General features: G+C 36.8%; 1 protein-coding gene across 1 annotated transcript; it reads right to left on the reverse strand.

Annotated features, from left to right (window-relative positions):
* Nucleotides 1–277: 277 nt before the first annotated feature.
* On the reverse strand, nt 278–52,211 carry tnmd (tenomodulin). Its single transcript, XM_066715003.1, has 7 exons — nt 52,074–52,211; nt 48,297–48,431; nt 17,102–17,242; nt 13,108–13,215; nt 7,620–7,773; nt 6,598–6,713; nt 278–1,553 (listed from the first exon to the last, which is right to left on the reverse strand). Exons 1-7 carry the CDS (start codon nt 52,119–52,121, stop codon nt 1,344–1,346), a joined length of 912 nt encoding a protein of 303 aa, XP_066571100.1. The 5' UTR covers nt 52,122–52,211; the 3' UTR covers nt 278–1,343.
* Nucleotides 52,212–72,089: the final 19,878 nt, after the last annotated feature.

Consider the following 72,089-nt stretch of genomic DNA (forward strand, 5'->3'; position numbering starts at 1 on the left):
CCTTCAAGGAGCACTCCGGATCGATAAGCTGCTGAAAACCAAACAAACAAGCTGGCCCATTGTCATTTCTAGCTTCTCCCATGTTCTAATTTCAATCTTAAATCCCATTCACTGCTGTGTATACTTTGTCCACCTGAGCAACTCTTATTTTAACTGGCCTAACACCACGATCAGTTCAAGGTTCCTCCTGCAGTTTAAGCTGGAAGCAGCACAGCTAAAGCCCACAGCAGCTTGGAAATTTATGACAGGGAAACAAATGAACACCACATAACATCTGTAGCGATTAAACCAGTAATTTATTAAAGCATGCTAATGTCTCACATTAAATGTGCCATAAAATGGTACAATTTATCCCTTTTTTGGACATTTTTACTGAGGTTGTCCCCCTGCCCTCCTCGTGTTCGAAAAGAATTGACAGGGAGGGATAAGAAAACTGTTGAGTAGCCCTCAAAATAGATGTGACATAGGGTGGGATTGGGGAAGCGTGTCAGTCCAGCTTCTTCTAGACTAACTATATCTTAAGGGGGTATTTGAGATCCTTAAAATAATTTTCATACTAAGCATGCAAGTTAATAATGTTAATATATGCAAGATGGCTACTTAGTGAATAATTATATGAAAGTAGATAACATAAAAAACGGCTCTGAATTTCACTGCAGTAAAACCCGAAGGAAAATGAAAGTAAATAGCTTCCTTGTTACCCAACCAATGCAAAGACTGCAGCCTCACAAACCGGCACAGAACATATCAAACGTAAAACAAAACTGATACTGTGTAGTGGGGTTTAACAGACAAAAACAGCTGAATCATACAAACAAGCCAATTCCAAGGGACGTTATGAATACAAAATGAAAATTCCACAGTGGAGAGAGATACAAAAGCAGCGATAAATCAATTGAGTGTAAAAATGTATACATGACATGTCCTTACTATCAAGGTCCAAGATACACCACACTTTGTGCAAAGAAAATCATACTCTTAATATAGAAACACTATGTGAGGACAGGAATTTAAACGGATTAATTTAAATTCCTAGTTTCTGTAACTTAAAAATGAATTTAGCTGTAAAGAAAGAAAGAAAAAAAAACCCCACAAACACAGGTATATCATTGTTTAGGTAACACTATAATTAAGATTGGTAAACAGTGCTAAGGAATCCATCTCATTATTTAGCCCCCTGATTATCCAACATCCCATTAGAAATCACCCTGAAATTAGAGACAGAATAACAGTAAATCTGGGTTTCGTAAAGGTTTGGCCCCATGTACTCCAGTCCAAAACAAGACCAGACCGGACCAGTCCGATCTGAGATGTGGATGAGATGGAGAGAGGAGGGTGCTTGTTTAGACCCGTCCCAGCATGCGAGCGATCCACCAGTTGCAGGGCATTATGGTCCTGCAAATGACTCGGCCTCCCTGGTAGTAGTATGGGTAGGGCATGTACCCGCGCAGTGGCTCGAGGTAGCGCTGGCAGAAGCGGTAACCACGGCGACAGTATTGGCAGCAAATCCCCCGTTCGTCCAGTCTGTTGTCAAGCTCAATTCCATTCTCTCTCTGTGAGAAAACAGCAGACACGGCATCAGAGCTTCACACTCACACACACAGTGGCAATCCACAAACTTGAGATTCTTCTTTCTTTTTTTTAACACATTGCAAGAAAATTACAGAATCAATTAAAACAAATGCATATATTAAACATAAAAGAAAGTCAGTGTATTTGTAAGCACATGAAGATTTGGCTGTGAAAATACGCACCAACAGAACTACATTAAACCATTACGTACATTAATTCTTCTGTAAGGTTAATAAGGTAGTTAAAGACTATCCTTCGTGAGACATCAGGCATGTGCAGATAAAGATAAAGCCCATGTTTATCTTCTTTGTCTGCTTAACAATTTGCAGTTCACTGTGTTTGCTGTTGTAGCTATATGTAATTCAGGGGGAATGGGAGCACTGCTTGCAGATATATTATATTTAGACACTTTTCCCAGCTGTGTAAACCAGGTTCCTCTTGAATCTTAACATGAACACCTGCTGTCAGCTTTATTTCAATTCTCATCTCTACCCACAAGAGTTGTTTTATTATTTCACTGCTTTCACTCTTTAAGTATTCTCTGAAAAATGTCAGTCAAAAAGTGTGCTCACTTGTGCTCACTTCCTCCCCATGAAAGAAAAAAATGTGTATGCCAACTGCACTGCTTTTAACCTGAATTACAGCACTACTAACCACTTCACCGCCTGCCCATAACTCAGCAACTGTGTCCCGCACCGCTGTTAAACAGCAGAATTCGAACATATAAACGTCAGAAAGAATGCATTGAAGCAGAGGTGTCTATAGTCCAGTCCTGCATGACTGGATGTGGTGGGTTTAACAGGTTTCTTTAATCCATTTTCTGATAAAGACCTTGGGAAATGGTAGACCAGTTTAGTTCAGAGTAGAACAAAAAAATCAAACACTGAGATAATGTTTTATGAACAAGAAATTAACAACAGATAAATATGTATATTCAGGAAGTATTCATTTTGTTTGCCATTGATAATTTAATCAGTAAAAGTCTAATAAACACAATAGGCACATTGATTACTGTTGATTTCTGAAGATTATAACTATCAGAGATGTTCATCAACTTGCATTTTCTCCCCCTCTTTCCATACACCCTTTCCTCTTTGTTTACTGCAGGAAATGAGAAACGAAACTTAGAATCGCCAAAAACAAAAGGTAAGAAAAACATTAAGCATACATTTTGTCATGTTTCACTTAATCTTGCCGAAAACACTTGCAAATATAAATGACAAATCTAAAGGGTTTGTATTAATGTTTATCCAAGGCTTTGACTCTAATCAAATCAAGTATCAGCATGTTGGAAATTGCCTTGATCTGAGTTACCAAGGCATAACACATGATATAATGCCCTTGACCCTTCCTTTGTGCCATTGACACATATCATTCCTCAGTGTTTCCAACTTCCTCTCTGATCCATGTCTGCTCAGAGCAGTTTTATTTGGGGTTCTCTCAATTAAAGTGAGCTTGACACTGCTGGATAAGAGGATAATTGCACCATTTCTTTCATCACAAACCCCCCACCATCACCAACTCTTAATTTCAGCATACAAATTAAAGCTTTCTTTCCACCTTAACTGTCTCTCTTCCTGACCTTGACTTTAAGTGAAAGGGACAATCCTGAAGCAATTAGCAGAATAATTATCGCCTAACGAGAATCCTTTCATTTGCTCTTACTGGATGGATCTGAATTTATATAAGGGGTAAATGAAACCCAAACGAAGGTAAATTGGGAATAATTAATGGATCTTCACTTTTTCATCGTGCGTGCTCTTACAATGTACTCTTTGGATTAAACAGGACTGAATGCCAGGGCTCTGATCAGACTGCAGTCTATTGTAGGAGTGCAATCCCCTCTTTCTCCAGTAGGAGGTGATCACCAACAAACATTCCCATTCTAAACCATACATTCTTTGGTTCATATTTTTTCTGAGAATGTTATTAAGAATTTGTCTTTTTTATTTATTGTATGATTGATTTGGACATTCACAAATTGAATTTAGTTGACTGTAAAACTATAATCTAGGGAAATAATATTTGTGTGCAATAATATATTATACAAGATGATACACTTTTTCTGTATGTTTATATATTAATGCTATAATTTTGTCACAGTTTGCCAAATAGTGATGATACATTGTATCATTTATATATACATAAGTATGTGTAAGAAAAAATTAGTACAGCTCCTTGTGGAAAATATTGAATATTGATAAGTATTTTCAATGAGAGTAGCTGAGTTTAAAACTCATTTACAGAGTTACATTTGATCTCAGTTTGGTATTTATTACTCCTCAGTTCAATCTGAAAAAATATTGAGGTGGTTGAGTGGATGATTGTATAAGAAATTTAAATACATGCATATTTATTATGAGCAGATAACATTCATTAGAACATTTTTTTTGCAGGAAAGTTGCAAACAAAAATGGAAAAAGTCAGGCTAACAATATATCAAAAACTAGGATAAAGTAATACAAAAACACACCCTGAATCTTATTTTTCATTAGAAAGCTATTAGCAATAAAACCCATCATTTTAAATGCAATGTCAACCTTAATTATTTTAGCTTGCATGTCCATTTATAATGTAACTTAGTAGCCATCAGAACAGAGTACCATGGGAAATCTGTCCAACTGGCAATAAACAAGCAACATTAATTAATGATAGGAGTAATTATTACAGCGTTCATTGTGTTTTCAGTCACACATTCAAATACGTGCCGGTCCCTGGAGCATAATCTTAAGCATTTAATATGAATGAGCCTGTCATGTAGAAAAGTTTGTCAGAACCATTCAATATGAATTCATCAGCATATAACAAGTGGAATACATTTAAATTATTAATGTTTCTTTTTGAATTTCACAATATTTCTGCATTTTGTGCCGTGGAAAACAAAACAAGAACAGAAATAGCACACACATGGAAAAGAAAATGCAGTCTAGGGCAGGGAGAGGTGTAGGGGGTATCTCTCAGTTTGCAGACTCTTACTTAACAGTCTCAATTCTGTGCAAGTCCTAATTTCCAAGTCCAATTTTGCCCTGGAGATGGATGTGTTTAATTAGGATCTTTGGTTGCAGTCTTCCTGGCTGGAAAAGGCATGTGGCCTGGGAAAAGGGATGAAGGTCACATAGAGGATGCTTATCCACCTCTGAAATTCCTGTTAGGGAGTATTTACAAGTCAGAGAGCTGACTGGAAGAAGGCCCAATCATCTCCGAGGCTTATCTGTAGAATGTAGGTCAAGGTCTGTGGTGCAATTTCTCTAATGTGCCTGGATGATAGTTATTCAGTTTGAAAGATGTCCAAGAATGCTCCGTAGCTCAACGCTTCAGTATGGCAGCTGTGGCGAAAGGTCAGCCTTATATTTCCTGCAACCTCTGTCACTGGAGCTTTAATGATTATTTATGAAAAGTACACAGCAGGGAAGACCATTTTCGAAATATTAATACCTCCCCGTGGCAGACGGCAATGACATCGTACGTTGAAGGCAGAAGTTAGTGCTTTTAAGAAAGGTCAATGATACCTGACTTCCCACCAGTCTTTTCACACACCTCGAACTCCAATTAAAGGTTACCATTATGAAGGCAATTCCTCTCATACACCCATTGTTATCAGTCCTCCGACATAACTGCAACTGGGACTGGGCATCGAAGGCCGAACAAACCTTGTGAAGTACTTATCTTTGCCAAAGGGACTTCATACTTTTAATCTGCAATTACACACCCTGATTGGTATTATATCTTAGGGGAAGGTGTTAACTTTTCCTTCCTGCACTATAATTCTAAATATAACTCAGTGCGCAGCAACAGTATTGTCACCAAAAAGTAAACCATTGAACAAAGAAGAGAGCTAATGTCTCACTTGGGTCCAGCTGATGAATGTTAATATTTTGGGTATGCTGACTTGTGTTGCTCCCACACCCCCGGGTGGCCTGCTTTCTCCGAGCACAGTAGTGGGGCCACAGCAGGCTGCTGTTGCTCCCGATATATTCTGCAGTTATTTTTAATGGCCTGTGCTTCGGCTGCTGCCACAACACAGTGCGGTTTGGGGAACGGCAGATTCTTTGATGAGGGAAAACCATCAAGGCTTCCAAAGGCTATATTAATTAACTTGTGTGTTGGAGCTAGTGGAGGCATCAGATAAGATGGATCGGATCTCCTGGTTTTTCCAAAGGCCCAGAGCTGCTCGTTTGCCTTAATACGGCACTATTCAAGAGCCAGATTACATTACAGATGATCTCTGCCCCTTTTTACTTTGCAGTGGTGCTGTAATTGCTCAAAAGGTTTGTCTGCTTGTTTGTGAATAACTTTTTGTAGGTAAATGCTGGTGTGTGTGTGTGTGTGTGTGTGTGTGAGAGAGAGAGTGCATTTGGGATTTGGCAACCTGCTGCTGTTACATTCAAGGCTTCATAGCACCTCTGATGCAACACTCTTTCAAACCCTCGAGATAAGAGCCGCTTCCCCTTGATAATGCTGATTTATTAAAAAATGCAGTTTTTAATTGGATTAGCAATGTTTGTAAATGCACTCATTAATATGGTAAATGTGTTTTTTATTGTGAGCATGTGTGTGGATTCACTTTTTATTAATGCTTTTTTTATTGCCTGGAATTAAATGCTGTCCTGTAGCTACCAGGTAAATTTAAGCCATTTAGCTTCGGGAGTGTTTTTCCCCATTAATTATAGAATAATGTACATATTAATTCAATAATGAATTAATAACCTCGGGATTGTTTTTCAATAAAGCCAGTTTATCTGCTAGGAAAGCAAGGTAAGAAACAGTAGAATTGTCTGAACTGCAATATGAAAGGATTTGCCGAAAGATCACTTTCACTGTAGATGAAAAAGCCCCAACATAATATTAACTGGGATGACCTTCCCATATATGTAGGGCAATGTCAGTATTGTGCAGTACATAAAGTCTGTCTTTCTTTAACAAACAAAAAGAAAAAAAAGAAAAAAATAATCAATAAAAAGAGCTCACGTCTTCAGTCAGAACACACAAATCCAATACAGCATGGTTAATAAGATGAGGACTCACATAGTCATTGACAGGTAGGTGGTCTGTGATGTCTCTGGTCTGCCGTTGACCTTTGACCCTGATTTGGGTGGACTCCTGTACTTCGTCCACATCCTCAATGTCATGGAACTCTGCGTCTGTAACAACAGGATGAAGGAATATAATGTCTGCTTCTCTGTGTTGTAGGGGAACCCAAGGGAGCCCAAGGTTTCCTAACTACTTATACAAATACATCAGGGAACATGGCCCCATAGAAAACCACACTAGGGAACTATTCTGTGGGACCCTGTCTCCTTGAATAAAATGTTTAGAAAAAGTTGTGTTTTCTATTATTACTACTATTCTTTTTCATCTAACACAAATACTAGGGCTCCTGAGAGGCAATTAACATGCATGTTCCTCTCTATAGGAAGGCGTGCTGACAATGACCAATTTGTTTAAAGATGTGCTACAGAGACCCAGGAAGCGATCAGACTGACCTTTGATGTCCATTACGTGATAGGCAGCTGAATGATGACTTCACAGATAATGGCCTGAGTTATTATCCACCTCATTCCCCCATCAGAGACCTGACACACTCCTCTCAATCTGCCAGTCCAGCACTCTACGCTAATCAGCTCATAATGAGTTTTATATATCTGAAATGCTGGAAATGAAATAGCTTAATCTGTATCTTTTTTTAAAAAGCTGGCGTTTAGGGCTTAAAGAAATGGAAATCAAAATGTATTTTTTTTATGGTATTCCCATGTTTTTCTTTCTCTACTTTTTCTCCCATTTACTTAATGAGCTTTCGATAGAGCTGTGGCTCTGTGCACAGTTACATATGAATAGTTATTTCCATTCTACTCACACAGAAGGAAACAATCCATATTTGAGTAAATATTAATAAACTTTAAACAAGAGTGATTTCTTCAAAAGGAATGGTATTGGTATTTGACAAGACATTCAGCCGATATGCAATGTCCTTCTGGTAAAAGTTGCTGAACTTCAGAGGAGAAAGTTTGCATTCTTAGTGGAGCCCTGCAGTGAAGCGAGGAACCTACCTTTCAGAGATGAGGGATGCATCCAGTGTATGGGCAGGTGTTCGCACATTTCAAAGATTTTGGAGTTGAGCAGGAAGACGCGGTTCTCAATGGGCTCCTCCACAGGAACCCAAACCTGCGAGTCTTCAAACTGCGTGTCTACTCCATCCTCATCCTGCCAGAGAGAGGAAGGAAAACAGCCCTGCTTTCATTTCTCAGCCCTTTCTGCTGCCCTGAGAAACCTTCACCTGTCAAAGGTAACTCAGCTTCTATTCTTTTAATTTGGAAGTAGATTGTGAAGGAAAGAAACACTGAACAACAACAAACACAAAATTATACACACACACACACACACAGAAACAAACATATACACTAACTAAATGTTAGATACACAATATAATACACAATGAATACACAACTGGGTGTGACCTTAGCTGCTGCAGTTCTTTTGATAAGCGGTCAGAGGAACATCTAGATGCCACTGTTTCTAGTACAGAGAAAGAAGTTGGCCTCTGTGGTCCCTTCCTGAGTTGCCATTTCAATTAATCCCAGAGGTTTTCACTAAACAGGCCGTGACTTGCTGTCACTGCTATTCTCCTTGAAACACTATTGTCCAAAATATCACAGTATGTACTGTCAGGCATCACGATCTTCACAGGAAACAATCTATGTATAGCACATTACCTTGAAGCAAATCATTACTAGTTCAGAGGGGATCTATTTATTACTTTTGGTGATATAGTGTGTATTAGTGTGTATTATATATTGTCTAAGTATTTTAGGTACCTCTAGAAGAATTGATTTTCTTCCTAAAAATACAATTGATTTGGTCTCTGTAATTAGGTTGTATCTTTTTCTTAGTCTTCCTCAATCTTGTTACACTTTTAGGAAAACCAAATTTCTAATTTGCTGTCGATTGGCTTTCTTGTGATGTATTGTGCTACCCAAAATAAAACATTGACGGTCTTAATATCAGAAAAAATATATCAGAAATAGTGTAATCTAGTACAGATTTCCCATGTTATGAAAACCTGTATTAATTTTTTCCAGGTAATAACATTGTTATTACAACATATTTAAGCCCAGAGACCCCCCAAAACATAGGCTATTGGCTTGAAAGGAGGTACAGGATAGGTGTTAAAGTAGTGCTTATTTACCTCCTTGTAAAACAATAGTCTGAACACAAGACAATTAATACCCTTAATCGGTGGATAGTGCAGTTCATGAGCTGTAAAGTAAACTATTATTACTTAATGATTGGGAATGCCTGTCATTTCCATTTAATAGAGATTTATGAAGCAACTTTGGTAATGTTTTAATATACAATGCAATGCAAGAAATTTGTTTTGTTCATATAAATCAAGTACATATGCAAATGTTGTTCATAGACCGCTCTTAATTAGTATACCGAACAGAAAACAGTTCACTTGACAAATGTTTTAACTAGGTTCTATTCAGAGTCTAAAGCTTAATTGTGCATTAGTTAAGTTTGATGCAAAACCCTGAGGCTAAACCATGAGCCTTTGTCATTTATATTTAGCTGCACTTTTTTATTTGTTTCCTCCTGTTTTTTGCTTTGATAACACAGAATTTCCATTGTGTGCAATTGTCGGTGTTCTGAGACCCAACATATTTCAGTAGTATCTTATGCAATTCTACCACTTGTTCAAAAAAGTATGCAATTCCTTTGGTTTTGTTCATGGTTTAGCAAGTACAAACCTCCAAATGGTTTACCACATTTCGGATATAGTATGTTAATGTTTTAAAAGGCTATATCGTGGTAAACTAATGATGACTCTGCAGACAGCCAGTCATTCTCTGTGACTGTGCTTTCCTCTTCTGGAGAAATTAAAAATCTGGCTTAACAGCAGAAAAAAAAACACAAGCTTTTTAATTGCCCTTTTTAACTGCTGAAGCTAATAAAGCCTCCCTCACAAGTAAATAGAGGTTATGACACACATGTCAGTGCAACAAGACTAACTTCACAGTTGAGAAATGACCCAATAACTTATAAGAGAGGATCCCTTGAGGGAGTTGTAAAGGTCATTACTCAAGAGTGAAATAAAAAAAACAATGTAGTCCACAGCAGCCCCAAAATTGTATGATAATTATAATTTTATAGTCTGTAAACAGCTGTAAGTTTTGGTGGTGCTTACAGTGTCTCTCTAAGGGTAGCTCCGAGCACCTTCATCTGCCTCTGATGAGCTTGCTGTCATAAAATAACACAATGAATGATATTCATGTAAAATGAGGACTCTTTATTTCACAATATTGTATAAGTACCTACAAATAATGTATTGAACACCAAACCTCTTATCTAAGCTGTATATGTTACACATCAGTCGCTTTAACCGTCCTACCACTAATAAGAACACCAGAGACACATTAGCTTGTGGTTGAGATATGATCCCGTCCTGCTTTAATCTCGAGTATTGGAATGCCTTTCCAACTGTGATAATTCCTTTGGGTTATTACTGTAAAACATGGACAAGCCTGCAAGCTGTGAAACACAAATCAAAATTAGAGAAATGTGTGGATCAAAAAAGTGTTGCATTGTAGTTATCTCTTATACATATTAGCTCTCAATGTTCAAGACACATTGACCATGAAATTACCTGTATGGGATTTAAGTCTTTAGTGTTTTGAGAGCTCCAGGTCAGTTTCTTTTCATGTTGTAATTCTATATTTATTATTTAACTCTATAGATAAATAGATATATAAATAGCAGGAGACTATTTTCTTGTTATTTCAAGTTTTTCAAGTTTTCTTGAAACGAGTAACATGAGGTACACTAGGAGAACAACAACAGAACTTTAATTGTTGTCATTGAGAACATGGAAGCATATGCTCATCAAGAAAGTCAGCTAGTCTTAAAAAAAAAAAATAATAATAAAAAAAAAAAAATATATATATATATATATATATAAAACCTCACAGCTTTATGATTAGCACCAGTTTCAGACTGCGAATGACAATAGTGAAAGATATCGCAAGATGCCACACTGTACATGTTATAAAAAGCTGAGCAGTCATCTAGATTGAATTCATTTTTCAGTGGAACCTTTTAGGTTATCAAAAGTGGGAATTGATCCACTAATTGTTAAACACAAATTAAATACAAGAAAAAACGAACAATAACAAAATAACCCTTTTAGTCTCTAAATTACTAATTAGATTCTGTTGAGAGTTTACAATTACTCTGAAGTGCATGTTAGAATATACCAACATTCATTTACGTTCATTCCAGTTATTCTGCTTCTCTGCATAATGCCCAGAGCTTCAATGAAGAAAGACTAATGCTAAATTGATAATTAATTTGACAAACCTCCAAGGGTTTTTGTCTGGCCATCAGATGGAGCAATTAAAACACACCCATTTTTTGTTTTGTTTTGGTTTTAATTAATTATTTCTTAACCACAAGGATGATGGTTTGTGTGTGTGTGTGTGCATGGGTTTGTATGTCTGTATGCTTCTGTCTGTGTGAAGTGGGTTGGGTATAGATAATAAAAATAATATTATTCATAATTATTATAATGTATTATTAGTAAAATTAACACAGATTAAATTGAGTATGAAATGAAAGGAAAAAAGGTTCCTCCTTCCAATGACAACCCCCTCAACACACAAAAAGTGTGTGTGAAAAAATAATAAGGGAAAGAAGTAACGGAAAGAGAAAGTTGTTTTTCCTCCTTCCTAGTACTTGTTATTCCTAGGAGATTACAGACTATGACAATGAAACATGGAATTTATTGACTTCTAAGGAAGGTAAGGATCTTCAGTAAGCGCACACACAGCTTCACTAATCCTGCTCTCTGTGTTTTCATCTCTGTAAGTACAGACCAGCCCTCTACCTCAGTTTCCATATTGGAACTCCAGTAAAGCCCTGTTTGGATTGATTTCACAGCTGTGAATTAAGGCTAAACAGTAAAATCTAATTAGGTTGTACAATGCACATAAAGAAGAAAAAATGGCAGGGACATATGGTGCTAGGCAATTAGTGTTTGTAAACATGGATTAAACATTAAAACCGACAAAACAGAACAAAGAAAAAGTAAAAGAAAGCAAGCAAGACCGGGCTGGCTGTTTGGTGCACCAATGTTTCCCATATTTAAAGTCAAAGAGGACATAAATACCTGCTCGCACAACAGTAGACAGGTATCTAAATAACAGAACTTGAAGGGAAGTCTATAAAGTCCTTTCAAACAATTGACTGTGCTGTTAAACACTGTGGCTAAAAACAAGAGAGACATTGAAAAGTTTGCTGCCACATTTATTATTCTTGTTTTTGGTTTTACAAAAAGAGGCTTCGAACAAAACAACCCAGCCAGGATCCTTACCAAAGACCCCTGTGCTCTGCCAGAGAAAGTGAATTTCAAAATCTGGCAGCAAATTCTTAGTTATCCTCCACCAATGACCCACAACACAGAGCCAGCAATAGTGAGCTGTCAGGACTGAGAATTATTAACTAGCATTTCTCAAACATAACAAAAACAAAAACTATACAAAAGAAAAAGTTCTGGGATGACTGGAACCATTCTGAAAGAAGCAAACACCAGTTTTACACACTCAAACTCAGTAGCTTACACATGCTTAGGACTCGAAGTTTATGGATTTTGTTTTCAATCACATGATTGAAACCATATTAACCATATTTTGAGCCAATTCACTTTCTAATTAATTAATCTTGGACAAATATGTTAATGACCATAGAAAGCCGTTTGTTTTTACCTTAATGTCTTAATGTCAGAGTCAATAATTCTATTTTGCCTTCTTTGTCATTCAAACACAAGAGTTAACCAATGGCGAAAATCACTCAGGTTTGTTTGGTTTTGAATTGAAATTTGACAAAACTTTGCATATTTTCTCAATGGTCATTTGTCTTTTCAACTCTGACTGTAGATTAAGAAGAGGTTGAGAAATTGGATCACACACAAACTAATGGAAAACTGTATAAGGGCCCACGACAATGCTTTCTAGTGATCTTCCTATCATCTGAACTTCACACAAGGCTTTGAGATAGACAGAAGAAATTGAGATGAATTGCATCACCCTGGAGTCAAAAGAAATCTAAGGAGTAAACACCTTTAAATCCTGTTTTAATGGCTTTTTTTTCTTAGAGCCATTCTTTCCTAAAGGCTTCTTAGGCAGAGCTAAAGGTGGAGATGATTAAAAATTAATGTTGGCTTGAGAACTATGAATGACTGCAAACATCATTTTAAGCATATGTCATATATGTCTGTCAATTTAAGATATGCTGTCACCTTGTTCACTATGAAAGAAAAGAATAGGGGACCAACATTCACATTCTAAGGGGAAAAATATGAGGGAAATTTGTTTAAAGTTGTTAGAACCACGATTGCTGCTATTTTCTTCTCAAAGGAGAAAAATACCTTTAGACCTGTACTTGGCTGGAGTAGTGTTTTGATGGGGTGAGATTGTTCTTGCAGAATTCATTTTCCAAAATATTAAGAATAGAATAGATTAGTTATTTCCTTTAAAAACAACTCACCACCACGTCTGGGTCTTCACTCTGCTCCTCTGAAATCTTGGGAAGCTCCTTAGCCAGGGTCCTGATGTAACACCTCTGGTGTTTGGCAAAGCGGATCCCTGTCATTCCCTATGTGGAAAGAATAAAAACAAACATATTACAATAATGATTAGAAGTGCAGCAATGCAGACTCAAATTCAAGATTTATATTTTCCAATAGTAACTATAAAAGCCCAGCATGAGATGAGAGGTTTGTGAACTACAGAGAAAGAGACAAATATATTATGTTTTTTTCTCATTTAATCACTTTTTTGAAGTTCAGTCACCATCCCCATCCCGCCGCCTCAGAAAATGTGGTCTATATTTTGCAAGGTGATTTGTCATTTCTAGTGTCACAAGGCTGATCGTGAATAAAAGCCTGTTAAAGTTATGTCACATCGTTGTGTTATTAATATGGTATAATTTGTAGTTAGTTCCAAACCTCAATGTGCTGACTAAAATACTTTAGCAGTCACTTTAAAAACGTATACCCACAATTCTGTAATTGACAGCAATGTAAAATGTCAGTGTTACACTAGAAGTGCATAAAACACATGGTGAAGTACAATTCGTAGTCTTCTGTTACTAGTTATCTGGAGCCATATGGAATTCTTTCCTTTCTGAAAAGAAAAAAAAAATTGGAAGCTCAAATATTTCTTAGGCTTTTTTTTCCAATGACATACTGTGTGTTTTGATTTCTAGACACATGGTTTTGGCTGGAAAAGTCTGAAACTGAATATTAGGGGTACACTGAGGCCTTCAGCGTTAAAGGAAAAATAAATTGTCATTGTCTGAAAATAGTCTTTAGGGTAGCTTACACTTTAAATGTCTTACTTGCTCACTTTGGAGCTGCTGTAGCTACAGTCTGTTTAACATTGTATCAAGATAAGCAGCACCATGAAAATTAACTACATTCAATGAGGCTTTAATTACTTTAACACAGTGATAGCTTTAATGTTTTTATTAATCAGAATTAATGCAGAAAAAGGAGCTGCTTTTCCTAACACTACGATTGACATAGAAACCACGGAAGCGAAATTTGTAACAGGATGTATAACGACACCTATCATAAACATGCATACATAATTTCCTTTACAAATAAAGTATCAAATTCAGACATTAGCCACGCTTAAAAAAACACAGCACAATGTTTATATACCTCAATTTATTGTGATGAGTTCCTGCTTAATTTGCTGTAGTGGTAACCGTCCGTAGTAAAGAAAGGACAATCTAGAGATGAGATGTGGTGATTACTAAGGTTGCTCAACCAGAAAATAAAGAAAAGACAGTTCATTAAAGGGAAAAGAAATGGGAAAAGGATGCGATTAAAAATAAAATGTCAAAATAAGGCCTCATCTTTTCACTGATTAAATAAATGTACCTACAGCAACTTGCTTCCTGTTGAACAATTATCTGATTGTAACCATCAACTATTCCGAACTTCATTGTGCAATGCAGGGAGAGGTTAAGGATCGCTGTTCTAATCTTCGTTATATTGATTGTTCCTTTCTGTTCGCATTTATGGGCTGTCAGCGCAAGTGACACATTGAAGAAATAACACTTAAGAAGTAAGCTTTTTATTATCTCAAATTATCAATGAGTTTGCTATTAACAAATAGGAGGTAGACTGTTGCTCCTGCAGAGCGACCCTACAGAAGAACTTGTTAGAAAACTTTTGAAAAAATATAATAATCTCACTTTTAGCCTACAATTATGGAAAAACTAACAATTTAACAAGCACCACATGCAAACACATGCAGCAATGTCTTCTTGTAACTTTGTTGCAGATGCAGATTCTTCAGACCAAGTTTTGAACTGCTTAAATTCTGATATAAATTAGGAACGTCTTTTCGAGGTTTTGTTTTGGAATTCTTATCTTCAGAAAACTCTTTCCCAGCCTCCCCAGGATGTCCAAATAATTAGCCTAAAAAAATAGAAAGGGGACTGTGCTCCTGGTCCTGACGGCATTATCTTCCTATTTCCATTCCAGATACACAGCCCTTGGGCTTGGAGGAGATTGTTTCTAAGGTGGCTTTAGAGTGTGTAATGACCTACAACATCCTTTCTGTATAAAAATCAATTCCAAACTCTGCCTTCAGCTAACAGTTAGGAAGTTCAGTGTTCTTTTATTTTCTTTTATTTATTTATAACTTTTTTCCTTTTCTTTTTTTTTTTAAATCTCAGTCTCTCAGGCTTCTCAACCAACAGATATAATAAGGTCTTTGTTTTCTCTTCCTTCTTTTAATCACAATGTGGTTTGAATCTTTTTATTCGCTCTCTGGTTTTTCTCTCTCTGAGGCCGTGCCTCAATTCAAACAATTCCTCTCTCTGGATTTGCTTCACCGACTGAAGTGGATAATTTAGAAACTGGATGGACTAGTGACTAGCAATAGGATAAATAAATGTATTTCTCTGCGTATATGTATAGTTCATGGTTATGCAGCATGAGTTTGGTTGAGAAAAGCAAGACAAAAATAATAATATACCAGTACATGACATTTGTTTTAGTTTAGATCCATGATGTAATAATTATTATTTTGTAATATATATATATATATATATATATATATATATATATATATATATATATATATATATATATATATATAAACTTTAAAATGAGAAAAATATATATTTCCATGCCAGAGTAGCTACCTAGTAATAAGTACACAGAAAAATCGTAGCACATATTCTCAAAACAATATTACCATTCTACTCCTTTCTGTGTACACAACAAGCTGATTAAAATACATTAAAACGACCCCATATGGATTCATTATACTAAGGGTATATTATTAAACAAATTATTATGACTGACTACAAACAAATTATCACACTATTTTATTCTGAAAGCATAATATTGTATATGTTTCTGGTTTATGTATGCGTTTCAGAAAAGGATTTACGCTCCAAACAGTGCAGATATCCTACTGTACATGCACCACCTACACATGCACTGTGAGAGACATTAAATGTGACTGCTAGACCGATTCAGGACAAAATTAATTGCATAGCTCATATCTTCAACAATTTCTTACTTTTATTTTTTTAATTAGGAATTAATGATTTGTAAGCCACATCTTGTACAAAAGTTAAAGGACTTGAGGAAAATGTTAATAAACAAATGGTGCCTGAAAACAGTAAAAAAGCAGTAATCAGGTTTACAGTATTCCCCTGTTTGCCGAACACCCAGTTTATAACTCAGTTGTCCTGTCTTCAAGGTGATGTGCATTTCATTACCCCCCACTCATGTGACACTGGCAGGTCAACAATGCAGCTCCTCCCATAGAACTGTATTCGTCCTGCTCAGAAATGCACATGCACATTAGTAGCAACAAGCCGTTAGATTTGACTGATTGGTTTAAAAAGGTCTGGATGGACCACAGCCTGGTTGGTAACCTGGTGATCAGGTGATCAAGCATGTGTCAAGATAAGCAAGGCTTAATACAAACTGGACAAAACTGTGTTTTTGCTGGCCTTCTAGCAGGGTGGGGGGTTGTGCTGGTGATCTATCGAGTGGGGTGGGGGGACTGACATGATTCGTTATAGGAAATTATGCAAGGGTATACACAAAGTCTTCCGATAATTAAGTGGGCATACACAAAGTTCCTTTACGTTTAAATGGGCATACGGCATATGCCTTTGTATGCCCGTGTATGCCCTCAACTACACCACCGGTTAAAAAAAAAATAAAAAAAAAATCCTGTCGATCTGTCAGGTATTTTTTCTTTATTTTTTCTTTATTTTTTAAAATATAATTTAGGTATTTTCTACCACTATGGGTTTTTAGAGAAATAGATAATACATCTAAACACTGGGGTCAGCCCCCTGGACACCACTCCCACAGAACCCACCCCATCAGCCACATCTGAACACCAAATGTTTAGCCACCAGTCGCCACTGGTAGTAATACAAAAACTTAAAAATTAATAAACAATCATGCTGAAATGTTTGAAAGCCAATATTTTGAGCTCACATTTTTGAAGTCGTGAATCTCCAGCACCTCCTCAGTGCCATTTCCGGTCCTGAAGATCTCTATGCGGTGCCCAGGGTCAATCTCCATCAAACTTTCAGTCTCCACTCCATCCAGCATCACTTTGTACTGCATGTCATACACCTGCAAGAACATGACAAACACATAGTCACAATCACAGAGACAGATAACATTTACTTTTGCATTAACACACAGTTTAATTAACCATAAGAACAAAAACATTTTTAAGATAAGAACAAGAAAACATATAATGCAAAACAATCACACCTTACAAAAATGCTAACATGGATAATAAAGAACAAATTTAGTGATTTGTGAGAGTGGCTTTCACTGTAGGTTGCCCTTAACTTCTATGTAAAATAATTGCAATTATGTGTAATAACATTGTAATGACAAATGTTACAATACATTTATAAGAACATAAGAAAGTTTACAAATGAGAGGAGGCCATTCGACCCATCGTGCTCGTTTGGTGTCCATTAATAACTAAGTGATCCAAGGATCCTATCCAGTCTATTTTTAAATGTTCCCAAATTTTCAGCATCTACCACATCACTGGGGAGTTTGTTCAGATTGTGACTACTCTCTGTGTGAAGAAGTATCTCCTGTTTTCCATCTTGAATGCCTTGAAACCCAATTTCCATTTGTGTCCCCGGGTGCGTGTGTCCCTGCTGATCTGGAAAAGCTCCTCTGGTTTGATGTGGTCGATGTCCTTCATGATTTTGAAGACTTGAATCAAGTCCCCACAAAGTCTCCTCTGTTCCAGGGTGAAAAGGTTCAGTTCCTCAGTCTCTCAGTAGGACATTCCCTTCAGACCTGGAATAAGTCTGCTTGCTCTCCTCTGAACTGCCTCTAGAGCAGCGATATCTTTCTTGAAGTGTGGAGCCCAGAACTGCACACAGTATCCAGATGAGCTCTAACTAGTGCATCGTACAGTCTGAACATCACTGCCCTTGTTCTCAATTCTACACTTTTCACAATATACCCTAACACTGTGTTTGCCTTTTGTATTACTTCCCCACACTGTTTGGATGGAGAAAGTGAGGAGTCCACATAGACTCCTAGGTCTCTCATGCGTTACTTCATCTAGTTCTATTCCTTCCATAGTGTAATTATAGTGGACATTTTTGTTACCTGCATGTATTACCTTGCACTTGTCCACATTGAATTTCATCTGCCAGGTGTCGGCCCACAACTGAATATTATCGAAGTCCCTTTGAATAACCTGTGCTGCCGAGATTGTATCTGCTGAGCCACCTATTTCAGTATCACCTGCAAATTTGACAAGTTTGCGATCTATCCTAGAGTCCAGATCATTAATATAGATTAGAAGAAGCGCAGGCACTAGTACTGATCCCTGTGGAACTCCACTAACAACCTCACTCCAGTTAGAAGCGACTCCTCTAATCGACACCCTCTGTTTCCTATACATCAACCAGTTCATAATCCATCTACTTACATTACCCTGAATGCCTACAGCTTCCAATTTGAGGATCAGTATTTGGTGTGGAACTTTATCAAAAGCTTTCTGAAAATCTAAGTATATCATATCATATGCTTTCACATGATCTACAGCTGCAGCTGCATGTTCGAAAAACTCCAGTAAATTAGTAAGACATGATCTGCCTCGTCTAAACCCATGTTGACTATCACCAAGAATATGGTTTTCATTAAGATGCTCCTCTATTTTCTGTCTAATAATTTTCTCCAACATTTTACAGGTGATGCAGGTGAGACTGATTGTTCTGTAATTTCCTGGCTCAGTTTTGTCCCCTTTCTTGTGGATTGGTATGACATTTGCTGTCTTCCAGTCAGTTGGCACATCCCCTGTTCTGAGTGTCTTTTGGAATATTTGAGTTAGCGGCCTATAAATAATTTCCCTCATGTCTTTAACTACTGTTGGAAATATACCATCTGGCCTGGTGATTTGTTTGTTTTTAATTCTGCTAGTCCCTTTAGTACCTCCTCCTCTTTTATCCTGATCTCTCTTAGGGTTTGTCTGGACTGATTGTTAACCTGTGGCATGTTATCTGAGTTTTCTTTTGTAAAAACCTCTGTGAAATACTTAGAACATTTGCTACATCTTGTTCATTTTCCAAGATACTACCATTTTTTCCCTTTATCTGTTTCACTTCCTCCTTTATTGACCAATTGCTGTTGTAATATTGAAAAAAGCTCTTTGCCTTAGTTTTAGGTCCAAGAGCTATGTTTCTTTCTTCTTTATCAAGTAAGTTCTTAGATGTAAACATGAAATTGTGCTTTTTGGCTTTATATTCACATCAGTTTAAGTGCACTGTATGCACCTGTAATTTAAATAAAAATAATTGTTAACAATTAATAAAGGCAGACAATGTATTTTGTCTCATGTTAATGATTCAAGTTCAAGCACTGAGGCTGCACCTATTAAGAATGCAGATATCTGGTGCATGGTGTTTTTAAAAATTGCATAGATGTTTGAAAATAAAAAAAAAATGATTTCCACTAGCCAAAACACAATGTGCATCCCTTGGTGAATATTTAGGCGAGAGTATTGTTTTATTAAGCACAGGTAAAGATTTCAGAAATGTTATAACTGTTTTCAACATGGAAAAAATCCTGCTGAGGGATCCCTACTTTACTATATAGCTTTGTAATGTTTAAATAAACCAAAGCTACATTTCAGATACAAATACAATAAAAATTATGATTTGAGCAGTTAAGTGGCACACTACAACCTCATCTATTACCCATAATTTAAATGCATTTTATAGTAACTGAGCAGTTATTAAATGCTTAACGTATTCCATATCAGTCTCTGGTCCTCATTTCTGTCTCATTTTCAAATTCCAATGAATAAAATTGATTTACCTGCTTCATCCAAGAAGCTAAAGTAATTTGGTTGTTTACACAAAATTTGCTGAAAATACATTTAATGCATGTACGCATTTGGAACCATGAATTTGGATGGCTGATTTTGTAAACTGGCAATGAAATGTAACCTAATGGAATAGTTATAGAAAAATGTGTATTGTATACATAATGATCAATCTATATTGTGAATGATCTGAGCTCATTCAACTCCCTCCCTAATAAATATGCTCAGAGTATCAGGCTGTGATTTATACTGAGAATGCAGAAATCATGCAGAGAATCTGGCACATTCATTATTTTTTACTCCCTTACAAAATGGTAAAGTAAAAATTTCCTTTGCCCTTCTTGCTCCTAATTGGTTCAAGTGCTTCCACTGGACAATTTATCTTTTCACCCAGCAACGTTGTGCATCACATAGGACTGTATTTAGCCTATTACATCCCACTAGTGTGAGGATCTATTCTTTCAAGCCAAGTAATCCAGATCTGTAGATCAATAGATTTATAATGCTGCTAATAAGATAAAAGCAAAGCTATTACTAAAATTATGATATTTGAAGATTCAAGACTATGAAATATATTCATAATGTGAACATGTTTATAGAAATAAAACACAAAAAGACAAGTCTGCCTGTTGAAAGTTATGGTAGCACGTTTCAATTCAGAAATATCTGTAACTGTATATCTGTAATTTGTTGTAGCTTCCAGTTTTTTCCCCATTATACAAAATATAATATGAACTGCTCTTCACAGAAAAATGGGACCTATTGTATTGTGCTTGCCAAAACACAACATTTTCAAAAGCTTTTGTGTATATATCTTTTAATGGAGAATATCTGCAATTTAGAAAAAAAAAATAGCCCTGCCCTCTGAACTTTTTTTGTGTGCATATGCTTCCTTCAAGAAATACTGCTTCTCCCATGACATCTCCCATTTTATTTGCAAAATGAATTTTTAAAACCTTTCATCATCGCTTTCTCTGCAATGTTGCAGTCCCATTTACTTAGCAATAGCAGCCTGCATTGACTAACAAAAGACCTTGACTTTGTAAAGAAATAATAATAATGGGAGTTAATTAGCTTTCCCCATAACTTGTTAGTCAAGTAACTCAGTAGCAATACAGAGACCTATTGACGCAGATCAGTTCAAGGCAGTATCCGGAGAAAAAGAACAAGATTCTTTTTTTAAGTGTTTTTCAAATATACCAAAGGTACTAACATTGCTTAAAGAACTGAATGCATTATGATCTCCAGGCTAGCTCAATGTCTCTTTCTGGGATTTATACATTATTCCCAAAACAAGGCCAGCTGTGGTACAAGCAATCTTTGTTGATTACAATTTTAAAATAGAAATTAGATTAATTTTGAATTTTGCAACAGTTTACTTTGGATGACACTGTTACACATGTTCTGATTATTCTTTGTTAATGATAAGAGGCAAAGACGTGTATTTTAAATAAACTCATTTAGAACCTGATACTTAGAGAAACAATATACCAATTATTATAATTTTTAATTAAATAAAAATGTAGCACGACACCTTTTCTCTTTCAGACTGTGTATAATAATTATACAGCACAAAGGAAAGAAAGGAAACAATGTGCCAGTAAAACTTGATTATATATATATATATATATATATATATACCAAATTGTTTCATAGCTTTGCTTATGAAAAAAAGTTTATATAATACAAAATACATTTTTGATCTTAGAAGCTATGAATGCATACTCTTTACTCAAAAAAACAATATTGAATACCACACAGCGACTCTGAATTTGAAAGCCAAGCAAATAGGTAACAGTACTATGCACAGAGTGGTTATTAATCATCTTTTGTAACAGTGTGCCCAATTTATTTGAAACTCGTAGTGTATGCAGATGGGTTCAAGGACAAATACATGGTATTGCAAAATAGTTGGTGTTGCATTACTGTAACTATTTAGTATTAGTGTAAATGGAGAACTGATTCAAGATGGATGACAACTACAGTATGTTAAATGGAATAATTAAGCATTTGAATTGGTGTCAAATGGTGGCAATACACTTCAGCCTTTACATATGGCCATTGCCAATGACTACAACAGCAACTCCCACTATTTATCCTCTGAATCTCAAGTTGACTAGATCCACAGGTTGAGATCTTAGTCTCAGAGTAGGTTTGCAATGCTTTATAACCACACTGTATTATCAATTATTTTTTTACATAAAATATTATGTTTTATGAGCTGATTAAAATAAAATAACTAAAAATCGAATTAATCAATAGCAACATTTCATTCCATACCCACAAGTCATTGCACAATGCCTCTGCAGTTGCACAAAAAAGTTCTGTGCCATTGTCGTTTATTTCTAACCACACTTACTAAACTGTCAATTTTATAAACCTTTAAAGCAGAGAAAAAACATTGAATCTAAGAGAATAAAAAAACTAAAAATGATATAAAGCAATTAAAAAGCAACATGCTTTTCTGAAAACGAACTGGAAAAAAGTGACATTAGATGCACACTGAGAGGGCACAGAAGCAGCGTGTTTAAGTGCCATATTCTTGGCTGCGGAATTGACTGGGATTTGATTGGCTTGCTTTTTAAATAACATAACATGTAAACAATGAGGTTAGCTTAATTGATTTTAATTAAGCTTCAGCAATTGAACAACTAAGCCAAACAATAATGATCAATATGGATTACAGAAATATACAGTAAATACATGTTAGGGATTTGATTTAATATTCTGTTTTTGTTGTGTTTTTTTTTTTTTTAACAGCCAAAGCTTTGAAGACTTTTGTGCAGCTGAATAATGAGGGGGGAAAAAAACACACAGATCGAGCATTAATCTGCGCTGGTATCAAGGCTCAGTAATGCAGTGTTATGTATCCTAGTAATTAATTTCAGACTAATATAACCCCTTGGACTGCATAGACTGATAGGATCCAATTTTCTAAATCCCATCTCTTGAATAATGCTTAATGAAGCTTTATTTATTTATTTATTTATTTACAGGTATTATAATGAAACTTGATGTTCAATAATATTTTGTTACTATTTTTTTACGTTTATATCATAAGAATAGATATTTAGGATGCAAAAAAGGCCAAGTTATCTAACCTGATAACTCATCTACTACAGGTCATTGATTGGTGTAGCTATGTATGATCCTGTATTATTCTCTAGTTTGCTACCAAGATGTGAAGCCAACCAGTCAAACAACAATGCAACATTATTTCAAAAGCAGCTTCCAATCAAATTCAACCTAAAACTTGTCACAGCCTTCAAGATGCATCTGGAAAGTGTGAAAAAATTCCTGAGGCAATGAGCCACATAGTAAGAAGCCCTTTCACCTCCCAAACATACTTCACTGAATGCTTAAAATATTCTCTGAGCACATATCAGCTCGTGGTTACGCTGGTCACACACACTCACACACACAGAAGTTTCTTTTTTAATTCTTTTTCTCTCTTGTGCCGTTTCTCCTTTCTTTCTCCACACACTGCTGCTGTCAATTACAGCACGGTAAACACAGAGGCACAGAAAGAAAGAAAAAAATTAAAGTGAATGAGATACCCCTCCAGAAGACATTATATAAAGGTCACTTCCACACTCATGTAGGTGAGCAGCTTGGTAGTGGGAGCGCTAATGACAGACTGTCCCCCAGTCCTGCCTCCAAGGCCAAGAGGAGCTGACCTCATTGAAGCGTGTCCCAATGGCTGTCAGTCAACAGGGACTAGGTGATAAAGATCTGACCCCCAGCTCAGGGAGGAGCAGCTACAGAGCACAAGAAGGGAATGGCATTGATGAAAGGCAAGTTCTGTATGTAACCAGTGAATTTACCAGTGACATTAATAACGGCAGACACTGTCTGGAGGCAACAAAATGACAACAAGTCTTTTTAAACGTTGCTGAGAAACACTGCTGCGCTTTGTTGCCAATTGATTCAAGATCACAAGTGACCTTCTTCAAGAACAGGAAACACCTTCTTTTGCAACTTCATATGTATCTCTGATTGCAATGTTTTTTGTTTTTGTCTTTTTTTCCTGGGGAAAAGTCCAGGACATGACTGCTGTAAATGCAAACTAAAATCCTCAACCACCGAGTCTGGTGGATTGGCTTTATATATCTTTGTTGTTTTTCTATACATGCATTGTTTCTGTATCTAAATGCATACAAACTTGTAAGCAGAGGCAAAATGGAAATCTTGTTTTGTTTTTGATTTTGATTTGTTAACTCGGCATCATGAGAAGATGTAAACAAGGCAGAACAAAAATGTAACAAGCCCACACCTGTCATTAACACCAGTGGGGTCGAACAGGAAGAGTCATCCCTGATGTGAGGAGACTATTTTTAAACCAATCTGGGGGGCACATGTCAGAGCACAATTTTATGCAGGAAGGCACGTTGAAATACAACATGGTGAAGAGCAGCCTGAACATAAAAGATGCTTCAGAACAATAAAAATCTCAACTACATCATGTGATGCATACGAATCGGAGGCAAACAGGCTCATAACAGGCATCTCTCGTAATTGATTGTCAAAGATCGGCTCATCTCAGCAGTTAGACTCATCTCAACAGGAAAAAAAGTAGCTGCATAATACAATTAGGACATACCATAACAAAGAAAAGACCTTGGCAGTCTCAAAGGCATGTGTCATCCATCTTTAAAAAAATGTTAAAAGTGAACAGGTTGAAGACAACAAATAGTTGATTTTATTTTATTTTCCTTAACACAGACTTAATGACTGCAAAGTCTGTATTTCTGCTGGGTAAGTGCACCACTCAGTCCTTCTTACAGCAGGCAATACCTGACATTGTTCTTATGTCTCCATCATAATCACTTCCATCGAGTCCTTGACCTCCAGAATGTTCCTAAAAATGCCAAGGCAAAGGCATTCAAACTATTTCAGCTTAGGGACCTGCACTGAGGTGTTAACCTTTTCATTGCTATTAAATGTTGTAAAGAAGCAGGACATTTTTATTCAAAATGTCTGGGTTGGGGATTCCTGCTGCACTTCCTGATGAGGTATTTAATTTAACAATTGCTTACAGAGGTCATCAAATAAATAAAGAAACATAATAAACAATAATCATTTCAATTAAACGGTTACAATAATTTCGAACATTAAAATAACGGTTGGTATAGGACTTCACACAGGGCCCCCAGAATTGAGGAGGTGGATGGAACGGGGAATACATCTTTAGCACTGAGTTGCCGTCATGAGTCATTTGTTTTAGTGATAAAGTGGAAGAAAAGAAGAAGAAAAACAAGTAGAGGAGGACAAAGCAGAAGCAGAAAAAAAAATAAAGTCAATTTCAACCACTGGGAAATACATGACATTCAATGGTGTTAAAAGTGTCTATCAGAACACATCACACAAGACAGGGGTAGCCACAGGGGAAATAAAGCTTTATACTGTAGATCAATTAGGGACCATAACAGAGATGGAATTGCAGTTTTCCAGCTACAAAGTGCAGAGAAATGATCTACTTTTACTTGCGATGTAGATACCATTATCTTATTCTTCCAACATGGATTTATATTGTAACTTTGCAAATGGTTAGGGGATGGCATTTATTTAGAATGATCGGTCTCCAGGCATTTGAGCTACAGTATGGTGGAAATGTGTGACTACTATGGATTCACTGCAGAGTTAATGTTACTGTACTAGATATATTTTTTACCTAGACAAGGAAATTCGTCTCCCTTGTCAGAACATGAGAACAAAGTGGAAGGAGCACAGAGGGGGAAACAACTTCTGAGGTGGTGAAGAGTACTTTTATGGTCCTGTCCAGACGACTCTTAAGGACTAATTTTTGGAGAAATTGAGTCAGGTACATTTTTATGAGCTGCCTAACCCTCTTTGTCACTAAAGGAGCGTGTCGATCCGGAGTTCTTTCTGGGCCGGTGCCAGTATCACAAACTTAGGTTAAAAAACAGAGGTCAGTCACTAATACATCAGCAGCTAAGCAAGTACGAGGAAAAATGAGCATTCTCTTGGCACAATATTAATCTTGCTGAGCAGGAAGAATGCTTGCTGCAGGGTTTAATACTGTACGCTGAGGAAATCTCTCATTCTGATTGCTCTCTGAGTATAAACACATTGCAGAGCTTCAGTAAATTGGCAATTGAATATACTTTTTTTTTTCTAAAAATACAAAACAAAAACCCAAGGCAAAACAAGAACTAAAATACAATCTATGCGGCAGGTTATATACGCATTATATTCCTTTGAAAAAGAAAACAAACAAACCACCTTTACCTGACTGTGTAAGTGTTCAAAAGGCTCTTATTCTTTAAAAGAATTGCACGGAAGAACCAAAGATAAAAGTAATAATTTGTTTCATATATACAGGTCTAATTATTGTCACCAACCACCTCACAATCGCAATACCGCCTGCTCTGTAAACCAGTCCATGTTTTCTTTTCATTACCCAGCTGAATATTCTGTCTGCATTGCCACGTCTACAATGCCAAACGTCCCTTCAAGCCCTTAGACACATATAAACACTAATTTGTATGGTCTCAGTCTCTCAGCCATAACCTGAAAGACAGATTTTGTTGTTATCCCTAAACTGTGAATAGTAACTCACACTGCCTCCAAAGGCCCTCAGCTTTCTTAAGTAGGCCACACTGCCCTGTTTGTAAATGAACACCCAAAATATTCATAAAAAAGATCTAAACAGCTGTTACATCCTCAGTAGACACCCCCCCCATTCCTCCATTTTAATGCTTTTCTTCAGCTGCAAAATGAAAAATAAATCCTCAAAAGACTTAATCAAGACAACTGATAATTTAATAAGTGATTTATTGGTGGGTAGACTTTTTTTTTTCTCTCCTTCTCTCTTTTCTAGCATTGACAAAGCAATAGTAGAGGTTGCTGAACTCCAATTAAGACAGCACCTTGTAACTCCTGACCACTCTGTATAACACAACAACAGAAATTTCCCTTGTAAACCTATACTTCCTTTTTTAATTTCAGTATGTTTGACCAATCACATCCCCGTGGGCATAATATGGCTTCAGATTTTGAATTTTAATCATGAGCTTGCTTACAGTCAGCTAATTAATGTAAATATAATTATCTGGGACTAAGAATAACATTACCTATGCATCCCTAAGTATCTAGTTAGCAAGGGAATTATTTGAGCTCCCACTGTAATGTATTTATTACGTATTTTCAACACTGGAGTTATCTTACACGTTCAGCACTTTTGAAATTAACCTCAAAGGTCTACATATTTGATCAGTAACTATATATGTTGTCAAAGTCTAAAAGCTGCTTTAGAAGACATACAGAATGTGAAGTGTTACTCAAAGGAGTGCTGAAGTTAATTTTGGTTTGATCTGCAGTTATTTTAAAAGCTTTTTGGGTCCCCCCAAAATCACTCCCCAATCCCATCCCCCATTTCCCAACCTATAAACCATTTTAACGACCCACTTTTATATCAGATTACCCTAGTGGGATCTAGACGGTTGCCACGTTTGACCACCTTGCTATGGTCTACTACCGCTTGCACCTGCTTTTAATTTGCAGGGACACTGCGGTCTCTTTTTTCAGCTCCAAAGCATACATGACTAATCACACCAGCCATTTTAAACAACTTCAGCTCTCCCTGGCAATAAATCACATTGATACGAGCCACTGTGGCGGTAATAGAGCTATGTTCCAGAGGAGGTGGGGTGGTGGGGGTGGGGAGGGAATTTGATTTCCTCATGGTCAGCAAATGATTGTGAGCAAAATACAGGGACAGGAGTATATTGTTGTTTGGACTTTTGAAAAAAATTAAAGCAAGAAAAACTACTCTATACCAAAAAACAAAATCTATATAAAAGTGCTTTTGACCTCCTAAACAAACATCCAAAACAATGCAACCTCTCTTAATTGCAAATAGACAACAGATCTCAATGGAATACGATAATATTCAAGAATATATACCAAAATGAAGGCAAGTCATTTCTTGAGAATACCAGATCCAATCCAGCTCTTAGGTCTAGCCTATGTCGCAACCTGTACAAATTCTACTTGTCAACCTAAACCATACATATAAATCTAGCTTTAAAACCCAGTAGCCAAGTCTTGATCTCAACCATCCTAAATACCTTCACCCTAAATATATATTACCTTACTCTAAAGCTAGCCTACAAAGCACAGTTTCTACCACCCCCCCCCCACCCCCAGAATCACCTTAACATTATCCCTAAACATAAAAAGTACAAAATGACATCAGATTGGCAGCTTTACTCTCCATAAGGATTATCTACTTAACAAGATTAAATAGCCATATCAAATATCCAGAATACTGTGTGTAAAATGCAACAATTTATATGAGCAGTATTTTTTTCCACTCCTTCTGCTTCATAGTCACAGCCAGTTAAAAGCATCTGGGGCTGAAGTTGCAGTGCAGAGCTGCACCACAATGCTCTGGGGCGAGAGCACTGTCTCTGCATCAGCTGTTGATCTGGCCTGGAGCTGAAGCCAGCAAAACTGCAACCTCTCCCGCCCTAGTATTTAGCTTTAATTACAGCTTAATAATGCTCTAACTGACAATGCAGGCTATTAGACAGAACCTCTTTATTTGAAACCACATTTTCTCCAACCTTGTATTTCGTCTCCACAAATTAGTAACTTCCTTTCTCCCAAGGTCAGCAGGGCAAGATCCATTGTACCCGTTTAAAAAAATTCACAGAAATACATTTTCAGGGCAGACTACTTTGCTGTACCTGAAAGCTCTGTTTGTTCATTTTCTGCTCCTGTGTGCTTGGTTTGTAATCGGGAAATGAACAGTTCGAAGTTAAACCAGAGAAGCACAATTCTACTTCTCTGAGCAGCTGCTGCCTTTCTGATTGAGTCTCAAAGCAGGCTGGCTAAAGGAGAATTTGTGTGTGTGTGTATGTAAAGGTACATGGATGGTGAGGGGTTTCTTTATTAAAAATGAAGAACAAATTCTGGTGCCAATTGTTATCCAAAGTACATTTCCAATATTTGATTACAAGCAATTTTACACAATAAAGGAGGAGACGATGTAGCATGTAATATTCATCAAACCCATTCCCTTAAGAGTTCAACAGACTAAATGCATCTTCATAAATGGACAACAGATTTCAGGAAGCCAAATATTAAGGTAAATACCCCTTCACGGTGCTTTGAATTACAAGCAAGTTTGCCAAGAGAGAGTTTGTGTCAATAGGAGGCTGAGCTGCCTTTGTCACCTCGGCAGATTCATTTAGCTGAAGTCCTTTTTTTAATAAAGTGACTTTTCAATTTACTCTGCTTTCCTGTGGCTAAATGGAATTAAGAATTAGGAGCTTGAAATTATAAGTCTACATGCTGTATTACTTGCTGGGCCAGGACAAATTTGACCACATTGACACGTACTTTGCTAATGGGGAATGAGTCTCGACAGGGCACCATAAACCCCCTGAAAAACACAAATGACAAAATAAAAGATGAAAGAGTCGGGGAGAGACTTGATGATGTAGTTGTTTGCCAAGGTCCAATTTTCCTTGGCTTATTGATTATTCTGTTTTTCAAGTTAACAGTGCTTTCCATACCTTTGTTTGTTGAAGAATAACAACTATAAATATTTGTACATGTTAACCATTGCATTAGAAATGCATGCCAGGAAGACCTACTATTACATCAGCATCCAGATTTATTAGATGTAAGGCATCAGTACCACTGAAGGGACTGTGCAAACTCTTATTACTTTAATTACATACTGCCTCAGGAAAAGACAGATAGGGAAGACGCCTGACTCCAGAAACAGGTAGGAATTGTACTGGCTTATTATTGTCTCAACTTTTGTATAGGCTTAACTGTTGTCAGATGAAAATAATAAAGATTTTTTTTCTGAAGAACATGCATTTAGAGCTGTCCAACTGAGGTGTATCTGATATTTTACAAATCTGTTTCATCGCCTGTAGGTGCGTGGGTGAGCTGTCATTATGAGTTTCTTTTTATCTTCCGAGTTTACAAGTGTCATCACTGTGACTTGATGTGCTGCACACTAAACTGCAGTGGAAACGTGTTAGTAGGAGACAATATATAGTCAGTGCGGCTTAATAAGAATAGGGAGATGGGCTTACCTACAATTCAAAGGCTTTTAAAAGACATGGAGATCAACACAGAAGAACACCAGCATACGCTTCACTTTGGAAGAATAAAGACTGCTGTAGAGGAATGGCACTATTTTATTCTGGCCATCAATCAAAAGGATTCTAACAATTGGTAATGCTAAGATGTGCCGACATTCTTTTTAGTATTATTTATTTATGTTTTTCTTAGCAGACAGATAAAATGTCGTACATTGTGAACAGCTGTCTTTTGCATTTTGTCTAAATATTGTTTTAAACATATTATAAGAAGATGGAAGGCACAGCTGGAGCTGAGAAAACAACTGCTTATTCCATGTCTCTAACAAACCGTGCTGTCGATAACTTTGGAATAAGAATCATGGTCCTTTTGCTTCATTTCACTACAATGATGGACGGTTTTATTTCTTTTTTTAATTTATGACATTTAGAATCTGAACCATTGACGGTGTGAAGGTAATCTTTATACACTGCTCAAAAAAATTAAGGGAACACTAAAATCACACATCAGATCTAAAATTTTTACTGTACATTGTGTAATTCATTGAGAACAAAATGATGTAACAACGGTCAATGGAAACCAAAATCACCAACCGATTGGGGCTGGATTCAAACTCACACCGAAATCAACGTAAACAATTGAAATCACAGGCTGTTCCAACTTGCATGACTTTCATCACGGCAACTCATAAATGTGCACTCTCGACAATGTCTGGGCATGCTCCTGATGAGACGGCGGATGGTGTCCTGGTGGTTCTCCTCCCAGACCTGGATCAGGGCATCAGTGAGCTTCTGGACAGTCTGTGGCACTACTTGGTGGCGTCGGATGCACCAATACATAACGTCCCAAAGGTTCTCAATTGGATTTAGGTCTGGGGAACATGAGGGCCAGTCAATGGCATCAATGGCTTCATCATCCAGGAACTGCCTACACACTCTGGCCACATGAGGCCGGGCATTGTCCTGCACCAGGAGGAACCCAGGGCTCACTGCACCATTGTAAGGTTTGACAATGGGTCTGAGGATTTCATCCAGGTACCTAACAGCAGTCAGGGTACCATTGGCTAGCACATGGAGGTCTGTGCAACCCTCCAAGGATATGCCTCCCCAGACCATCACTGACCCACCGCCAAACCGGTCATGCTGGATGATATTGCAGGCAGCATAACATTCACCAGGGCATCTCCAGACTCTTTCACTTCTGTCACATGTGCTCAGTGTGAACCTGCTCTCATCTGTGAAGAGAAAGGGGCACCAATGGCGGACCTGCCAATTCTGGTGTTTTCTGGCGAATGCCAATCGAGCTGCACGGTGCTGGGCTGTGAGCACATGTCCCACTAGAGGATGTCGGGCCCTCATTCCACCCTCATGGAGACTGTTTCTCTTGGTATCTCCTCCATGCTCTTGAGACCGTACTGGGAGACACAGCAAACCTTCTTGCGACGGCATGTATGGATGTGCCATCCTGGAGGAGCTGAACTACCTGTGCAACGTGAATGGGCTGCAGGTACCGCCTCATGCTACCAGTAGTGACAAGGACACTAGCAAAATGCAAAACTAGAGAAGAATCAGTCAGGAAGGATAAGGAGAGAGCAATTGTCTGTGGCCACCACCTGCAAAACCATTCCCTTTTTGGGGGTTGTCTTGCTGTTGCCTATCCAGTGCACCTGTTGTCACTTTCATTCACACCAAAACAACTGACACTGATTCACAATCGCTTAGGCTTCCTAACTGGACAGACTGATATCCCTGAAGTTTAATTGACTTGGTGTTATACTGTGATGATTATGTGTTCCCTTATTTTTTTTGAGCAGTGTAATTCTATATATTTATTTTCAATTAAACCAGTGCAGAGTTTAATTCCTCAAGCTGCTGTTCAACAAAAGCTACACTTAAAGACTTTATATTTCAACCTCAATCTTCTACCAACAGTGCACTGGAAGTCAAAACTTATAATGATTGTTTTTCACGATCTAGGCTAGACCATGCAAACTGAGACACATATGTCCCCTTCACAGAAAAGTGGGATTTCCTTAATTAACCTATAGTTCACATATTTCTCTTTAATATGTAAAGTTACATAATATATAAAATAAAGAGGGATCCTTCTGAGCAGGATCTGCGGCTTTATCTCCAAAGTCATATTTGTGAATGGATGAACACTGCAACTTTCCAGAGATTGGAGGTGAAAAAAACATTTGAGCTCTTTACCCGTCATCATGGAAGAAAAGCTACCACATCTTGTTATCTTTACAAGAGCTTCTGATATATTTAACCATCGAGCCTGGCTGGTCTTCCGTACTACTGCACATTGAACAAAGTCTAAATCTGGAAGGAAACATTTAAGCAATGGTTTATTTTATTAGATTGAACATCAGTTTTCTTCTCCAATCTCCCTCACTCTACATATACTCTTCGGCAGACATTATACTTTACACATATATGCACTGGTTCACACTCATCTATAAATATTTGCTATATGAAGCCTTGCAGCTATATATTTCTATATTTAGATACATAGGGGCCACTATAGGGGCATTTAAATTACAGGGCCAAGACTAAATTTCAATGCTAAAGAAAAATAATATTTTTTTAAATTAATTCTAGAATGTAGGGATCTATGGCATCAGTTAACTTCTTTCATTTTTCTACTTATTTTATGTAATTGATAGTTTTCAGAATCCTGCATTTTTTCTTAAAGGATATTTGATTGTATTATGTTACATAAATGTATCAATAAACAAAACATATATTTGCTTTGTAGCTCCTAAGTGATTTTGGCATTAAAATTTGTTTTTCATGCCTGTCAGTTCTCAGTCAGTCTCTTGTTATTAGATACAATTCTTCTAAAAGACTCGACATATACTCGACATACTCCTATACACGACAATAAAGACACAAGGAACGTGTTTTGAGAGCTACAGTTGATCCCTTTTAGTTAAAAAATAAATGTATGTTTGTTCTATAAAATATCAGTTTCTCTCAGAACATAAATCTAAGGATTTTCAAGTGACTTGTTCAAATGTTAAATTGACTAATCTTTTATTGTCTGCAGTAAATGGTTTGAAAAGTGGGCACAATTATTGCTTTGGCTCAGCCTTGCAGGAAACGCCATGAATCGTTACTTGTCAAATAAACAGAAGATGTGAGGTGTGCTGAGGAGCTACTTTTCCTGAAGTGCAGACTCCACACGCCTACAGAGGAACAAAACGAGCACAACTACAGAAGCAAGAAAATAAAGAGTATGCAACCCTTAGAAATAAACGGGGGAAACAAATTGAAACCCAAAATATTAGCAATTATGTTTTTTTTTACCAAAAGGAGCACAATAACTTTCTGGAGATGTACTGCTTGGAGCTCTGATTTAACAATTCAGTGCTACTTTCACTTCACAGCTTTTTCAAAATTTAAATATTTGCCTGATGGCATCCAAATGACTCTGGCAAATAATGTTGTGAATCGGGCATAGACCAAAAAATGAATATTCATGTCCTCCTTACAATGCAGTCCTCTTGGAGATACCACCAGCTGTCTCAGCTACATTACATGAAGTGAGAAACGCATTTGAGACAATGTTAGTGAAATGGACTGTGTAAGGTACAGGTTATCCTAGTATTTCAGAAATGTAGTCTGCAGAACAATTCAATCATAATCCTAGGTTAAAACACAGTGCATCCATGCGTAGCGAAGATAAATGAATTAAAGGATGGCTTAAAGAAAAAGAAAAAAAAGGTGCAAAAAAAGGTGCATTGTGAGACATAATAATGAACAAATCTGAAATTGAATTATTTGTTATCAAATGTTAATAACCTCCCAGAAGAGATGACATACCTGCTAGTAATATCTGAAAAGCCACTGCATTCAAAAGAAAAAAGGATAACATTGTATTATTTTAAGGACAATTGCTGCAGAATCCTTTTGCAGGCTGCTTTATAGAAACATGAAAGACTGCAAGTGTAGTTTTTCACATTTGCCAGCTGCAAGAAGCTATGAACTGGTTTGGACCATTTTTTCCCATGCTGACATACTGAAATTTTCCATTCTAGGCATCATTATACTTTTTGTTCCACGTCTATATCAGGTCTGAAAAACTGGCGCCTGGAAATGGTCAAAGCAGGTGGCGTAAAATAAGAAATTATTTAAATAAACCCACAACAAAAAAATGAAAAACTTGAAATACTTTAAAAATACCCTTCAACTACAGCCACAAGGCAATTCCTGTGCTTACTTGTTTCTACTCTTTGTAGTTTAATTCCGTTCTTGATGTGATTTAGCCGAGTAACTTCTTTGTCTGCTTTTGCGAAAGGCCAATCATAAACATCACTTCACCATGAGAGGTATGAAAATATTGTATCTGCTTTGACACAATGTGTAAGCGACTTTACCATCTGTGATTCAAATCGGGGAATTTGGATTTTGGCAAGAAGGCTTGCATTGTTATACTCCAGACTCACTGGAATGCAGATCAGTTATTTAATTTAGTATGCAGTTGTCTCTGTCTGTATGTGTGTCAGAGTGTGTAGGGGTTTGTGTGTGTGTGTGTGTGTCTGGTTTTAATCTTTCTTGTCTTTGCTTTTGAGCAAAGGATTTTAAAACCTCCAGGAAATGCAATCCAAGAATGCAAATACTTTATGGAGTTGAAGTTCAGCCTTAAAAATAAAAAATGCACAGGTTTATCAAGGTCTCCACCTGCTGTTTCTGTCCCACTGGGTGTAGTTTGGAATCAGACTGTAAATATATCAGCAAGCCTGGCCTTTTCTTTAAAATAATGGTTAAATAATGTGAAATGGATGACACTACCACTATGCAATTAGCAATTTAACCATTACAATGCATAGAATACATTTAAGAGACAACTACTGTCAGCACTGCCATATTACTTATTTACAAATGAAACACAGATTTTTCCATATTTTCCATATGTAATAATACAAAAGTCATGTTTTTGATCACGAAGCAAATCAGAGTCAAATGTAGGATTAATCTGTGATTTTGAATTAATGTCGATTATTTTTGTGGCATTTAGAAATGTCTGTTGAGAGCGTTGCACAGAATGCTATTCTGTGGTTCTGTGGATTATTTCCAAACTATTGAATGCAGGTTAAGATTGTGTTGTCTTTGCTCAATCTCCTATAAATCAGAAAGTGTCCAGTCTGTGTTGAAGAGCTTAATATCTTGGCAAAAACTTTGAACTGTAAGGAACCGCAATTGGAATTTTTAACATTATAAAAAACAGAAGAACATCTGGTAGAAAGAAGAGACAGATACACGTTATCAGGGATAAGTTAGCCCATATGAAACAACAAGAACAGATTATCTTTGTGATAGAATTCCAGAAATTCCACCAAAGCAAAGTTAATTATGCATTGACAAAGCAGAGGACCTAAAAAGAGTTGGCAAAACAATTGGCAAGATGACGAGACGAATTAACTTGATTCATGTTATATCACTGTAATATTTGTTATCACCTAACTGTGATCCTCTGCTGATTTCTCTACTGAGAAACCCTTTCTGTCTTTGTAACTTCACCTAAAAATGTTCTAAAAATGCATAAGCTTCATATTCATTCTTGTAATAAGTTTAAATCCCTTTTCTGTGCAATTTGTATTAAATTAATGTGCCAGTAATTTTTTTTCAAGGACTCAAATTCATTGCCTATACAAAGTATACCTTTTTGCTGCCTTATAGCCTTGGATTAAAATACCTTCAAGTTTTTTTATTTTTTCTACACATGCTACCCTTCAACGATTATTAAGAAGCTGAAGGTGTATGACACCACCAAGACCCTGCCTAAATGAGGCCCTCCCTCCAAACCGGATGACCGTGCAAGAAGGAGACTGATCAAAGAGGCTACTAAAAGGCTTCTATGGCCAAGACTAGTCAAAATGTGCCAATAATAAAAGTCCTGTATGGTACTCAAGTAAGACCTGAAGTATGCAAAAAAAACAAACAAAAAAAAAAAATCTAAAATAAAAAGATTCTGTAGCCATGTGGCAAAAACATTTGTGTTCTGATGAAACTAAAATGAAAATTCTTGGCCTAAATGCGAAGTGCTGTGTTTGCTGTAAATCCAACACAGCACATCAGCCATGAACACTACTGTTATGGGGATTGTTTCTCATCAGCAGGGATAGAAGACTTGGACTTGTCAGGATAGAAGAGGAAATGAATGGAGCAAAGTAAAGAAAACCTGCTGCCCTCTGCAAGAAAACTGAAACTGAAACAGAAGTTCACCTTTCAGCATGACAATGACCCGAAGCACACAGCCAAATCTACACTGGAGTATATAAGGAATAAAGGTAAGTGGCCCAGTCAGAGCCCTGACCTAAATCCAAACGAAAATGTGTGGCAAGACTTGAAGATTGCGGTCTATCGACACTGCCCATGGACCTTAACAGAGCTTAAACTGTTTTGTCAAATATTGCCAAATCTAGGTGTGCAAAGTTTGTAGAGACCTATCCCAACAGACCCACTGCTGTAATTGCTGCCAAAGGTGTTTCCATCAAATAATAATTCAGGGGGATGCAGACTTATCCAATTATGATATTTCAGTTTTGAATTTTTAGAATGTTTTTTTCACAATAAAAACTTTTTCTCCATTAATGGTGTTGACTATGGTGTATAGATAAGTGGAAAATCCTAATTTAAATGCATGAGACTCTGAGGCACTGACAACAAAATGTGAAAAAAGTTCAAGGTGGTGTAGACCTATAGGCACTGTGTATATGTATGTGTGTATATATATCTTACTTATCTGAAGATCTCAGTTTAAAGATCCCACCACGCATTCCATTCAATGGGGTGTCCTCAAGCTTGCTGGTTGTCTGGACTCACTTACGGTTGCCGGAGGAATCCCAGCTACAGCTTCCATTGCATCAAAGCTATGGAGAAAGGTGTTTACCCACAGTGCAGCCTTGAGGGCCAAATGCAAACTGACATTTTGAAAGCGAATGTGGAGGACTTACAAATCTTAAAACTTGTCAGGATGTGAGCAATGAAAAGGAAAATTGCAGTCACGTTATTTAACTAGCGGCAGCGAGTCGTGGCGAAGTGCTCTTAAATGGTTCCTGTTCTCTATTACTAACTTCAAGTAATTTACTTCGGAAAGTTGCTGATGACTTGATCACACTTTCTGTAGAACTCTTTAAATGCACCTTCACCCTGACTCTCAATAAATCACATTTTGAAACAGTGCTCACCCTGAAAATAAAAGATGATGGAGTGATTGATCATGTGACAACCACCCCTTGAGCCAGCTGAGTGGGGGGGTGGAGTAAAAGAGTAATCTCTATTATCTTGGGTCTCCTTCACATTGGGTGGGATTTTGTGATGATGAGATGAGGGACTAGGCAATCCAAATTAAAGTGAGAAAAGAGTAGCACATGAAATGCGTTTAGATACTTTAAATTTACTTTAGGAAAAAAAAAGAAACTATGCATAATTGCCATATGAAAGACAACCTACCAGCACTGTACTGCTGTTCAATCTTGTTGATGTTATGGACAGCATGTTGAACTATGCTCAATTGGAAGAAGAGGGGAAAAAATCTGAATGATTAAAAGTAAACTGCCAATGATCCAATGGTAATTTCCTTCTCTTTTCTTTTCTTTTTTAATTTTTAAAAGGCTTGTGGGTTTAGAGCTACATGGCCTTATGAGTATTCATGGTATGCATTAACATTTCTTTATGTCAAAGCTACTCATAACGATTGGGTCCCACTGGCAGGCTAAATGCTGCCACTGTGCGTACCCGCCTTGCAACATGACTCAGGATCAACCGAGCAGCTGGCATGGATTTGGGAGAGGTTTTTATTTTTTTGGAGGGGTAGGATAGGACAAAATGCATCATCTTAGGCTGAAAGAGCGCTGAGCGGTTTATTTAAATAGCTGGGGAGAAGAGGACATGGGGTTTTAAATTAATGAACAAGCTTGACATGTACAATCAAACATGATTACAGGCAGGAGGCAGTGATTCCCAGAGGTCTTGTGCAATAGGCTGCTTAGACAAGTCTGCTGCACTTTCCTTTTTCTGCTCTATTAACAAGATTACCATTCACTACAGTATAACATATGTGAAATATACTGAGAAAAGGTTGATATCTGACCACTCATCAACTGTCATTTATTTTCAATACATATCTATCTATCTATCTATCCACACACATACGTCTTAATGCTCTATTCCTGATTTGGCATTCCGGTTCATCCAACAGGTGTTCTATGGGACTGAGTCTGAGAAGTACAGGAAATGATGTAATTTGCCATTAGCTTTAAATCACTAGGTTATACTACATTTTGGGACCCGGCTTTATCAAGCTGGTAACTGCGCAGACTACCAACATCAAATGCAAATGCTAGCAGTCTACTTGTAAAAAGCATCAGAGCAATTACTGGAGGTTAGGGTGTTCTTGACAAAAAAATGAACCTGTGGTGAAGTCAAACAAGTGTATTTTATACTCCTTTATTGATGTCTTTTCTTTAAGGCGAAAGAATGTAAGCTCCCCCTGCAACCCTCTCTCCACACCTTCTCAGAAAGGCTTTAACGATCAGCTGCCTGTGTTTTCCCTGAGTCCCAGACTGATGGGTTTCTGTAACAGGACCAATTACCATCGCATGATGAACAATTGCATGTCTGATTTCACTGCAGACAGAGTGGGGATATTAACAGTGCATGGGATCATGACCAGTAATATAAACTAAGTCATACTTAAAATGTGTCCTAAGACCCTGTTGTCAAATGTATTCCTCCAGCTGCCATAAAAAAACACTTGGCATTATATTTATTACATATCATACTCTAATCCAAGAAAAGAAAAGACGTCTCTGGGCTCATTGTGTGAGAATAGCTGGGGATCAGTGAAGTCGATGCATGAGCCAACTACCGAACAACACAGTCTCATTCTGAATAATTGAGTGATACCCTCAGGCATATGAGGCTTGTTTTCCTAAAGCAATTTCACAATACAGTTTTGTGACACCTGTGCTCTCTACTTGCTCTCATATACTGCACAAGTACACAATATTTGTTTCTGGTTAAGGGTGTCAGTTACTGCATGTCTCATCTCGGTACATTAACTTTTATCTTTGGGGCTTTGTGAAGACTAATTATATCACCCCACTGCATCCAGTCGCCTTGCAACTAAAAGCTCTAAAAACCCCGCCGTGGGGTCATCTGACTCCTTAATACACAAAGATGACACCCTTGAATGTAGCTCTAATCAGTAAATAATATCCCACAGATTTGCCTTCGGTGTACAGACAGATTTCTGGTTGAGCTCAACTTGGATGAGGGACAGAGACCCGACCCTGTGGAGAAGACTGCTGGAGATCCCAGGTAGATTAGACAGGGCATAAAATGTGTGAGGATTGGAGACATGGAAGGATGGTAGCACAACGGGAGACAGAACTGTTTCAATACATCCACAAAACTGTCAATCTGTGTTAAAGCATGTCTGCTACCTATATTGAGGTGCCCTAATACACATCTTTTTAAAAATAGGACATGCACCACCTAATAAGAACACTCAATTAAGGAAAAGGAAAAAATAAAAATAAAGAGTAGCATAGGTATGAGGCGAATTTAAAATATTGTTTTTCATATTATTGGTTGTTTTAGGAATAAAATATTCACTTAATTCATTGTAATATATTCCACCATTTTAGGGCAATAGCACTAAATGTGTATCTGTGGTCATGCCTTAATAAGCAAATACAGCTCAACTGTATTCCTATTGCAAGAACATGGACTGTATTGCATGAGACCAGATGTATTACTTTATCACTGGGATAATAAAAGATTTATCAAGACGAGAAACATGATTACTCTTTCAGGTATAGGGTAACTACATTCACTGAACACAACCATTTCTCTATATACATTGTCACTGCTATGTAATAAAAATGTAGTTATTATATTCTCAAGTGTTTTTTTTTTCTTATTTATGATTTCCTCCCTCAAATGTAACAGCTTGTTTCTTTCTGTATTGCTTTCAAACTATTTCACCGCAATCAGACGGTGCTACACTAAAATGGCATTTTCGGCAGATTTGTGAAGTGAACATTTCAGAGATTAAAAATAAAATCAAAGTCGTAGTATGTGTTAATAGCTTCCCTTGCCAGAAAAACCAGTACAATGTTCTGAATCAGATGTCAATTGCAAAAGCAATGCCTGGGCTCCTTGACATCCTACCCGTGAGTACAGACTCTACATTTATTTTTTCTCTACAGCATATCTATAAAGGAAATAAATACAATAATTTTAAATATGTATATAGTTATTTCCCACTGCTGAAGCAATGGGGTTCAAGCTGTGCCGACCTGAGGGGGCCCCTGTTTGTACTAACATTTGCTGATAGATTTTAAAAGTGCTTACCTGCATAAATAATAGAGAACTGGATGCAATACAATAGAATACAATGTAAACATCTCGCACAGTCGTAGGTAGATTGACTATCAACTCAATTGAAATTATTGACCCAACACAACAGGATATTAGTGTACTTGACAAGGAAATAATGCAAATGCACATCCATACACAAACACACCTTACATGCATAGACACACACAGTCACACACATATTGTACACATGGTATAGTATATTGTATATATGTTAAAAAACAAACCAGTTGCTATACTCCATTCAGACAAAAACAAACACTGCCTCTGAAACATTGATCCATGAAATTGTTTTGTTTTACTAGTTGGAAAACATCAGTTCGTATTTAAAGCATATTTCAAGATTTAAAATTTCATTTACATGAAAAGAACAATATAAGTCACTAGCAATGTTGTAATAAAAATATGCATATTGTAATTATTAAAAAAAGACAATAAGAACAAATATATTTTTAACCTCAGCTTTAGATGTTCTAAGTTCTTACAATCATGCATAGAGTCTTACTGTACAATAATACAAATTAAGAAAATTGAGTAATAAATGATCTTTTAAAACATAAAAGCTGTTCTCTTATTCTTTGAAGCTTTGACATTGAATGTTAAGAGTTTTTAAGATACAGCATGGGGACATCAGGAAAGGAAACACATTCATCCAAAGCTTGCTTCCCTTGAGACTGCAAGTACCAGTTGGATGCAGACATTACAAGCACAGAACTGGCATGAAACAAAATGAAAGGAAAAAAACACAAAAAATAAAACAACGCTAAAAGCTGATAACTAGTAAATCCCAAGCCACACAGATAGTGAGAGACGAATCTAGTGCAAGATTTCAAGATGCATACTTATCTTTTTCAAATGTATGTGTCAAACAGTGACACAACAGTGGAACCCATATAAATAAAGATCCAAATTTTGCAAATCCAGGACTTTGTTTTTACAATTGATGGGTAAAATTAATGGGAAGATCCCAGATCCTGGCCTGTGGTATAGGGGGACCTAGGCGACTCCATTTCCAGAGATTGCACACATGCAGCCAGTAAAAATGATGGCAAACTCTTTATCTTCCCCAACTTCTGTAAGAACATATGTTTGCAAGTAATTAAAATGAGTTCCCAAGTGATTTCTGTGTCATATTGAAATACAATTCACCGAACAAATTACCTTTCCATAGTGGTTTATGCAAAGCAAGGCTCGGGAAACTACTTTACCAACCCTGCTGCTACTGCGCAAGGGGAGGGGGCGGTCGACAGCCTACAGTGGTATTGATGTATTGACTTCAAATTAGTCTGCCAGCAGTTAAACCTTTAAAAAAGTGGGAATAATTTAAGAGGGCTTAGAGGGCATTATAAAGGTAAGAATGAAGAGCCGTTCACATTAAGACACAAGATTAAAAAAAGAAAAAAGAAAATCTTATTCCACACACGCTGCATCAAATATGCATACATTTATTTAAAATATGAATATGAGGCCTGAAAATATATCGCCTAATAGCCGAAACAGTTGCACATTCAGGTCAGAAAGTCAGAGTAGTTTAGAAGTATTCTGAATCCTCCAATCTCCCATTAATCAGACTTTACCAATAAAGACAGGAAGAATGCACAAAGCCAACACAGAGCCACTGTTCCAAGACACTTTCTACAAGTGATTTTTTAAGGCTTCCCACCAGACAAGCAAGAGATAATGTTTTGAAACCTTTCCATTGCTTTTAATGTTAGACTGAAAGCATCTATCTTCTGCACGGGATCAAGTTACAATTACAGCCCTTCATTTTAAAGTCCCTGTATGGGCTGTCTCTGTCATCAACACATTATGTACCGTGTGCGAATGATCATGCTTTATTAGAGTGGAAATAAGAACTCGCACACCTCAATCATGAAATATTTACAGAGTGTGGAGAGCAGTGCAAGGTAATTCATTCCAGTGAAAAGGCAGAGACAAGAATCTGTCAGTATAAAAGTTTAGCAGGAAACAGATTAACAAGACAGGAGAACTCGCTGTCCTGTAGACTGTATGTATATATATATATATATATATATATATATATATATATATATATATATATATATATATATATATACATATATATATACACAAACACGTATATACAGTGGCTATAGGAAGTATTCACCCCCATTGGACGTTTTCACAATTTATTGTGTTACAACCTGACATTTTGATTGTATTTAAATTGATTTATTTTGCCCTTTGATTTACACAACCTACAGCACACTTTCAATGTGGGGAAATAATGTGTATGTGTGTGTGAGAAAAAACAAATCAATTAAACATAAAAACATGAAAAGTGTTCATTAGAGAAGTTTTCACCCCCTTTGCTATGATACTCTTAAATAAGCTCTGATGGAACCAATTGCCTTGTTGAATGGAGTCCATCTGTGTGCAATAAAAGTGAATTACATGATGGCAGAACAGCTTTCAAAACAACTCTGGGATAAAGTTGTTGAAAGCCACAGATCAGGGGGATAGTAAAAAAGTCCAAGAGAGGTGAATACTTCTTATAGCCACTGTATATTGGAGCTACTGTTGATCTTGGAATCCACACACGAGGTGAGCGCTTCGTCCTGGGTTGAATTCACAATGGCTTCAGAGTTTCATCTCGGGCTGAAAATGACAATGTGAAAGCTCTTGATTTAGATTTTCAACTGTCTAGTGTGAATGCAGATTAGGACTGCAAATGTAATTCTATCTTCTTTTGGGCCACTACTCGGTTTCCCAATCATGAAGCCCCAGGGCAGGTTCTGAGATTTAGGCATTCTCGTGGTCATAGTGGGGAAACGAAGGCCAGTAGCCGTAATCAGGTCCTATGTCTGGTCCAGGTCGGGTTTCCAAATCGGGGTACCAATCAGTGGTTGATATTCAGATGGCCAGTTAACGGTTTTCACTCATTCACTTTCTCCTAGCTTTCAAGTTCTCCAAAAGCCCTCCTCGCTTTTCCTCTCAGGTACTCTGCAATCTCCTGATCGAGGCAGGGCTGTTATATAGTGCTCCAGGGATTAGTCCCAGCAGCTGGCTGTGTCTACCGGTGAGCGTGTTTTTGCTCCACAGGTTTTCAGTGTTGTGAGGGTGCATTCAAGTGTATCTCGGGCAGGTTATACTTGACAGATCGAGCAGGGGGAGCCAGCGTGTCCGACTGTACCTCCTGTCTTGTATCACACATTAAACAGCCTACCAAACTGTAATTATAGTGGCACCATATACTATGCCATATCATAATGCTATTAATCACACAGCTCCAGATTGCAGCCTTACCAGTTTCTAAACATTCTACAGTACATACAACTTAATTTTGTATTGTCAGTACCAGGAAATACGTGCATCAATTTTACAAAAGGGTAAATTTAAAAAATCAAGCAGTTAATTTAATTCTAGTCATCAGAAAGAACACATTCGCCCAGCTTCTTCCATTCGGTTTCAGTGTGGTATGTGACATGAAGACAGCAAAGCAAACAGATCATAATATATCGGTTTGTGTGTGTACTGGTGCATACTATGTTGGTTTGTGTGTGTACTATATTGGTTTATGTGCATACTATCGACTTGCATGCTCACTATTGATTTGTGTGTACTACATTGGTTTGTGTGTGTACTAGATCGGTTGTTCCCATGACTCAAGTGGGCGGGGCAGGACTAGGGACGAAGGGAAATCAAGGCGTAAGCAGCAACACATTACTGAATGACTTAACCATGTCATCTGAGCAAGACATTACAGATGACTTTTTATGTATTGATCACACCGTGTCCATGGTTGACACTTATGGGGCACTGTTTGTGTCATACATAATTCTGTGCACACAATAGGGCTCCTTTTTTTTTAACCTCTGAAGGTTCCGAACATATTACTGAACGAAGGTTCGAAGCTTAATTGGTGATACTTTGCATAATTTAACGATGTCGTCACATTAGCTTTGATTTTTTTTTTTTTACAGATAATTCATATTAACAAAATATAACATCCCGTTGTAGTTTAAAATAAGTTATCTAGAACAGTATTCATTGTTTTAATTATTTTTATTGATTGTGCTTGCATGAAACATGTTAACCTCCCTAAGCACCTACTCATAATAAACTGTATGTGCAGTGACATATGTGTTACCTTTAATTTGTATGTTATTCAATTCCGGAAAAAAATCAGAAATAGCTAATCGTGTAACCCCTTGATGAATATACCCCCGGTGTTGAGTAACATTAAAAAACTATACTGAAAGTATTAAATACTAAAGACACCAGAACACAATAACCTTAACATTTGGGTTAACAATAATAAAGATTCCCTTCTACAGTTAATATTTTTCATTATATTATTATTTATAATAATATAAATAATAATAGGTAAATTGCAATGAACTTGCAGTTAATACGGAGCTGCATACTAAACATGTGCGGGATCATCTCTGTAATGTTATTGAAATACAATCTCCAGTGCTTTCAGTTCTATTCAATCGACACATTAAACCTAATAAATAATCCATCATAATTTAAATTTAGTTGGTTAAATGTTCGCGGAGATTGTTTGTTCCTCCACACACAAACCGATCTAGTACACACACAATCCAATAGAGTGTGCATGCAAACCGATACAGTACACACACAATCCAATCTAGTATGCACGCAAACCAATATAGTTTGCATGGGAAGTTGTGAACCAATATAGTATGCACGCAATCCAATGTATTATAAAATATTATAATCGTGTGAAATTATTGCAGCTTTTATATGGAAGAGTATGTTTGTTTTCTGCTCCTGATGGGAAAAATAGAACAGATACTGTAGTTAATAAAAAATGCTATTCATCAAGCACCAAGGGAGCTTGTTTTACAAGATAAATGGTCATGACAAGAGTTTGCTCCAATTATAGTAGAAATTGGTTTATATTCTGGTTCTGCTGATAAATTGATATGAAAAGCAAGTGTTAAATGACCAACAGCATTTACTAGTGGACAAGCACTGAAAACTGCTTGGAAGAGTGTCAACAAATGTATTGCAGTTCAGCTTAGATAGTTCCAATAAGGCTGAAACTGACAAACCTAATAATAAATGAGACAGCAGGCAACACAGGATGCTTTGCCTCAAAAGAAATAGCCTGGTAACTTAATTAAGCTTATTTAACTAAGTAGACATATCTAACGCGCATGCTGTCAAGTAAATTATCTAATTTAAAGGCAGAGAGATCTCATTAATGTGATATTGTTTACTTTCCATGATCCACAGCAAGCTTCATTAAATGGTTATCGATATCCTGGCCTCTGTGTGGATTCCAGCGATGTCCATCTCTTTAGCAAAATAATACCTTTAAGTCACCAAGGATGTATTGAGTGTTTAGATCATATTTTGGTAAGCATTTTAAATAACAGTGTGGCATTTTGGACAGAAAGTCACAGTTTGCTTTATCAAGGTGCTGTAGCGAAGGATCTCTACCCTCAATAGTAGACTATTTTTATTAGAAAGTGTTTAATTGAAAATAAAAATAAAAGCTATTCACACCAACCTTGATTTTACTCAACACAAATCCATTGGGACCATACTGTCTCCAAATGGGTCATTTTGTGAGATGAAACAACTTGAGTGAATTAGCAGATGTTTTCACCGAACAAACATTGTGTCTATCTTAGTAAAAGAGGCCTGGGAGTGAAATTCAAAAAATTCTCTAAATTGGTTATGATATACAAATGAACGTATGTTTTGTGGGTACTTGGGGAAAATGTATCTTTATTATGTATTGACTACTAATCTGTCTTATTTTTTAATCAGTTGCCTAATTTTAACAAAATGAATTAAGACAATGCAAAGACCTATTTTTTTCTGGAGCTCTTGAGAAGCTTATCTTTTACCAGCTTCCACTTAGAAAAACATGATGCGTCAAACAGCTTGAAATAAACCTCAGATTGAATCACAAGCAAGCTTAGACCAAGAGCATCCAGAGGGTGGGGTACATTGTGCTGAGCACTGCCAGCATAGGGTGAAGAAGTTAATGAAACAAGTTTTAGTGTATATACAAGGATCCATGCAATTGCAGATTAATAAAAGACAACCATTTGAAATTGGGTAGTACTGAAGTAGTATACAAAGGGCTTAAAAACAGTAGGTGATTCTGACTTCATAAACCAGTAAAGCAAGCAAACAAAGACTTCTTTATAGACCATGCATAGAAAAAAAGACCTTTGTCCCCAAAGTATTAGATTTTGTATTGAATAAAGTTATATAAATAAATACATAATTTTGGAGTCACTAAACCTTTATTTGCTTTGCATTTGGGATTTCAGATTTGTAACCGCTGAGTACCATTAAAGTTTCATTCATCAATCCGAAATGAGGGAAAAAAATATTCTTTGCCAAATAAGAACAAAGCCACTTTTTGTCATAAACAACACAGTTGCAGAAGTGAACCAGGACTTGTTATTCTGAAGAACAAAGGCTGCTTTAAAAGCTTTTCCAAACCCAATATACATTTTCCAATATCGTTTAAAGGCATGCAGTATGGACATTAACCACCTGCAGCCTGTCAGTCCCTCAGTTTCCACTAAGCTTCGTAAAGCATGCACTGCAAAATATGATCGACCAAACCTGTTTACTACTATGAATTTATAATCTGACAATTAGTCCAAGGGCCGCAGATCTCACAAAGCAGGCACAGGAGCTAAAGCCTATATTGCTATCAGATGGGCAGGTTGTGTTATGAGGTGGCACAGCAGGATCATTATCCAGTATTGAGTCTTTCTCCTCTGACTAGCACACATTTGATTTTATAAGTGGTGTCTTCTCCTTAATGATCTCAAGACTTTAACCAGGAAAAGGACATACACTTGCTTAACTAGTCCTCTGTGAATGCAGCTATGAAAAAAAAATACATTTATCTGCTTAATTAACGTAGGTATCTGGCATGAATACATTTATACTGAAATGAATGGTCAGCAGAGACAATGTTTAGTGGACTAATTTATTGTGTGTATAATTTATGTTATATTTTTCATAGCGTCTGAAAATATTCACTTCTTATTAGGAATGCCATAGGAACTTCTTGGAGAATGTTGTGAGACAATACATGCTCACCTCTGTATTGTTTACTGTATATATAATATAATGCTCTCATATTGAACAGAAAAGAAATGGCAAAGCCAACCTTTTCTGAGGAGTCACAGTCTAATATGACCTTTTACAAAAAGGCTTCACACATTTGAAAGCTTTATGAAAACACAGGTCACGCCAGCTACAGCATAATATTCCAATATCTACGCTATGCATTTCCCCCCAAGAAAGAACACTGAAATTGTATCTGGGCAAATTCTAACTCACCAACCGGGTATTTGTCCAGAAACTGAAAGTCAACATCATTTGATTTAACCGTTTTTGGCTGTAGGGTTTTATTGCACACTGTAAAATAAAGGAGCAGTTCAAGCTGTTTTTACCAACTGTTTCTAAAGGGAGCTCGACTATTAGAAAGAGAACACACATAATATTGCTTTTGAGGATTGAACATTAAACTGGGGTCCTGGCTGGGGGCATTTCCAAGGGTACAGCATTCTTTGCAAAGGTCAGGAGCATTTGCCCAGATGTTCCTGTCTTGTGTAATATAATAAAACCAAGATGGTGTCAATTGTAACCCACTCACCACTTAGGGAAATTGATTGTAAAACCTGCTCTCTGACAGATTGTGTTCCTATATTTTAGCTGTTGCTTTCTCATGTTGTCTGTTTTCATTGATTCAGGCAGGGGCGCTACCATAAATCGTACTGGGTCCTTTCCGATGATGACAGTTGCTATATGAATGTAAGTGAGTGTTGAAGAAAGAATTGGTACAGGTGCCTAGATAGATGACTGTTGACTTCCTTACCTTCCCAGGGCCCGGTATCCAAAAGTGTTTGATAGTGAAGAAGCATAGAGTCAAGGATAGGACTACCAGGGCTGCCACGAGCGCCCCCAGCTGGTAGCTGCGATGTCTTCTTTTCTTCTCCTTTGCCACTTCGACCTTTAAGGGAAATAAAAATATCAACAGCTGAAGAGATACCTTCAATGAAATGGTCTTATCTTGGAAAAAATATTGGTGGGATATGTTTCTCCTGGTTTTACCACTGGGAATTTAGTATAATGTACTGCCTAATATGTATTAATGAATGCTTAATGAGAGCTGACTTATTAAATTGAGCTGTTTTGTTCAGTTCAGTTGTTGTTAATTAGCAGTAATCAACATTTTGAAGTTAATAAATATCAAGAATTGGGAAAATGTGAACACTTTGGTATTGGTGAAAAATAACAACATAGTTCAAGTTAAAACAAGTTGACAATATTCACCCCATATCTCATATATCTTGTATCCGTGTGCTGTATCATATTTCAATATAGTTCTATATGGTGTAGAAGGATACTCTACAGTGCATTGCAAGATCATAGCATAACATAACACTGGATATTGTAAAATGGCGGTGTAGGGTATACATAATTTAAATCAGCAGAAACACAGTCCAAGCTGCTCATAATGACTGCTCAGTGCAATTTTCACAGGCACACAATTTAACAAAAGAATATTCAGGGATTCTCACAGGGTTTATCATACTGGGAACAACCCACATGTGGTCATATTCTGAATGTATATTAGGTGAACTCTTATTATTTATACAGCACAGGCATTAATTAATAGACATAAGGCAAATATTAATTTTAAAGATATATTAAAGGTCATGCTAATTAAACTCTCCCTCCAGTTGTAAATGAGTACCATCGCTTAATACCGAAAGCCATTCATTGTTTCGAGGATGCTTTTTCAAACTGTCTTATACACACCAAATACATCTTGGATAATCACAAAAATATTGGAGAGTGTGTACGAACAACAACACAATAGAACACAACAGTACAAATGGACTAAAACTTTGAACACATAAAAGAACGACTGGAAACAAACTGATTATACCGAGAAACCAAGAAGACCAAATTAACTGTTCTCTGAAGGCTAGTGGTCAATTCTACTGAACTAAGTGTCACCATTTAAATATCAACCTTGTTTTTAAACAGCATCTTTTCCTCTATAGGTTTGATTAGGTTTTGTAACTTGAAACTAACAAGCACTTTGTTCCCCGTGGGGAAGCTTAACAATGTAATTGATATCCCACTTAGGGATGGAAGTAGAGAATTAAGGTCAGGTGTGGTAACGGACATTAAAACATGCTACATAAATATAAAGGACCTTTAAAAGGTTGCTCACAGTTACTTTCTGATAAACAACAGTTTAGTCTTTTTTTTTTTTTAAGGACAATTCTGTTAAAGCTTTTTCTTAAAATCTAGTATATTTCCTCTAAAGTATTGGATGGTTCTCTAGTTGAAACAGACCCTCTACAAACTTATTTTTGTTTTCTTGTCCATACAATGCTGCAAAGTACAGGTTTACTTTACTCCAAACCCTGCAGGCCAGGGGATCATACAAAAATAAAACATTTAACATATATTTCATTTCAAAGGCCTTGCAAACTGAGCTTGCTTTTGGCATCAAGGAATGTTTGGCAATTCTAAATGGGGGGAGGTGACAGTCAGACAGCCCCACACAGCACAGAGAGGCTAAGTGAGGAAATCTGGAAAATAGAGGGTGATAGATCAAGATTTTTAGAATGTATGAAGAATTCTGCTGTGATCCTGCCCCTTACTTTCCAATGGAAATTTGACCTGGGGACAAATTTCTGTGGGGAAGGAATTTAAATTAAACTGAAAGCAACACTGCTGCCAAGGGTAAACTATAAAAGAGTATAAAGTTGAAATCTGGCAGGGTGATTTCCAAGCAGTGCATTACACAACTCAGTTAAATAGTTGCTCTTACAGGTTTCTCCCAGAGATACCCTTCTCTCCTAAAGGGGAGTTTTCACAAGAAAGTGACGTTGGAGGTGGGCAGGGTATAATGGGAGGGATGGGAGAGTTGTTATAGAGTAGACCACTGCAGATGTGGGGAGTCAAGAGAAGGAGGGAGAAAAAGTGAGGTCTCGGTGTACATGGTGGGGTCAATGCTTTACTAACTAGTGCATCAGCCTAGGGTTTTTAAGTTAGAAGATTGGAAAGGTTTTTAAGTTGGGAAGGATTTTTAAGTTAAAAGATTTTAAAATGTACTTGTATATTTTGCTTTATTTTCTTCTACATTTTCATGAAGACCATTTTGTATAACATGATATCAAAGGCGATTTCCACATCATAGAGAATTCCCTACACGTTCAAAGCAGTGAGCAAATGTAAACACTTGTCTTCACTTAAAAATGAATAATGTATTTAATTTCACAGTATAAATGTTTTTGCTAAACACATTTCAAATGCTTCTTAAAACATTTGCTTAATTGTAAGCTATTTGATGACAATTATAAGGAACCTCCAATAGTGTAATCATTACTGCTTGTAGAAATATTGTACTACATCCAAATAGGAATTAAACACGAATTCTTAATTAATTTGGTGCAAAATTACAGTATTTATACAACTATATGATTCATATTCTGTATCAATGTATTTTTTTTTTGTACATAGCAACTGCAGCATCTATCTTCTGATTGTACCCAGTGAAGACAATCAGCCAGAGGAAAATAACAAACAAAATAAACAAAGGTGAACATTTCACATAATTACAACACAGAATACTACATACAATAATGACTTAATATAATGCAGAAATAATTTGCATGCAAAGCAGAGTAAAGACCACTGGGTCTGCTTGTCTTTTAATGGAGAGCCCTTTACTCAAGACAATTAATACACAAGCTTGGAACATCTGCAGTCCAAATTAGAGCACAATCACAAAAGCACCGAAGATGCGTGTTAAAAATCCTCCACACTGGGATTTCATTACAGATTCTCATTCTTCATATCCTGCCTGTCTGAAGTTACCCTTCATAACTAAACAGCCTTCCAACACTCTTGTTTTTCCTGAGTCCAAGATTTCTTCTCAGTTTGCCATGTGTTGCCATACTCTGTCACAGTATGTTATATCTATTGCACAGACACTGTACATCACAAAACCATCATTTCTATAGCTTTGGTCATATGTGTATCAGGTGTGCTTCAAAGAGAGCCATCATAGTCCCATACTGAGGTTGGATCATTTTCAAAATAACACTCCGCTTTTGTTAAAATCATCAGTAAAACTGTATTAAACTCTTTACTTATCTATAAAACAGACAAATCATCACAGGTATTCAATAATATTATTTTAAGATTTGAAAGAAGCATTTGTATGTGTTTTACTATATCTATCTATCTAAACTCTCCTCTGTATTCTTTTTGGAAACTATTATACTGGTACAAAAAGGGTTATATACACAAATCAGGATGTGTTTAACTTTAAAAAAAAATCAGACATCCAGGTTGAAAATAGGATTTAATTCTTTAAAAAGTATAAATATGATTGTTGAAAAAGTATTAGTAAATATAGTTTGATGCAACACTAGTTTGTCTTCTTGCAATATTTTAATATTGAAAAAATCTTTGCTTTTAAATGAATTATAATATGAAAAATACAATGAAAATAATGCAATTGGAGACTGAATAAAATTAAAATAATAATTACACACATATATAATATAGATTAATTAGTAATGTTATTGTTAATTACTAATTTGTTTATTAAATTAAGAAAACTCACATCTTTCCAGAGTGTTTGCTGGCTGCTGGACTGACAATTTGTTTCCATTCTGTCTCCTGTGAAGACTGCTAGATTAAGACACTTTCCTAAGACCCAAGAAGGAATGCTCTGCTTCTGTCAGACTGAGAGAGGTCTAACTTCACTCCTAAGTTAATTCGGAGCTCAGCTCAATGGGAGGTGGTTTACAGTTGGGATAAATACACTGAAGCACTTTAAAAATATCCATTGTACAGCACACAGAAAAAAGTTACACTTTGTACCATTCTATTATTATTCAATTTTCCTTATTGTTTTAAATATAATATTTGCTTATATTTTTACCAATAGGAAAAATAAACATTAAACCTTAATTTCACTGCAATGATAAGATTATGCAAAGATCTTTTTTTTTTTAAATATAAATATATTACTTTTCTTGTAAAGCAAAGCTTCAGTGATTTGAGATGATGAATGTACAAATAAACTGCTGATATCATGATGCAATTTGCATGTATTCTTACATTTTCTTCCACACTGTAATGTCTCAAAGGAAGATTGTGCTTGGCTGATTTTACAAACAGGGACTGGTAGCATTTCTTATGCTCTTGTACATTCATGAAACTGTCATTGTCAATATGTGGCGGTTTTGTTATAGAACCAGCACAGTAAGCAGGATACTTCCTCTATTTCTCACATTGTCAGCCACCTACCCACGATTACCAGTGCATACACACAGACTTCTATACACACACAAAACATAGAAATACACACACAGCAATATAAAGCAATACTGACTTAGAAGCAAGGTAATGGAATGCAGTTAATATTTTTCACTTCCTTTCAAAGTAAAATAATGTTGAATGCTAACATGTGTGAAACCTTTATGCTTTATGGCTTTTACTTTGTACACAAACAAATGAATGCAGAGTAGAATTAAACATCTGGGGGCATTTGGCTGGTCCACCAACACAGTCCAAGTATCAGAGAATGTGTAAGAGGCTGAGTAATGTACTGTAATGTAAGTATGCTGTCAGATGCAGTGTATCTAGATTTGTAGTTATATTAAATAAGAAATGTATATATTTATATGTAATTAGAAAACATCAAATAAATTAAAAGTAACTATTACAAACATATATTTTAATGATAAAGTATATAGCATTTAATATTTAAAACATTTTAGTAAATTGTCCCTTGTAAAAAGAGTTTGGACTAATGGATGATACATATTTCACAGCTTACCTCATTTAGACAACCTTTGGGACTTTGTAGTATTAGGCATTAACAGGCATGTTGTTACATGGTTATAACAGGATGTACATTTCTAATCTTATATTCATACTACAACTTCATGTATTCTTATTGGGAATAGATGACTGGTACTAACTCGGTACAAAAATAACATTACAGTATTTACCAGGTTAATATATTTATAATATATAAATTTTTTAATATGTTTTTAATATTTATTAATATGTTAAAGTTGTTTATAAATGAACTATAGGAAATATTTTTGGTTTGTTTTTCTAGTAACGATAGAAAATGTTGTTGATATACTTTGATAAGTACAGGAGCAGTATATGTGCATGCAGACATTTTCAGGATATTTGTATTAAAGTTTAGTTTTTCATTCTACACAAAATAATTTCCATTGGAAGAAATTGTTTTGTTAATATGTATTGGTTACAAAACCTTTTACAATCAAGATAAAACGTTGCCACAATGATAGCAACAGAAAGTGATAATAAAATTAATTACCTAAACACATAAGTTGCTTACAATGCCAGATGGTTTCTTTCCATTACATTTTAGCAATTATATCTAATTTTAAGAACAGCTTCAATCTTATATAGTCTGAATAATTTCAGAAAACATTCTTGTCTAAAACTAGTATAGTGTATGAAAGTTGTTTCTGGGCTCTAAAATACATTAACTGGTAGAGGCCTCTGTTTGGCTTGGAGATTGGGTGCTATAGTGTAGAGGTCACTGGTTTGAATTGGGGCTACATTATTAACTGTGACTGGTATCCCTTGGAGTGGTTTACAAAGGGTTACGTGCTGCCAGGGTGAGGGGGTGGGGGGGAACAAAGTGGCCTTGGCTTGCCAAACAACGGCAAACCTTGTGGTGTACTGGGTGCTTGAAAACCTACAGTGATATCAGTGGGAGCTCCATCTGTCCACTGTCTGACCCCTTAGGCCTGCTGTTTGCGCAGTGAGTTTGCAATGTCAAATAAATCGGATGTCTTGACAGTGTGGGTTTTGGAAGATGCAGTCATGTTGTCTCCATGTCTCCCATGTTATTAAGAGGATGACAGCTTGGATGATAGTCCAGAAACTGGGAGATTTAAAATAAGAATCTGATTCCAAATAGTACCACGTGTGCCTTAGCTCAATCAATGCTAGTTTGAAAAATGTGGAGAAAAAATGCTTTGTGTCCTTCCTTCCCATTCACATGGGGAAACTGAATGTACAGACAATGGATAAGATTTGAGAAGGTTAGCAACTGATATGTGGAGAAGTTGTTTTAATGCATAATAGTAATATAAATGTGCATTATAATAAAATGGTTATGATTGACTTTCTATGGTATGATAGACTGCAAAACCATATAATCCACTACTTAGGCTGCTGAAAAGGCAGATCAATTAATTTTAACAAAGAACACATTTTTGTGAAAAGAACTGATGTGCTCAGTGTATTTATAAAAATAAAATAGTTTTCACTGATTCAAATGTTTTTGTAGTGTAAAAGTGTAATTAGAGCATAATTAATGCCACTTAAATTTAAATGATACTGACTTTCTCCTGATGAATATGGAAGCAGGTGTGTTTCATAAGCTCATGCTGTGCTAACTCATCTCTGTTAATTAATTGTGTTTGGTTATTAATTGTGCCCATGGAAACAGGGTGTACAGTAAGTGAATGAGTTAGAAACTAGATACACTTGAGACGCATCCAGATTTGTAATGAGTAAATAAAAATCATCTGTATTTTTTAAATTATATTTCTAATTAGGTTTGAATTGGGGGAATACAATAATTTAATAAATGTTGGCAAAACTCTAATAAATTAAATATTGGATATAATCTGTAGAGGTGGGATTTTTTTTTTTTTACAAAACTAAAATCTGCAAAATCTCAATTGTTTATGAGTCAGTTAATATGCACAATTGAAACGTCATATGTAGTATGTACATTCCTCATGACTCTTTCACTCTCCATATATATAGAGGAATAATTTATAACACATACATAAAAGGTCTGATGCCAGAGAGAATATGAGGCAATCTTGGTCAACCAACAGAGGTTTAAAATACTGGAGAAGATTTTAACACACATTAAGCCTGTCATATCTGATAGCCAAAGGGCTTAGTCAGCTGTTACCCATTTATATAAATCGTAACAATTACCAGAGCATTTTGCCTGGGTACATCAAGCTGGCCTTTTAAGAATAAGTGCAGTGTCAGCACTGGAATCAACACAGGAACCCAAATCCCCAAGCAGCTGGTGGTGTGAAGGAAGTAGTTCTACGCAATTTAGACCTAAAATTAACACTGCATACTGGTAGATTAGAAATCTAGCACAAGCTGCATGAGTAAAGGCTAAAGAATGAAGGAAGAACCATTAGCTGTTCCACCTTAACGTTTGCTTGCATACTACTTAGTGCACCGATAAGACTATGAATACCACTTTATTGCTTGTTTATCTCCCAAACTTTTTCTAAAGCTTAAGTGTGGGATAGGAAGGCACACATAGTTATGCAGCTCAAGGTTTGAATAAATCTGTATGCAGAAAGGAGAAAAATGATGATTCTTGTTTTCCTTCTTGCTAATGTATGTACATATTAATTCCACTTCGATCAGTTGTTGAATGAGCAGTCTGTCCCCTAAACTGATCTAGTGACCAAATAAAGAAATAAATGCATTTCAGGCGATTCTTTTATGGTATTACTTCACTGAAGGAGATGCACATTTAAAATTTGGGCAGTATACACCTGGTGTCCCTTCTTTTCCCCTTCTCGATAATCTTCTCTCAGCCATTCACTCTTTGTGACATCCATCACTTCCTCTTGCATTCTCTCTCCTCTCCCTCTCTCTGTGTGTTTCTCATTTTGAAGCTGCAGGCACCCACGTCCCCAATTGCTTCACACACGAGCACAGAACAGGTATGCTTTTTAAAGTGGAGATGGGCAGAATTAATCTTGTCACGGTCAGCAGCCAAGGACAAAGATTAACAGCAGCTGTATGTGATGAGATTAGTGACAGAGCCGCCCATCTCTCATCGAGTACAACAGGGATGCTGACAGTCACAGCGACTCGTGTCTTCGTTTGACTCCAGTGCAGGAACATCACGGGCAGCTTTGGCTTGCTTCAGCTCACCGTACCAGCCGCACATTAACTAAGCAGGTGCAGTTTGAAATGTAACGATACTTTCCCTGAGAAATAAAGGTCTAAATGGCTCATTATGCCCTATGATTCCATTATCCATTGAACCACTGCATGAGAACTGCTGAAGGTTTGTAGGGAGAAAAGGGGGTGTTTTATTTTATTGTTTGGGGGGGGGGGGCACACTTCTACAGATTTATATTGAAACCTATTTTGCAGGAGACTTACTGGAGGCAGCAGAGGTGAGGAAATATACTTCTACTCCTACACAAGGTGAAAGAACAATCTGCATAATTAAAATCTATTACTTTACACTTACAATAAAAATCACCTTGACACCTTCCAATGAGAGGTAACATGAAAAGCACTGAAACAGGTCTTTAAAACCTGTTTATTTCCTTGAAAATGCATAGCCTATATCTATTACTCAGTTCCACATATGAGTACTTTACAATACTTTACTGAGGAAATAAAGAAATATAACCTTGGGGAATTAGAAGAGAATCCTCCCCTCAACCCACACTTCCTGACTAGTTTAATTACCTGATGAAATAATTTAAACAATGTATCACATTGTCTTAATATTATGAGTTTATATTTTAAAAAAAGACTGCGGAGTGCCAGAGTTGGAGGTGAAAAACACAAACAAGAGCATTATTTTTTAAATTTCCCATCAGCCACGAGATCTTAACGGAAGCTTTGCTTTACTTTTGGATGTATAGGGATGAAAGACAAGCCTTCAGGGAAGGTGTGTTATGAAACAGTGTAAGATGAACAAATGCTTCTTAAATCCTTTAGTTCAGACAAATTAATTTGGTACTTGCAAGAGAATCAGTGGTCAAAAATAGTATATGAAAATGGACGAGCAAAAGCGATGATTTTGTTTTGCTGAAAAGAAAGCTGCTCACAGCTATTGAACTTATTTAATGTTGTCAGGGCTGTCCAATGATAGCCAGAGTGTAGTGAAGTGAGACATACTGGACTGTGAATATGACAGACAGAGTGAAAAAGAAGTTTGCTTCTTTCATTTCACCCTAGGGTCTGCTTTCTTTATAGCAAAAAAAAAAATATATATATATATATAATTAAATAAATACATAAATGGAGGGAATAACACTGACTCATTTCCACTTACTCTTTGAACTGACAGGCTCAAAGAAAGGAATGAAAGGAAATATAGATTATGGCTCTGCAAATCGCACAAAGTTTCTGCATTCATTCCGTAAATCTCACCTGGAGTGCAAATCTATTTGCTATGGGCTTTACTGCATTTCGTGCTTGATGGGACAGGTGTATTAATGCCATATAATTGTGTTCGTCATCTGATTCATAAAATGCTTAAATATTAATTAAATTCAATTCTGGAGAAGAAGCCAAACTGGAAATTCTCAAGAAGCATGAAAGAGCAATGCACTACTGACTTTACCAGGTTTCAAAGAAACACCTTACAAAATACAAAACAAGGAGAGAAGTATAATTTTAAATATTTTGATGATGTTTTTATGGAGATCAGGCATGATGAAGTTATATTCACGGAGGACGTCTTACGGATTGTGATTCATTTATTAGATTGATCACAAAGATTCTTTGAACACTCCAAACACTCAGTCACAGAGCTCAGTCAAACAAAGCCAAGTTCTTTTCATTCCACTGCAAGCACCGTGCAGTGTTGACTACTTCAATGTGCGCTGGGATCAGCAGACAGTTTAGCTTTCTGTAAGCCATAATCAAACACTGATTAAAGCCCTGCTATTCAGGGAAAGATAATTAGATTTTCAATTAATTAAGAAGTAGGTGAATAAGGAAGGGGCACAGAAAGGGAATAGCTTAGAAAGCTAACAAAAATAAAAATACAAAACCATTTCCATGGGAAATTCATGTTTATAACTCCTCTTTAATGTGCTTTACTTAGTCTATGTTAGATATCTTACATGATAAGACATGCATATACATAATCAGGCTACAGAGTAAGATTTGTTTTATAAAATAAGATATTTTTTATTTCTGATATTATACGTAAAATACTAGGTTCATTACAGCTATTGGTATTTTTATCTCACTAGAGTTTGATGCGGGACAGTGCCCTGTCTGAATGCCAAATATATTATATTCCCACCATTGTTGCAGTAAGATTGTGTAACCCACAAATTTAAGCTTTGTGTATTGCTCCGGAGAGGACAGGTGCAGTAGTTCTGTGTAGCTGATTTTTAGAAAAACATTTTCATCCAAGGCCATAGAAAGAACAGAAGTTTCTTTAGAAACACTTTAGATGTGTCTTGCCGACTGACCATCTCCGGAGCGCTTCGTTGTAGCTGAATAAACTATTTTGGTATTATTTCAGTTAAATCGGGTCCTGAGTATTCCTTGTCCACCAGTTTATTGAGGGAGTAAAATTTCTCCCTATCAAGTCCTATAGTATTGATTGAAGAAAGCCAATTTTCTGTTCTATTTTAGTAGTGTGGTGTTATCTGCTTATGTACCACCCCACCAGGCCTGGATTTGTGGACAATTCGCCAGCACGCCTCCCGGTCGACATTTCAACAGCAACCCCTCCGCTATTGGGCTGCTATAGTCACTGAATTCCAGGGCCACTTCAAAGTCCCAATTCGACCCTACATCCCACTAAAAACAGCATAGCTCAGACATTATCAGAATAATTTATATATAAAGCTTATATAGGAGGCGAGAAAGGGTTAAGTACTGAAAATCTCCCTCAGTTGGGAATAATAACCTGTTAAGAAAAGAAACAGAAAAGGTCAATCCAATGTAAATTTGATTTAAGATGGGTATCTGTTTGAAGAGTTAGTGTTGTGCATGCTGTATGATAAGAGAAAGATATTTTAGCCGACTACTTAATGTATATCATTACCATTACAGTAGAATTATAAATGTAATAATACTAATCTCATACAATATTTGTCAGGTATATTTATATTTAAATTTTCATAAATGATTTGAATCACTAAGACATATGTTTATGATTTTGAAGAAAAAGGTACCATAGGCCTAACTTATCAGGGAAGCACATACACCTCTACCCTGATATAACGCAGTCCTTGGCCAAAAAATCTTACTGTAAAGGTTATAGGTGAAACTGTGTTATATCAAACTTGCTTTGGCATCGAGCATTTCTGGTATTAATAGTCAGCAAATCATTTTTGTTAGAGCTACCATGGTGTATGCAGTAAATAAATGTGCTGTACAATGGTTCAATTGTATATCCTTTCGTTAATTATAAGACTTATTTTATAATCTTACTTAAAAGATACTGTGGCATGTCAGTGCGGTGTTATAGGGCAAGCTGTATGTGATTAGTCTTGTTGGGGACTAATTATCTTGCGTATTGGCGGAGGGGGGTATATTTTGAGGTTCTGTAGGGGTCTTGAGGAGTTGGCTACTATCGCTGTTCCCCTCTGACTGGGTTACGCTGCGGGCTGTAAATAACCTCCTGCTTGCTTTCAGTCCTTATTCAGCACATGTTAGAGTACATTGTATTAACAACACAGGTACAGTACTAAACACTACTAAATGCAACCAGGTGGGCTTGGTTTAATCATACATCAGTCTTTCAGCCTGCATGTAATGATTAGGAAAATGCAAAAATCACATGAAATATCAGAAAATTGTTTTAATTACACATCCTTACAAATTGTTGTAAAAAAGGATTTTGGTATTTTAGCAAATAGTAACATGGGCCACTTGAAGATGGGAGTGAAAACATAAAAATGCTGTAAATGTGCTCTGCTTTGTGTTTTTGTTTCGACTTTTGAAACCATTTTTCCAGGAAAAAACGCATTATATCCGAATTCGCAAAATAGCGGATCACATTATATCAGGGTAGAGGTGTACTATGCAAAAATTATTAATTGTATAGTATATTAAAAATGTATTCTTAAAGATATGAGTTAATGCCAATATTAATATAAAATCTATAGGCCTACGTTTAGCACATGTTAATTTAAGATGGCACTTTGTTTTATAACACTACTTATATTTTATAGTTATAAAAATCTAAATCATAACTATACACAGTAACAGTAATATGATGTCCCACTTAGGCAACAATATATTATATTATATAATAATCAGGATTGGGTTAATTGGTTTGACCTTGATGCTAGTAACATATGAGTTTGAGTTTCAGTTGGACGTGGTCACCTAGAGAACATTTGTATCTGAATACACATACATGCGGTGCGATAGAGAGCAGGCAGGTGTTCTATAAAAACCTACAGGGTGGGCTGTGCAGATTTTCCAGGTGATATCTCACAATATTAGCATTTGCTTTATGTAGCTTTGATGGGGCAAGGCTCATCCCTTTGTTTAAAACAGTTTTCCTTTAATGTTTTGAGTGCTATTGCTCTATTACAATAATAGGTAAACCAAAGCACAAATAGACATATGTTATGCCCTGTCTTAAATATATGGCAGCACACAGATTATAAGAGGGGGAAATATGAACTTACCTTTGGATTTGTTTGGGTGGGGATGTGGGTGGCCATATTTGGTAAGGGCAATGAAGCCATTACAGAGGCCATCTTTCTTAGGGGTTTTATGCCATTCCACTACTATACTGTTCCTAAAAGAGGGCCCAATATGTTTTTCCATGTTTGAAAAATACATTATTTGTATTTGTATTTTGCACATAAGGATTATAGATTTTTTTTTTCCTGAATACCATAACCAAAAAACCTTTAAAAAAGTTGTATATAAATCAATCAATCAATCAATCAAAATTGTCCCTGAAGCATTATCAAAAAAAACTTTATTCTGTAATATACAAACCTGACTTGTATGTCTGAATTTGGTTTGTTTGTATGTTTGTTTGCAGCATGTTAGCTATGTACATACTTTTCAAAATGAAAATAGGAGATGGATAGAAATAACATTAAAACAATACATTTTGAATGGTTAAGAAATAGTACTCAAAGTAATGCATTTGACTATTAACAACATAAGTTTTGTGAAACTTCAACTACTACTACTGATTTCAAAGTCAGTTCAACTAATCCTATTTAGTATTGGTGCTGAGGGAGCTCGGCCCATTTGTGGATCAGAGTATCCAGCAGCTCCTGCAGAGCCCTGGGTTGAGCTGCATGGGCTGCTGTCGCCCTCTGTAGCATAACTGGATTGTGCAGGACTTTGAATTTCCTCAAAACTTTGCATACATGGGAGGGCAGGGGGCGACACTTTCTGACCCATTCTCCTTTAAACACACACACACACACACACACACACACACACACACACACACACACACACAAGCAACACCTTTGTGGGCCACTGGGCTACTACTAATTAATTAATTGGAATATAATTTTTAAATGATTTTTAGAATGCCCCTATAGAGAAACCCATCTGTCTTTCCAAAGGATCCCAGTAAGCTTGCTGTCAGTAGGTAAACAGCTGCTACATAAATTAGTGTAATAATTCACCAATTCAATGGCACAAACACATAAGTGCAGGAAGCATTATAAAATGAAAGCTGAAAATCAAACAAACTAAAATTAAACTAAAAAAAACCTACAACATAAAATTACATAGTACCTTTCTTTAATAAAAATGAATGGATGAATAGACAGATAAATAAACAACCAAATAACCAATAAATAAATAAATAAATAAATAAAGGCCAACCAAGGCAGTGATAGAAGCATATAAGCAGTTTCTAAGCAACTAGTGCTTCATCACAGTATGAGACTGCAGCAAACCTATTGAGATTTGCCGATTAAGCTCTATCTTGCATCCCAGTGCAGCCCTTATATTTAAAGAATAAAATATGTTTTGAAAAGGGAGAAATAAACACATTGCTTTCTATGATCTAAGGCCTATATAGTTTTCCATGTTGTTTTTCTACCTTACTGTGGTGTAGCACTAAATTGTAAAGTGTTTAAATGTTGCTTAAAACAAACCAAACAATGTATATATATATATATATATATATATATATATATATATATATATATATATATATACACACAGTGTTTAAATATCAAAGCATGTCATAATAATTGTAATAATGAAATTATTTCCCTGCCGACTGCACCAAAAACCAGCCCTCAGAAAATGATAAAAAAAAGGGTGATTCTGTCTAAAGTAATAATCAGGTAGGTAGGGTATTTTCTCCGGGAACTTCCTACAGGCTGGATTTTGTGTCAGATTTCTACCTGGATATCAACAGCTGCACACATGGCAACCTGTCATTTGGATTGCTTATATAAGAAACGAAAGACAGTGGTAACACTTCAGCATAAGGTGCACAGATACCAGTTTATAAAGGTATAATTATCTAATATGCTATTAACACTGAATTATTAACTTACAAATGATTCATGTATGAGAACAGCTGATCACACTATAAATGTATTACTCTATTCTTGCACTGTTGATATATTACAGGCTATACAGTATTTGCCAAAAAAAGGCATATGTATATATAATATGTCTTAATATGAAACCTTGATGATTAATATTGGTCAAAACAAGCTTTTTATTGTCAAAAGATAGATTTGTTCAGATACAATTTAGCAATAGAAACATGCAGTATAAAGCCTTGTCTGCTACTGAATGAATTCATCGAGTGATGAGGCTTGGAAGACTTTGAAGATTTGCTTAAGAGCTTGGTACATTTCCTGATAAAATATCATAATGATTCATTTTCATATGCTGTTACTTAATTATTTCAAATGACTGTTTATTATGCTTTTTTTCATAGCGCTTGTTTTCACAGTCACAGAAGTAATAGCATGACAGATACATTTAGACTTATCTGTCTGGAAAATTAAAACAAGCATGTTCCTTAAACATTAGTTATAATTAGTTATGATACTTCAAAACAGAAAATAAAAAGATGATGAAGACTTTTCCAAGGAGCATATAGTAAGTCTAATGTCTATGTTTATTTTATTGAAATCAGACCCCTAACTTATTGAAATATAGTATTTTTTTGACTCCCTTCATCAGATGAGTTTTAGCAAGGCAACTCCATACTCTACACAGCTATATTTTAATCCTATATGTAGCTGAAGAAATATCAATGTAATTCATCACTATTTGAATTAGATATGTCGTTTTTAATTGAATAATGGCTTAGCCAAGTTTTATTATCCCTTTTAATTTATGCCCAAGGTGACATTAAAAGTCAGAGGGTGACCTAGGATATGCAAGTAAGCATTGCAGGAGCAATGAGGCATCAACATTTTACTTAATCCCAACTTTCACTTTCTAACTGGAACATTAATACATTAATACTCATTATTAGATCATTATTCCTGAAGTCGTTCTTTTTTCCTTTTCAGTGGAGAAACACTAACCAGCTTTCATGTGGTATTTATTAAGTCTGTACTTGCTATCTTTCCATTTACCACATCAGTCCATTTCTAATGCTTGTTTTACCTTTCCTAAAGCATTTTTAAGGCTTTAGGTGTAGATTCAGACATTGTTACACCTGCTTTTTGAAGGCAGTTACAATGATTCTGGTGTCACTGATAGACTTAGCTCCATTATCCACATTCTTTCACCAATTATATAGATTTGTAAATGCACCAAAGGAAGCCAACCATATGTGCTGTACCTATACTTTAAATTAATTGATGAAAATCACTGTTCACCAATAATGCCATGACTGTATAGAGAGATACATCTTCAGTAAACATTTCTGGTCAACAAATTGCCAAATGTAGGCTTAGCAAATGTATATATTTTTTTTCCTTCACAGTTTCCCAATTTACATAATTACTAGGGGTGATCAAACTGGACCTACTGCAGAAATACCTGAATTTCATTCTACACCACCTTTATTTAATTGATCTTTACATATCTATTTTCTGAACAAAAATATACACTCACCTAAAGGATTATTAGGAACACCATACTAATACTGTGTTTGACCCCCTTTCGCCTTCAGAACTGCCTTCATTCTACGTGGCATTTATTCAACAAGGTGCTGAAAGCATTCTTTAGAAATGTTGGCCCATATTGATAGGATAGCATCTTGCAGTTGATGGAGATTTGTGGGATGCACATCCAGGGCACGAAGCTCCCGTTCCACCACATCCCAAAGATGCTCTATTGGGTTGAGATCTGGTGACTGTGGGGGCCAGTTTAGTACAGTGAATTCATTGTCATGTTCAAGAAACCAATTTGAAATGATTCGACCTTTGTGACATGGTGCATTATCCTGCTGGAAGTAGCCATCAGAGGATGGGTACATGGTGGTCATAAAGGGATGGACATGGTCAGAAACAATGCTCAGGTAGGCCGTGGCATTTAAACGATGCCCAGTTGGCACTAAGGGGCCTAAAGTGTGCCAAGAAAACTTCCCCCACACCATTACACCACCACCACCAGCCTGCACAGTGGTAACAAGGCATGATGGATCCATGTTCTCATTCTGTTTACGCCAAATTCTGACTCTACCATCTGAATGTCTCAACAGAATTCGAGACTCATCAGACCAGGCAACATTTTTCCAGTCTTCAACTGTCCAATTTTGGTGAGCTTGTGCAAATTGTAGCCTCTTTTTCCTATTTGTAGTGGAGATGAGTGGTACCCGGTGGGGTCTTCTGCTGTTGTAGCCCATCCGCCTCAAGGTTGTACGTGTTGTGGCTTCACAAATGCTTTGCTGCATACCTCGGTTGTAACGAGTGGTTATTTCAGTCAAAGTTGCTCTTCTATCAGCTTGAATCAGTCGGCCCATTCTCCTCTGACCTCTAGCATCAACAAGGCATTTTCGCCCACAGGACTGCCGCATACTGGATGTTTTTCCCTTTTCACACCATTCTTTGTAAACCCTAGAAATGGTTGTGCGTGAAAATCCCAGTAACTGAGCAGATTGTGAAATACTCAGCCCGGCCCGTCTGGCACCAACAACCATGCCACGCTCAAAATTGCTTAAATCACCTTTCTTTCCCATTCAGACATTCAGTTTGGAGTTCAGGAGATTGTCTTGACCAGGACCACACCCCTAAATGCATTGAAGCAACTGCCATGTGATTGGTTGATTAGATAATTGCATTAATGAGAAATTGAACAGGTGTTCCTAATAATCCTTTAGGTGAGTGTAAATGCAAAATGTAAAATGTTGGTCCCATGTTTCATGAGCTGAAATGAAAGATCCCAGATAATTTCCATACACACAAAAAGCTTATTCCTATTAGATTTTGTGCATACATTTGTTTACATCCCTGTAAGTGAGCATTTCTCCTTTGCCAAGATAATCCTTCCATCTGACAGGTGTGGCATATCAAGAAGCTGATTAAACAGCACAATCATTACACAGGTGCACCTTGTGCTGGGGACAATAAAAAGCCACTCTAAATGATACAGATGTCTCAAGTTAAGAGGGAGTGCGCAATTGGCATGCTGACTTCAGGAATGTCCACCAGAGCTGTTGCCAGAGAACTGAATGTTCATTTTCTCTACCATAAGCGCCTCCAATGTCGTTTTTGAGAATTTGGCCAACCGGCCTCACAATCGCAGACCACATGTAACCATACCAGCACAGGACCTCCACATCTGGCTTCCTCACCTGCGGGATCGTCTGAGACCAGCCACCCGGACAGCTAATGAAACTGAGGGTTTGCACAACCATAGAATTTCTGCACAAGCTGTCAAAGCTTCTCAGGGAAGCTGATCTGTGGCTTGTCGTCCTCACCAGTGTCTTGACCTGACTGCAGCTCTGGTGGGCATTCCTGTTGCCAGCAGGCCAATTGCATGCTCCCTCTAAATGTGAGACTTGAAATCCATAGATTAGGGCCTTATGAATTTATTTCCTTTACAGTAAGGAATTTAGTTCCTTACTGTAATTCAGTAAAATCTTTGAAATTGTTGCATTTATTTTTGTTCAAATTGTTCAAATAACCATTTCTCCAGGTTTTAATTGGTTACTAATTAAGAATCACATAGGAAACCCAGGACTGCAGCCCCTGTATATGTATACAATCCCAGGCTGCAGCTGTTGCAGTAATAACTTCTAGTGATTGCACTACTGTGCGTCTCGATTTAATTCACTTGTTGTGGTTCGGTTCCTGACACCATGTTAGTTATGCTCGATATTGTTTTAATCTTTATTTTATGCTCCCCCCTACCTCTCTCTCTCCAACAGTGTTTATACAGTGTGTGTGTGTGTGTGTGTGTGTATATAAACTCACCTAAAGGATTATTAGGAACACCTGTTCAATTTCTCATTAATGCAATTATCTAACCAACCAATCACATGGCAGTTGCTTCAATGCATTTAGGGGTGTGGTCCTGGTCAAGACAATCTCCTGAACTCCAAACTGAATGTCTGAATGGGAAAGAAAGGTGATTTAAGCAATTTTGAGCGTGGCATGGTTGTTGGTGCCAGACGGGCCGGTCTGAGTATTTCACAATCTGCTCAGTTACTGGGATTTTCACGCACAACCATTTCTAGGGTTTACAAAGAATGGTGTGAAAAGGGAAAAACATCCAGTATGCAGCAGTCCTGTGGGCGAAAATGCCTTGTTGATGCTAGAGGTCAGAGGAGAATGGGCCGACTGATTCAAGCTGATAGAAGAGCAACTTTGACTGAAATAACCACTCGTTACAACCGAGGTATGCAGCAAAGCATTTGTGAAGCCACAACACGTACAACCTTGAGGCGGATGGGCTACAACAGCAGAAGACCCCACCGGGTACCACTCATCTCCACTACAAATAGGAAAAAGAGGCTACAATTTGCACAAGCTCACCAAAATTGGACAGTTGAAGACTGGAAAAATGTTGCCTGGTCTGATGAGTCTCGATTTCTGTTGAGACATTCAGATGGTAGAGTCAGAATTTGGCGTAAACAGAATGAGAACATGGATCCATCATGCCTTGTTACCACTGTGCAGGCTGGTGGTGGTGGTGTAATGGTGTGGGGGATGTTTTCTTGGCACACTTTAGGCCCCTTAGTGCCAATTGGGCATCGTTTAAATGCCACGGCCTACCTGAGCATTGTTTCTGACCATGTCCATCCCTTTATGACCACCATGTACCCATCCTCTGATGGCTACTTCCAGCAGGATAATGCACCATGTCACAAAGGTCGAATCATTTCAAATTGGTTTCTTGAACATGACAATGAGTTCACTGTACTGAACTGGCCCCCACAGCCACCAGATCTCAACCCAATAGAGCATCTTTGGGATGTGGTGGAACGGGAGCTTCGTGCCCTGGATGTGCATCCCACAAATCTCCATCAACTGCAAGATGCTATCCTATCAATATGGGCCAACATTTCTAAAGAATGCTTTCAGCACCTTGTTGAATCAATGCCACGCAGAATTAAGGCAGTTCTGAAGGTGAAAGGGGGTCAAACACAGTATTAGTATGATGTTCCTAATAATCCTTTAGGTGAGTGTATATATATATATATATATATATATATATATATATATATATTACACCCCGTCTTTTGTTAGGTAGTGGCTGTATTGTTAGTCAGAGTTGTCACTTTTTTAAAAATTTACAATTGATGTTTGGTAATGGCCTTTCAAACTGTGAGTTGGCTCTCTTTTGAAATTAAAAGATGAAAATAGCACTTGACAAATGCATGTCTGTTTTCTGTTTTCATAAAGGACATATGAGAAGAGAATAGCACAGGAATACTGTTGCTGTTTAGAAAGTATAAAATAATCTTTGTTGACTTTTCATTTTAAAAAACACTACAGGATATTTTTCAACCCCCTAAATACTGACTACTGTTATATGAATAAATCACCACTTTGTACTGAAATACATGCATGTTGTATCCCGAGCCACGCCTTTCAGAGTCCTGGCAGTGGGTATAATCCCCCACAGTGACTCAAGATATATACTTTAAAAGAAATGTCAATGTAAAAAGATCAGATTTGCTTTTAATTTTTACCATACAGTAAAAGATTAATGAGCTTGGAAAAACTGGTCTAAAATGGTATCCACTGCAACTGGGGGCATTTACAATCCAGAGAAACATTTGAAGACTATAGATGCCTTATATTCTGAACAATCTCATGGGGATCATAAGATATTCCTTTGTGCAGCTGTAAAGAACATCTATGGAAGTGCATTACATTGAGTTTATAGAAATTGTCATATGCAATGTACTAGAATCTTGCATGTCACTCCAGATTGGTGCTTACAGTGGGGCAGCATAAAGGCACAATTAATAATTTACTGTACATTCTGTATTTGCTTATCCTTTTAACCAAGCTTTATTAGTAAAACATGCTTTTGAGCTGAATAATGAATTTCTATAGCAGCTTCAACAGATGCCCTCCATTTTATCAATGCCTTTTTCTAAATGAATAGGCCAAAATGAGCACATTCATTTTTAAAAAGCCAAGAGCTTAGAGGTGGGATTAGATGACAGTGCAGGTGAGGTGTTTCCTGAATTATTCATTCTTGTACGAAGCTATTGTCCTGTCTGTAGCTAGGCAAAGAATCACTGGGGTAATAATTGTTGGGATGTATGTGTGCTATTTATACAGAATATGGAGCTGGAGGTTAGATATAATCTCCTGTCTCTGTGTTTCAAAGGCAAATGACTTACTAACATGCTAAAGAGCTATGTTCTCTGATGCAGGGTATTATGTGTGTATTATGTTAATATATATTGCATTTACATCACACACACGATTCTGAAAACTGGTGCACAAGGCATAACAAAAATTCAATACATTAGGAAACATAGGAACATAGGAAACATAGGAAAGTTTACAAGTGAGAGGAGGCCATTCGACCCTTCATGCTCATTTGGTGTCCATTAATAACGATGTGATCCAAGGACCCTATCCAGTCTATTTTTAAATGTTCCCAAATTTTCAGCTTCAATCACATCACTGGGGAGTTTGTTCCAGATTGTGACAACCCTCTGTGTGAAGAAGTGTCTCCTGTTTTCCGTCTTGAATGCCTTGAAGCCCAATTTCCATTTGTGTCCCCGGGTGCGTGTGTCCCTGCTGATCTGGAAAAGCTCCTCTGGTTTGATGTGGTCGATGCCTTTCATGATTTTGACGACTAGGATCAAGTCCCCACGTAGTCTCCTCTGTTCCAGGGTGAAAAGGTTCAGGTCCTTCAGTCTCTCAGTAGGACATTCCCTTCAGACCTGGAATAAGTCTGGTTGCTCTCCTCTGAACTGCCTCTAGAGCAGCGATATCTTTCTTGAAGTGTGGAGCCCAGAACTGTCCACAGTATCCAGATGAGCTCTAACTAGTGCATTGTACAGTCTGAACATCACTGCCCTTGTTCTCAATTCTACACTTTTGACAATATACCCTAACATTGTGTTTGCCTTTTGTATTACTTCCACACATTGTTTGGTATACAGTGTACAATGGGAAATGTGTATCAAGTCTTCCTCACTTAATCTTAGTTCAGCATACTTCTTAAAAGGAACGGGAAAATAACAACATTTCAAAGTCCTCTACCTAACCCCTGCCCAAGCAGTGTCATAAGCTGTCACATTGCTGGGACCAATCTGACAGCAAGCAGAAAGTCTTCAAAAAACAAAACAAAATGTGTCTGCAGGGTAGCATACATCCAGCTGAAAAACACATTTGAAAACATTAGACAGAAGGAAATTATTTTAAATGTAAATGAGTGGGTATCAAAATAAAATTAAATTAAAAAGGGACTGTCCTCAAGCTATGAAAAAAAGAAAGCAAAGGCATAATTAAACTATAAGTCATGTCCTATGCTGGTGACAGAATTAGCTACAAGAAATGACTAATCAAAGCGTGACATATTAATTGATGTTCTACAAGGACTGGTCACAATAATGCAGAGGTGGTGATTGGCCAGGACGACGTCACGGCACAGTGTCACAGCATCCCCTGGCACATTGGGCACATTCTCCATTCTGGCAGCAACCAGAGCTAGCTTCCCTGTGGTACTAAGCCCCACCCTGTCACAGAGACCCCACCACCTAGTGCTTCATGGAGCAGAATATGTGGTGCATTCGAAACAAGAGGAGAAGATTAACAACGAGCCGTGTTCCCTCAGTGAAACAAGCCTCCGAATGAAAGAACACAATGTTTCAAGCAAGCTGCTGTTGTTTCCCTTTACATTGGGACCAGCAAGAATTAGTTGCTTTCAGACACAAACCTCATAAAATCACTCTTTACTGACAAAAGCCATTAGGATTCCATGTACTGATTAGCAAGCAAACAGATTCAATACTTATAACAATTTAGGGGGTTGAAAACCTGTGCGGTATCAAAGTGTTCAGGGTTTTACTGGTCCTGATGTCTGGCTGTACTTTGGACACTCCAAAGCTCAGTAGTGACACCTGCAGACAGAGAGGTGAATGGCTATAACAGCTTGCCTGAGCATTAATAATGCCTTGCCTGCTCAATAAGTCACAGCACAGTACAGATGGCAGAACTTGTCCGGTGGGTCTACACGCACTGCGGTACATGTCAGCTCCTCAGATGAACCTGACAAAAGCTGCTTATCTGTGCGGCTTACCTCTCCCAGCGCTGCAACCATATGCATTGGAGAGAAAAATAGAGAAAGATGCGTGAGGTACTATGAGCAGGCAGAAAAGTCTGTTGTTGTTTTTGTGGCCATGGCTGTTGCCATTGAATGAGTCACTCTCGATAATGTCTGTAATATGGGGAGACACAGTATTCACAGCCCTCTTGAGAATGCAATTTCACTTCACTGCACTTAAATCTGACAGAGCTCGGGCAGGTTTTTAAGTGTAAGTGGGGAGGAAAAGAAAAAAAATCGGAGAAAGCTATCAAGTGAAGATCTGCCTAGGACAGGCTCTTGTTTAGGAGTTGGGTTGGAATGGAATAGATGGAGTGATTTGGGCTGGCATTACCAACCAACTTCATGTAATGGAATGTGGTAAAATTGTAAATTAAAAATTCTGTAGTAAGTGTAATAATAAAACCTTATATAGATTTGGATATATAAAATCTGAAAATACTTGCAGGAGAGGAAAAGGGCAAAAGTCCTTGTTCATGCCAGACATTTAGCTCAGGAGGAGTAAAAGAAAGAGGTGTTTTATGTCCAACAAAAAGCAAGTGCAGAACATGATTTTAAGATCAATTATGAGAACCTTATAACTGCTTCTCCAGGGATTTATATTTACAAGGTATAGCTACTGAGTCTTTATAAATAAAAGTGTGTGGTTTTATACAAAGAGTAAAGAGAAATAAAAAAAGACATATTTTGGCAACAGATATACAAGTACTCTCTGTGCATTTATTTTGGAAGTGCTCCCAGCTTGACCAACAGTGATAAATAATGGCTTAAATAATATCAGTCCAATCAATTTTTATTATACAGAGTGAACTTTTATGATGAGCACCATCTCAGAGTGCTTTACAATGACTCCATTACATAAAGGGCACCAGGAAAATACAATAGCACAGTTATATAGGAAGAATAATCAATAATTGACAAGTTTATTAAGTAACTATATTAAGTTAACAAATCAAAATAAATAAATAAATATAGCAATTTAAAGTTAATCTGATCAAATATATAAGTATAATGAAAAAAAGGAGGATTCCATACACACAGGGACAAATAATAAAATTGTATATTATACCAGGGTTTCCCGCAGCGCTATTCAAGCCAACAATGCATGAACGGCAAAAAACACACAAAACAAACCCCAACAAACTTGAAAACACTAGCACACATGCTCTGCCCCGAGCTCTTG

The sequence above is a fragment of the Amia ocellicauda genome, chromosome 10, assembly GCF_036373705.1.
Source record: "Amia ocellicauda isolate fAmiCal2 chromosome 10, fAmiCal2.hap1, whole genome shotgun sequence".
Classification (NCBI taxonomy): domain Eukaryota; kingdom Metazoa; phylum Chordata; class Actinopteri; order Amiiformes; family Amiidae; genus Amia; species Amia ocellicauda.

Bases quoted from the DNA above. Each gene is read 5' to 3' on its own strand.
- tnmd (XM_066715003.1), bottom strand. From the start codon at position 52,121: ATGGAAACAAATTGTCAGTCCAGCAGCCAGCAAACACTCTGGAAAGAT. The intron at 7,774-13,107 runs GTGAGTTGTTTT...TCTCTCTGGCAG, and splicing joins GTGAAGACCCAGACGTGGTG to GATGAGGATGGAGTAGACAC. The intron at 6,714-7,619 runs GTAGGTTCCTCG...CTGTTGTTACAG, and splicing joins GCATCCCTCATCTCTGAAAG to ACGCAGAGTTCCATGACATT.